The sequence below is a fragment of the Pipistrellus kuhlii genome, unplaced genomic scaffold (genome assembly GCF_014108245.1).
Source record: "Pipistrellus kuhlii isolate mPipKuh1 unplaced genomic scaffold, mPipKuh1.p scaffold_m20_p_3, whole genome shotgun sequence".
Taxonomy (NCBI): Eukaryota; Metazoa; Chordata; class Mammalia; order Chiroptera; family Vespertilionidae; genus Pipistrellus; species Pipistrellus kuhlii.
Window position 1 is genome coordinate 31,201,411 of NW_023425529.1, and position 56,054 is coordinate 31,257,464.

Genomic DNA, 56,054 nt, shown 5'->3' on the forward strand with positions numbered 1-56,054 from the left:
ACTAACTAAAAATTGCTGAATTCTAATTAGGTGAACAAAAAGATTTAGCAAGAAAAGATAACTATTAATAAGACGATGTAGAATTGAAGACAGCATAGTTCTGTATAAGAGATAGCCCTTCTAACTAGCTAAGAGAATAGCAATGGGCTCTATGTTCAACACTTTAAAAAAAATCCTTATAGAAATTGCATGTTTCATTGAAATAAAATTATGTAAGGTATATAAAATTACATGAAATAAAATTGTGTAAACTAGTAAACAAATGCAATTTCCCTCATTTTTACACAGAATCATACAAGCTAATTAAAGAAAAACAAGTTGTCTCACTTGTAACCATTTGATAGCTCTAATTTTTAGATTACTCAGAACTTTTAAAGAAGAAGAATATAGCCAGGTTGGAGAGTACTTAAGAGTAAAAATGAGAAAAGCAGCCCCTGAAACTCGTGTGGTGTGATGCTCACAGTTAGAATGTGCTGTTCTCTTGGAAATAAATAATCTCACAGAACATCAACAGCAGATAGGACTCTCTGCATCAGTAATAAGATGAGATAAAAACAAGGTTACTCTCAGCCACCAAAATACCAAACAAATCTCCTCCCTCTGGTCCTCTGACCCTTTTTCTCAGCTTAAATGAGGGAGTGCTGCTCATTTGTGGTTTTATCCTAACTCAAGTCAGGTCTCCCTGTAATTGAGATATCCAATCATAAAACCGCCTCACTTCCTGACAGCAACTAATCTAGAGCCAAGTCCACTGCTTTAGATCCTCTGCAAAACTACCCAAGCAAAACCCAAATCCTGCCGAACCGGTTTGGCTCAGTGGATAGAGCGTCGGCCTGCGGACTGAAAGATCCCGGGTTCCATTCCGGTCAAGCGCATGCACCTTGGTTGCGGGCACATCCCCAGTCTGGGGTGGGCAAGAGGCAGCTGGTTGATGTTTCTCTCTCATCGACATTTCTAACCCTCTAGCCCTCTCAATTCCTCTCTGTGTAAAATCAATAAAAAATATATTTAAAAAAAACAAAACTCCAAATCCTATAGTAGATTCTTTCTAACACCCTCTAACTGAGACCTCCTGATATATGTTCTCCCTCTCTGCAGTAACAAATCCAAAATTTTCAACCACGGATGTGTTCCATGGGTCTTTGGCTCCAGGGCTTTAATGAGAGTTCAGAGTTGTAAGGTCTGTTGCTGTAGAGATATCTCTAATTAATCTTAAGGAGAACTAATAGCTTAAAATGCTCTATCTTCCCCTCCCCCATACTCTAATTGTCTTAGAAATCTTGATAGGTACCAAACTCACCAATAAGAAAAAGTTAGGTTCAATGGATAGAGCGTCAGCCTGCGGACTGAAAGATCTCAGGTTTGATTCTGGTCAAGGGCATGTAGGAGGTGTGCAGGAGGCAGCTGGTTGATGTTTCTTTCTCATCGATGTTTCTAACTCTCTATCCTTCTTCCTTCTTCTCTGTTAAAAAAATTAAAAATATATATATTTTTTAAAAGAAAAAGTAAGGTAATCTTGGCATTTTGAAACAAATTGTTGGATATATTGATGTTATAAATCCTGGAATATCACAGAAAAAGTCAAGGTCCTTGGAAAAGATACTATCAAATACTCTCCTATTGCCCTTTGTGACAGGTAATTTGTAAGGGTATCCTGAGTGGCAGAACTGAGAGGAGACTGGAGAGAGGTGATGTAATATTGGATTACAAAATCTTTGGAAAAGTTTCCCTTTGTGAGTCAGTCTTAGCACAGGGTATCCAAGCATGTTAGACACCATGTGGTCAATAAGTTTGTAAAGATTATTCAACCTAATTAGCCTTTTCCTTTTTAATTTACCCTGGGTCTAAAAAATGGCCATTTTTATTGTGAAAATGAAACCTGAATAAGCATATTTTCAAAAAAGTTACCTAAATATTCAGTTTAGAAAATGAAATCTCTTAAAACATATTACCTCTTAAAAACAAAACAAAAAAAAACAAAACACCAATTTCAAGTGCTCCCTAATGGAAAAGGGAGATAAAAATCATTGGACTTAAATCAAGAAGAGCTGGTATTAAAGGTCAAGATCCAGTGGGTGTGGTCTCATGCTCAGCACATTGTGCTCTGGAATTCTGATTGAGGATCTGATGGAAAATCACTGACAACAAATGATATTGTTCCCAAGGTAATTACAGGTCATATTTTCCACATATATGCATTATATAAATACTTAGTGCCATTTAACATAGGCCATTTAAAAATATCAATTTACCAAGTAATCTTGATTGCTGATCTGGTCCATTATAAATATTGAAGTAATTCCATTCACAGTTCCAAGATTCTTCTGTTTTCATCTTTAATCACTGCCTTAATTTTATTTTCTGATATGGAATACAAAGTCCAAGTGCAGTTCAGCATGCTTGGATAAATATTAGGATAATTGGGAGATGTGATTATAACAGAACCAACGGGAATCAAATCCAATACTGGACATCCTAAGGCAAAAGAAAAAAGAATATTTAACACAGTAATTAAAAAGCTGAGTTACTTCTTAAATCTAGCTTTAATGTCTACAAGAGGGTCATTAAAACTTTAACTATAGAGTACTTTTATTAATTTCTTTCACTGTTCCTTTGTTTCCAAAGTTCCTTATAGGTCTTAATTACTTTTGTTTTGAAAAACATATACTCCCCAAAAAAGACAGACTGAATGAAGTTCTTTGACTTTTACTCACAAACTGTGAACCACTAAATCACTAACTTCTACATTTCAATGTAATTTTGTTGCTCATATATAATATATAATTTCATTTAATATTCACAATCATGAGAACTAGATTTTATTATCTTCAGTGTAGAGATGAGTGAAGTCACAATTGACCTTTAACAGGTTTGTCCTAATACTTTTAGGACTTCCCTAGATTTGCAAATACCACAGTAATATTTTATTTCCCCATAAATTCAGTAAGAAATAATTTCACTATAAAAAAAAATGCAAGGAAAGAACAAGAAAAGCAGATTGAGAAGTAAATTTGAGTATTTGGTTAAACTAAATCTACAAGCAAATTATATGCACCTAAAATTCAGCTTGACAGCATGGGTAATTCAAATTATATATATTTATTAGGTAGAAAAATCTGGGTCACTTTCAGGTAGTTGAAACCAGGATATTAAATTTCATAAGAGCCACAGCACTACTATACCAGAAAAGAGAATTGAGGAACTGAATCACATTTGGGGCCTACTCCAAATGTCCTAGGTATTATTTAACCTAAAATAAATGCCATCCAAAAATTGATTTATTTAATCAATAATTGTAGCTCTTTAGTTTCACTATGAAATGGTCAAAGGAAAAAAGAAAAAGACAGAGAGGCAGAGAGAACTACATAATCTAAAAGGCATAACATATATGCAAAGAATGTCAATAAATAGACTTAAAATAGCTAGGAGGATTCCTATTAACAAAATCGATGTGCTTCTTATCCATTAATTGGATAAGGTGCTACTTCCTTTTTCTCCACTCCCTAATCTACCCTGGGTGTCCATCACTCCAAAGTTTAATACTAAGACAATTCATACTAAGACAAAGTTTAATACTAAGACAAATCCACATTTCACTATAAGGCAACTAAAATCAGGCCACAAATACCTGAAAGTTATTGACAGAAGTCAGAGTACCCTTTTTAATAAGGAGTGTTTAGCCACAAGGATATTCCTGATTCTATTTCCATCATATTATGTAACCAAAGCCAAACTAATTGGATTCCTTACCTCCTTTATTATCTTACCTTTATCATTAAATTTAACTTTTCCTCTCATGAAATCTAGAATAAGAGAATATTCATGGTCAATACATCCAAGCAAACACTTTATATTTTTTATTCTTCTGATTATAAATGATACAAGCATATTGTAGAAAATTTTAAAAATATAGAGTTAAAAGAAGAAAATAAAAAGTCTCCTATAGTTCTGGCCTATAAGTAACCAATACTCCTAATTTAATGTAAATCTTTCAGGCATTTTTCTATGCTATATGTACATCTACACTAATATGAATATTTACACCAATAAAAGAGAAATATGCAAATTGACCTACTTTCACGATGTCCACCAGCCAATTAGGAGTGAGAATGCAAATTAACCCAACAAAGATGGATTAATTTGCATAGATAGGTGTAGAGCAAAGACTGAAGACTGAAGACTCAAGACAACTGAAGACTAAAGACTGAAGAGGCTTGGCTTCACCACTCCAGCCAGAGCGAAGGCCTGGGTCCCAGGTGCTGGAGGAAAACCAGTGCTGGAAGCCAGGGGAAGGAAGGCCTATTGCACAAATCTTCATGCAACGGGCCTCTAGTATTGTTATAATATTCCAAGTATCTAGGAAAATGGACACAATTTTTAGGTGCTATATGAAAAAAATAAAATAATACAACCAATTTTATATTTAAAGAGATTTAACTTGAGGCCTCCACAAAGTACAAAAATCACAACTTTAAATATTATTTTGGCCGAAACCGGTTTGGCTCAGTGGTGGAGCATCGGTCTGTGGACTGAAGGGTCCCAGGTTCGATTCCGATCAAGGGCATGTACCTTGGTTTCGGGCACATCCCCAGTAGGGGGTGTGCAAGAGGCAGCTGGTCAATGTTTCTCTCTCATCGATGTTTCTAACCCTCTCTCCCTCTCCATTTCTCTCTGTAAAAAATCAATAAAATAATAATAATTAAAAAAAATATTATTTTGTCTTCACCCCTAAATCTGACAAATGAAACAGAGAATTCCAATCTGTTTAATTGATAATATACTCTTCATAACAAAGCATAATAAAATAAACACATAAACAAATTAAAAAAGGCAATATATTTACCAGAAATACGAAAAGAATATCTCAAAAAAAAATCTTCCATGGCCAAACTGACATTGATTGTAAAAATCAATGATAAGAGGAGCATCAGATTTTAATGAAGGTGAATCTCCATCACATAAATTTCCTAGCCAAAAATAAAAAATAAAAAATAAATTCTTACTATTCATCAAGGCTAAGGTAATTGAGCAAAATAAGAGAAAATAAAACTTTATTTTTGAAATTACAAATTTATACCATATTTATTCCTAAAAATATAAGAATGGGAAAAGTAAGCAGAATAAAATCCAATTAGAATAGAGAGTGTTAAGTTCCAGATTCCTAAATCTAAGCAGTTCTAAGAGGTTCTAAACCAGTAGTTCTCAATCTTTCTAATGCCATGACCCTTTAATATAATTCCTCATGTTGTGATGATCCCCTACCATAAAATTATTTTTGCTGCTACTTCATAACTGTAATTTTATTACTGTTAATGAATTGCAATATAATTATCTGTGTTTTCAGATGGTCTTAGGCTCTACAGCAGCAGTTCTCAACCCATTACTAGCAGGGTCGCCTAAAACCATAGGAAAACACAGATATTTACATTATGATTTATAACAGTAGCAAAATTACAGTTATGAAGTAGCAACGAAAATAATTTTATGGTTGGGGGGTCATCACAACATGAGGAACTGCATTAAAAGGTCATGGCATTAGAAAGGTTGAGAACCACTGTTCTAAACCAAATAGGACACATTACCCATTTCATATAATGTCTAGACTGACCTTAGTAGATATTTTTAAGCTACTTAGTATTAGAGAAGGTGACATGGACTGGCTAGTTCCTTAGGGAACAAAAAAAAAATTAATTTTGTCACCAGACTTAAGTAAAATAATCATCTATAGAGAGCGTATTTGAAGCCTTCGCTGTATACTGGTACAACGTTCATTTATTTGCAGCATACCAATTGAATAAGAGGCAAGTAGCAGTAACTAGCATGAAAGTCAAAATCACTAGCTCACCTAAATGAAACTTTTTAGGCAGTCATTTTTACAGGTCTCCTGAGACTCAGAACCCTAGAACTAATTAGCAATGGTGCACCTTCCCATTGCCCCAGGACATAAAGCACCCTTCAGAAAGTGATGGAGTTGAAAATCCTACAGAGATTGTTCTCAATTTTATCAGGTGGACTGCTAGTAGCCTTGAAGTTCTTTCTCACAGAGCTAATTCAACTAGAACAAACAGTTTTTCATCTTCCTTGCTTCTTATAGTTTTAAGATCAGAATGTTCATTCACTAGAGAAAATTTAGATAATTTCAAAAATAATTACTCATAATCTTGTACTCCAGAATTATCCACTTAAACATATTGGTGTGTTTTCCTTTAGGCCTTTACGTAACACTTTAAAATTTTTTAATTGTACTATGTAGTTTTTCATCCTGGTCTCATTCAATATTACATGTAGGGTTTTCCAGTTTCATAAAAACATTATGTGAAAACATTTTATTTAGTGCCTGCATAATATTTTATCTTATGGATTAACTATACTTTTCTTAACCAATTTCCCATTTAAATTATTTTTTGGTCATTATAAGTAACACTAGATGAACAGATATCTTGTACATAAATGTCTTTACACATATATAAAGTATATTTTTAATAAGTATGGCTAAAAATAGAAACAGTGAATAAACAGTTAACTTTTAAAAATTTCTATATCTCCCTCCAGAAAGTACACTCCCATACTATACGTCAATGATAACATAAAAATGCCAGCCACAATTTATTTTATTTAATAAAAATAACCACTTTAAAATATTTTGGCAACTTACTATGTACTTTTTTTTCTCAGTCCTGTTTAACAAGCTTAATATTTTTTCTCATATGTGTTTACATGTCTATAAATTGCTCATGTAAGTTATTTACTCATTTCCTATTATGGTATTATCTACAAAAATAGTGAGTCAGAGTTGTGTTTCAAAATTAATTGGTTAAACTCTTATTTGTTGTACTTATTTTTTCTTTACATTAGAGATCCTTTTAGTTAAAAAAATAGACTTACTTTATACTTGCTGAGTCAAGTAGTGGTCCATTACAAATGTCATAGTCATGGATATCATAAGGTTGATTATTTAAATTTGCTTCCTATGATAAACCATTTCAACTTTGATCAAACACGGTATTTTCTGAAACAAACATTCTAACAAAGGTAGTATGCTATAACATTCATAGTTTCAAGGTTTTGAATCAATAAGGAACTAATTAAGATGTTTTGCTATTATAGAAAAACTGTCCTTTCCGGGTAAAGAGGTGGCCAGAGGATTAATTTCATTGTGACAAGACACAAAATAAGAAGAGATTTAATTTAGATTGTATAGTAACTGATATGCAAACATTCACTAACTCTTCTTATCTATTAAAAGAGGCTAATGGTTAACCCAGTGCTTTTTGTTCTCAAAATCACTTGGGTCAATAGTTTGTCATTCTCTAGGAAGTGAACAAAAGTCAAAAGCTTTGGAGACTGGTTTCAACTTGAAATTTAATCAAGGACAACCTAAAGAAAGTGGACCTATAAATTTATTTTTACAGAATAGAGCTTTTCTAATACAGATTTAAACATTCTCTATATTAATTATCTTAACCCTTTCTCAGAGTTGTTGATAATCCCATTTATTTGTTTTTTAGATTTCGTTTTGGTTAGAGCAGAAAAGGTTTTAGTTTTATAGAAATTTATTGATAATTTTCCATTTTCTTTCATTGGTTTTATATGATAAGATTCTTTTCCATCTATAGTTAAGTAATTACCTATTTTTTCTACTTTCAATGGCTTAAGAAAAATGTTTAACTCTTTAATCATCTATTCTATGATATGATAAAGAATAAACTTTATTTTCCTCTCTGAATTGTAATGTCAAATTTATCATATAAATGCCCATATTTCTGATTTCACTTCGGGTCCACTTATATATGTCTCTTTTTGAACTAGCACTACTCTGGTTTAATTATCATTGTTTTAAAGTGTGTTTTAATATCTGATAATTTGCTTCATCACCTGGTCTTTTTCCCCCCAAAGCATTTTCAGCTCATGTATTTATTTTAAAGAAAAACTTTAGACTTATAAAGTTCTTCCTTACTCTCTGAAAAAAAGGTCCCATTAGAATTGTGTTGGGAAATATATTTGTAAATTAATTTGGGATGAAGTAATGTTTATTCTGTCTTCTAGTATTAGAACATATTACTTTTCTCTATTCAGATCTGTTTGTGTATATGTGCCTGTGGATGGTTTTGTATATGTGTCTGTGTATAAAGTTTTACTTTTGATGATAGGTCTCATATATTATTTTATGGTTTTTCCTAACATTATAGTTTTTGTTGTTAACTATAGTGGAAATGACTTTTCTATTATATTTATTAACTAATTATTACTGGCATGGTTTTAAAGATATAATTGCTATATAATTAATTTGTATCTAGATTTATTTTTAAAATCTATATTGTTCAGATTATTACAGTTGTTCATATTTTCCCCCCATGGCTCCCCTCCACTCAGTTCCCACCCACCCCACCCCATGCTCTTAACTTCCCCCGCCCCACTGTCCTCATCCATAGGTAAATGATTTTTGTCCAATCTTTTCCTGCCCCCACCCCTTTCCCCCTGAGGATTTCAATCCACTCCCTTTCTATGCCCATGACATATTCTGTTCCTCAGATTTTTTTATTCACTTGATATTTAGATTTATTTGTTGATAGATATGTATTTGTTGTCATAATTTTTATCTTTACCTTTTTCTTCTTCTTCCTCTTCTTAAAGAATATCTTTCAGTATTTCACATAATACTGGTTTGGTGGTGATGAACTCCTTTAGCTTTTTTTTTTTTTTTTACTTGTGAAGCTCTTTATCTGACCTTCAATTCTGAATGATAGCTTTGCTGGGTAGAGTAATCTTGGTTGTAGGTTCTTGCTATTCATCACTTTGAATATTTCTTGCCACTCCCATCTGGCCTGCATAGTTTCTGTTGAGAAATCAACTGACAGTCCTATGGGTGCTCCCTTGTAGGTAACTGTTTTTCTCTTGCTTCTTTTAAGATTCTCTCTTTGCCTTTTGCTCTTGGCATTTTAATTATGTTGTGTCTTGGTGTGGTCCTCTTTGGATTCATTTTGTTTGGGGTTCTGTGTACTTCATGGACTTGTAAGTCTATTTCTTTCACCAGGTAGGGGAAGTTTTCTGTCATTTTTTTTCAAATATGTTTTCAGTGTCTTGCTCTCTCTCTTCTTCTGGCACCCCCATAATTCTGATATTGGTTAACTTGAAGTTGTCCCAGGGGTTCCTTATACTATCTTCATATTTTTGGATTCTTTTTGCTTTTCTGGTTGGGTGTTTTTTGCTTTGTTGTACTTCAAATCTTTGACTTGATTCTTGTGATCCTCTAGTCTGCTGTTGGATCTCTGTATATTATTTTTTTTATTTCAGTCATTGTATGCTTAATTTCTAGTTGGTTCTTTTCATATCCTCAAGAGTCTCACTAAATTTATCGGCCTTTTTCTAGAAAATTCTTGAAAAACCTTATAACTGGTTTTGAACCCTATATCCAATAGTTTGCATTCTTCCATTTCTTTCATTTGTGATCTGTTTCTTTGTCTCCACATTTTGGCTGCTCCCCTGAGTTGATAGAGTGGCTTTGTGGCTTTGTCTGCTCCCCTATAATGTCGAGTGGCTCAGCCTCTCCAGTTACCTGAAGTGGACACTCTTGGTGCACCCCTTTGTGGGCTGTGTGCACAGTCTTATTGTAGTTAAGCCTTGATTGATGTTGGTATCACTGGGAGGAATTGACCTCCAGGCCAATTGGTTGTGAGGATCAGCTCTGTCTAAGATGGGAGAACTTTGGTGCTGGTTGTATCTGCCCTCTGAGTATGTCCCTTATGGATCTGAGGAGTTGTAATCTGGATGATCCTACTCTGACCCCTGGGTACCCTGGCTCTTGGCTCTCTAAGGAGGCGCTAATTTATCCTCTGCCCGAGGCCACCCAGCAGGATCTACAGAGAAATCTGCAGATTCCTCTTCTTTGTTTGGGTTTTGGAGGTGCCCAAATGAGGCCCAGCTGTGAAGCAATGCAAACTGCTGTGGTGCCTTGGGCCTTCTTTTGGATGTACTGGGTCTCTATGACTCAGCTGCAGTTTGATAGGTAATTTAGAATTCAAGGGACCAGGCCTTTCATATGCAAAAGCCTCTGAGCACAGCTTGGTTGGGGCAGAGTTTCAGGATGGAGCAAACAGCAATGGCTTTCTGTCAGCCCTGCCTTAAGAGGCCCCTGGGTCTCAGTGTCCTACACCTCTGAGAAAAAGCTGCCCTCGAGTTCTGCCTGCTGCCAGACAGTCCAGTTTCTCCCATTATGAGCCTGGGTCCCCAGAGTCTTGCTGAGAACTGGAGTTAGAGCAGTTGGGAGCTTGTATCTCCCTCTGGCTTGAAAAAAGCTAGCTGTGTACTCAGTTGCCAGCCTTCTCTGTGAGAGTACCTCCATAACTCTGCCTTCTGCTTCTCCTCTGAGTCTCAGTGTGCTTTTCTCTTTCCTTCTAGTTGTGGAATTTCCATTCAGCCAGTATTCCTGTAGTTCTGGATGATGTCAGTTTTGTCTTTTAATTGTAATTTTTAAAGTTGCTGTGTGAGGCAGCAAGTTCAGGTGTTTAACTATGCCGCCATCTTGGTTTCCTCTATATCTAGATTTCTTAATATGACCTACTTATATGATGCATAGGTATTTATCAATATTAAAAAACTATCCTTGCATTTTAGGGATAAATCATAATACTTGGTCATGCTAAGTATTCATTGGATAATCTACTGACCTCAAGCATTAAGTTAGTGCCTAGAGTTTGTAAACCTTACTTGCAAAAATTGAAATGGAGTCATTAAAATGTTTGGGGGCTGATATAGGAAGTACTACATATGTTTTGAGAACTAATTCTAAGTAAAGATGAATTGATCTATAGTTCATTAACATTATATATTACTAGAGGCCTGGTGCACAAATTTGTGCACAGGTGGGGTCCCTTAATCTGGCTGGTGATGGGGGCTGATTGGGGTCAGATCAGGGGAAGGACTTTGGGAGATTGGCTAGCCCTGGGAGGTTGGCTGTGGGAGTGCACTGACCACCAAGGGGTAGCTCCTGCATTGAGTTTCTGCCCCCTGGTGGTCAGTGTGTCATCATAGCGACCGGTCAACCAGTCATTCAGTCGATTGGTTGTAACGGTTGCTTAGGCTTTTAAATATATATAGATAACTGATATAGCTAATGTACTATTTCCCTCTTTTTCTGTATTTCTTCGTTCTTCCAAACTATATACACTAAGACACCCTACTCATGGAAAGGCAATAGGGAAAAAACAGTCTAATATTTTCTTCCAAGCAGCACAATTAAAGAATAGAAAGGGGAATGTATCTTCTTAATTCAAACACAGAAGAAGCTTCTTTGATTTTGTATTAATTAACAGGCCTCATTAAAGTCTCAAAACCACCCTTTGAGACAATATAAGTGATAGGTATTCTGTAAGGAAAGACAGGAGGAAGCACAGCTAGTTTCCAGTGGTACTGGGCCCAGATCCTGCATTCTCCTCACAAGAAGCTACGAAGCTTTTGATGCAAAGTTGGCTCAGAAACCAGGAAGCTCCTTGTTTATTGACATTCCCTTAAATAGAAACACAAAGCTCGTCATTGTGCCTATTTCTGGGATGGTAATGTGTAAGCCCAAAGAAAAAAAACAACCGTGGTTTAACAATTGGCTGATTTATCAACTCTGGCATGACCCTGGGATGTTTTTCCTTTTTAGGAAGTCAAAGGCCAGTGAAATGCTCTATCTCCCCCCGCTCTGGGCAGTTGCCTTATTTCAGTAGGCATGCATATTGTTGACTACGTAAACAGGGAGTTTATAGTGCACCTGTCACTGAACTACTGTGTGGTAGAACTGAGATTTGAACCCAGGACCATCAGATCCCATTACCTCGGGTACTGTTAGTCAGCCAGCCTAAGTCCTGTTTCCATTTAATGTCTTTTCCTATATTTTTTGCCTAATTGATATTAAAGTCTCAATGTTCTTGTGCTACCATTGTCTAAAACTGCTTTATTTATCCTTTGTTTGGGGTATTTCTGGACAAATTTAATCTAAGTATGACCCAAGTAAGCAGCATATAGTTGAGTTTTGTTTGCAACTTACTTTGAGGGAGTATTTGATTAATCTCAATTATAAATCTAAAAAAATATAGTAACAGTAAGGTTTCTCAATATCATATAAGAGATTAATTTACACTGAATATAAAACAATCATATAATAAAGAGAGAATATACAAATTGACTGTCACTCTGCCACAAAGATGGTGGCACCCACAGTGGAGGCAGGATTTCTATAACACAAGATGACTGCACCCACAGAAGAGGCCGAGTTCCCATAACGAGCCTTAATGAACAATCACCAGGGACCTGATGTTGTGCCCTCCCCCCACCCCCCACTCTCGTGGGGCTTGATAGGGGATCTCAGGTCACAAACCCCACCCTGGTGCCAGACTGGGGGACTTCAGGCCATGCCCCCAACCCAGCAGGACTTGATGGGGGACCTCAAGGTACACACCCTGCCATGGCCCTGGTGTTGGGCTGGGGGAACTCAGGATGCTCCCCCCTGCCCTGGCCCAAGCTGGGGGACCTCAGGCCACACCCCCTACCCTGAAGCTGGGCCAGGGGACCTGAGGCTGCACCCGCCACTCAACGGGGCTTGACAAGGGTGGGACCAGCTGGGTCTGAATCTAGCCCAATGTGGGGGTAGGGGGGGTAGGGGGGGAAGAGCAGTGTCTAGGTCTTGTGCAATTTTGAGATGCATGTGGGTGGGCAGGGACCCATGATGTGCCCCAGACTCTGACAGGAGAAAGATTTTCATATACATTTTACTAATTTTCTTTCATCTCTGATACTTCTATTATAGAGAAAAGGCAAATAGCAATATTAAAATATTTCCTCTAATTAATCCCCATCTAATATGCATGAATTTTGTGCACCAGGCCAGTGGTATTTCATAAAAGAAAATAAATTAAAAAAAACAAAACAGTTTCTCTTGGGAGATTAATTACCTACTAATTTTTTGCTTAATCTAAAACCATCATAAACCCACAGGGGACCCTGACAGGCAACCATGCTGGCTTCATCTGGAAGTTAGTAATATCTAGGTGAATTATGTGATTTTAAGGAGCTAATAACCTCCAGTGTCAACTATGGCACAGATGGAGGAATATCAGAAATGATTTCTAAACAGCATATACTGTTATTTACTTTGTTTAGAATTTAATGTATCACTGTTATTGACTTAGCATGCCTTCGTTTTTATATTTATTCCTTTGTGCTTGAGAGAGAGAAAGATTTCTATTATACTTTAATTTACAGCAATGAAAAAATATTTTCTAGTACTAAATGAGTCAAAAGGCTTATGTAAATTTACCAATCACGGAAAATGGTTGGTGAGTCATGTAAGTTACTCAAAGTTCTGACTGACAATCTCTAAGAGTCAGGGTATTACTCTTGCCTAATTTTCCCCCAAACTATCCCAAATCATATAAATTTAGTTAGGATTGATATTATATAAATCTTCACTTTTTCATTTATTCCTTTAAATTTTTACAAGTGTACTTTATTATTAATTTTTTAATGGGAAAAGGGTTGGGAGGAAAAGGATTCACTTATCCTTTAAATTTATCAGTTGTTTAATTCCAGGAAAGTTCTATTTCCATATGGCAATTTTTAGAAACAATTACTGAGTACTCACTAAGTGCCAGAAGATTCTACACACATTAATTCCTAAAACTCTTTGATAGAGATTTGAATTTCCATTTTTCCTGATTAATTACTTCTTTTGTTAAAAAAAAATACAATTTGTCAACAGGGTTAATCTTACAATCAGCTTTTGCATATTGAAGGACTAAGCTCAGGGATTATCTAAAAGTCTATTCTTTAAGGAGACAAGGTGAAAAATAAGACTTTAGATAAACACTAAGTATTGCTACCTGTCAAGTAATTATTTACATACTTCTTTCATAAAAACAAATATTCCTAACTCACCTCATAGTGGTTCTGTCAAAATATCTTGGAATCTGTATGATTCCTGCTGGTTTGGTCAGAATAACATCATTACAAGTGGCCACATGCTCTGGTTTGAATTCTGACAATGTCTGGTTACTTTACTGACTTTTGGACCTAGAAATAAAAAAAAGGGAATGAGTATAAAACACATTTTAAAGAGGCTTTGCTATATGCCCTTTCAGATCAAAGCTGCCAGCTTTCTTCTCTAATTGTTATAGAAAAAAGTTAACAGGAGGTGGTTAGTGTCACTGAGAAGCCTTTACCTGCAACATATGGAAAACCAGCTCCTCTCTCAGGATTATGTTTGGTATAGCCCAGGGTCTATGTGGGATAAATGCAGATAATGCTGGTTCCATGCAGAGTTCCATCTGAAAGCAAACCTATATAATGAAAGAGTAATATGGAAATTGACCGAATGGTGGAACAATCAGTCACTATGATGTGCACTGACCACCAGGGGGCAGATGTGCAATGCAGGAGCTGCCCCCTGTTGGTCAGGGTGCACCCACAGTGGGAGCACTGCTCAGCCAGGAGCCAGTTCATGGCTCATGAGTGCAGTGGCAGTGGTGGGAGTTTCTCCCAACTCCACTGCAGGCAGGCAGTAAAGAGCAAGGGATCCAGACTACGGGAGTGATGTCTGACTGCCAGCTTAGGCCCGATCTCTGAGGGATCCTAGACTGGGCCTCTAGTACTCTTAATATAGTTCTTCAGGGTAAAAGGTTTCAGATGCTATGCATGCTTTTCTTTATTACTCACTTCATTTCCCCCCAAATTATCTGCACTGCTATTTTGGTGCCAAGGAGAGAAACAAGCTTTCAATTATCTATGCTCAAAAAGAATCAAAATTCCTCACTAATTACCTGTTCTAAAAAGCAATCTGTTAACTCTGAGTTGCATTGCATCTAATATTTGTATAGTTTGTTTTCAAAACTCATTTTAACCTTTTATTACTCTAACTAGAGGCCTGATACACAAATCCGTGCACCAGTGGAGTGCCTCGGCCTGGCCTGTTGGAGCAGGCTGAAACTGGCTGTCTGACACACCAGTGCACAAACAAGGCAATGGAGGGATGCAGGAGGTTAGCCAGCCAGGGAAGGATCACAGAAGGTTCCAGGCTGTGTCCTGCTGTCTCACTCAGTCCTGATCAACCAGACTCTAGCAGCAAACTAATCTACAGGTTAAAGTGTCTGCCCCCTGGTGGACAGTGCATGTCATAGCAAGTGGTTGAGCAACCTTAGCACATCAGTAGCATATTATGCTTTGACTAGAGGCCTGGTGCACAAAATTCGTGCACAGGAGGAAGGGGTGTCCCTCAGCCCAGCCTGCACCCTCTCCAATCTGGGACTCCTTAAGGGATGTTCAAGCCCACCGGGATCAGGTCTAAACGGGCAGTTGGACATCTCTCTCATAATCGAGGACTGCTGGCTCCCAACTGCACACCTGCCTGCCTTCCTTATTGCCCCTAACAGCCTCTGCCCACCAGCCTGATCACCTCCTAACCACTCCCATGCCAGTCTGATTGATGTCAAACTGCTCCCCTGCCAGCCTGTTTGTCCCCAACTTCCCTCTTCTGTCGACCTAACTGCCCTGCCCTGCAGGGTTGATTGCCTCCAACTGCCCTCCTTTGAAGTCCTGGTCCCTCTCAACTGCCCTCCCTTGCAGGCCTGGTCCCTCCCAAATATCCTCCCCTGCTGGCCATCTTGTGGTGGCTACCTTGTATCCACATGGCAGCAGGATCTTTAACCACCAGGGGCAGCCATCTCATGTGTTGGAGTGATGGTCAATCTGCATATTACTCTTTTATTATTTAGGATAGAGGCCTGGTACATGGGTGGGGACTGGCTGATTTGCCCTGAAGGGTGTCCTGGATCAGGGTGGGGGTAACCTTGGGGCGTGGGGCAGCCTGGGCGAGCAAGGGGCCTGTGGTGGTTTGCAGGCCAGCCCTGCCCCCAACAACCCAAGGGAGGCCCTGGTATTTGGAATTTATTTACTTCCTACCATTGAAACTTTGTAGCCTGAAGAGGAGCCAAGCCCCCTACTTGCTCTGTGGCTGCCTCCATTTCTGTTTAGATTTATTCACCTTCTATAATTAAAACTTTGTAGCCTGGAGTGGAGGCCTAGGCTGGCCAGGGCTGCAGAAGCTTGGCTTCTTCTATTACCGTGGAAACCCAAGCCTCTCTCCTACTCTCTGTGGCTGCAGCTATCTTGGTTGGGGTTAATTTGCATACTCACACTGATTAGCTGATGAGTGTGGCTGATGGGTGTAGTGGAGTGATGGTTAATTTGCATATTGCTCTTTTATTAGGTAGAATTGGTTGAACAGATGACTGGATGATCAGGAACTTAGCATATTAGGCTTTTATTATATAGTATATCACTATAAAGATACAGTGTAACAACTCTGATACAGTGTAACAACCTGTCCAGAGCTATGATTTCAAACCCAGACCTTCTGATCCACAGGAATTACCACTGCAGAAAAGGCTCTCTGTGGTGTAGATTCACAATCACGGTCAAAAGTGTTATTTTGCAAACAATGTGTTCTAGCTACATCCAGAAATCACAATTCTGGATGATTTACAAGACAATTAAGTTATCCACTGAACAGTTTCTCTTTTGGAGCAAACATAAACTCATTTCCCACAAAAATAGTTTCTTACAAAATAATGTATAAGTTTTGAATATTGCTAAAAAGAAAAACAATGAATTTTAACTTCATAAGTTTACAAAATGACCAAATGTACCTTGGACTCTAAAGATAATATGACTCATGCCAAAATCACCTTGTACAAGGGAACAAAATGTCATCCTCACCAATAGTCCAGGGCTCATAAAAATATTTGGGTAAAGCCTTCTTGCACATAACTTCACCTACACTTAAAAAAATAAATATAGTGAAAAACAAGAACTCAAGATATATATATATTTTAGCAGTTTTCCTATTTTAGGCACTGGAATTATTTATATTTATGCATTATTCATTTTTATTAAAATATACACTGAATGGCCAGGTTATTATGAACACCCCATCAGTACTTCAGTGGGCCACATTTTATCTTCAATACTGTGGTGATTCTTCTTGGCATAGACTCCATGAGATGTTGAAAGGTGATGCGAGGAATCTGACACCATGCCTGATGAACAGCACTGTCCAGTTCTGTGCGATTTGATGGTTGTGGGACCAGCTGCCTGATGGCTCGTTTAATTTTGTCCCACAAACGCTCAATTGGATTGAGATCTGGTGATTGTGGGGGCCACCTAACTAAGGTAAAGTCTCCCTCATGTTCTTGAAACCACTCTTGCACAATACGAGCACCATGGCATGGCACTTTGTCTTGTTGGAAGAAGCCATCTCCATTGGAATATATCATCAATATGATAGGATAAACTTTAAAAAATATATATTTTATTGATTTTTTACAGAGAGGAAGGGAGAGAGATAGAGAATTAGAAACATGGATGAGAGAGAGTCACCGATCAGATGTCTCTTGCACACCCCCTACTGGGGATATGACCGCAACCAAGGTACATGCCCTTGACAGGAATCGAACCCAGGACCTTCAGTCCACAGGCTGATGCTCTATTCAATGAGCCAAACCGGTTTTGGCTAATAGGAAAAAATTGATCAGCAACGATACGTAGGTATGTTGTGATATTCAGACATTGTTCCACACAAATTAAAGGACTCAAATCATGCCAGGAAAACATGCCCCAAACCATAACACTGCTTCCACTAGCTTGAAGGGTTATACTCATGCATGTGGAATGCATGCTTTCATGCTATTTCTGAGAAATTCTCACTCTGCCATCTGCATGATGCAACTGGAAACATGATTCATCAGACCACATGACATTTTTACAATGCTCGACTGTCCAATCCTTGTGTTTCTGTGCAAATTGGAGACATTTTATCTAGGTAACTGCAGTTAGCAAAGGTGTTCGAACAGGCCTTCAACTTTCACATCCCATATGACTCAGGGTAATCCTAATTTGCCTACAAATTTCAGGTGGTCATAATAATCTGGCCACTCCATTTATATGACATGCAGCATGGTGTAAATTTAAGATATACAAGTCATTGGATATATTTATATATTGTAATGTTATTGCAGTTGTAGCAATAGTTAGCACCTGAACCATGCTCAGCACAGCCAGGGGTGAACCTGAGAAGGGGTGGTGAAGGATTAAAGAAGACAGACAAGAGAATACAGGTGGGGCTAGGTGGATCTCTTGATCCTGGATGAGGACACAGAGAGATCCAGCCTGCAAGCCAAAGCTTCATTTTATAGTCAGAGCACACAAAGCAAAACAAGGGAAGTGGTCAACATGTTTACAATGTTCTTGCCAGTTTCACCTTGTTTTGGAAGCACTTGCTGCACCTCCCACAACCCATTAGCTACCTAGAAACAAGGGAGGACTGTAAGTTCAAGCTTAATTATGCCAGGAGGGCTCTGCCCTCCAAGCTGGGACTTGTTTGTGGCCCTGCCACAGGTCAGTCTGAGACTTGACCCCATAGCTGTACCCTACAAGCACCTCTACCAACATCGCATAATTACTTCTCTTTTTGTAACAGGAATAATTAAGACCTAGTCCATCAGTAAGTTTGTTGATTATAATACAATATTGTTGTCTATATTCACTGTACTGTGCATTATTAGATCTCTGGGACTTAATTTGTCTGTTGTTGTAAGTGTGTACCCATGAGGTAGGAATTCATTCCACTTTGCAACATGAAGAGACTGGGTTCCAGAACTCAAGTGACTTCTCCAAAGTCACAGACTAGTGGGCTAGGGAGGCAAGGTTCATGAATCCAATACTCATCATAGCCCATACCACATTGCTCCTTGAAGGACAGTAGGAAGTAAATTATTTTACCTTTAAAATTACATTGTCATAACATTTTTTTCTCCTAGAAAATTAACCTACTTATTAAAAATATCTCACCATAAAGATCCATAATGGAAAACTTTTTCTACCTGAAAATTTATTATTTCCCTATAGTCAGTCTTTTTTAATTGCTTTACTTTCAGAAACTGAAGTCAAAAATGGAAGAAAAAATTACAATCATAATTTGAGTGCTGATTAAGAAGAACTTGTGCATTTCTTAGAATCAAACTTATCTGCTATTAAGAATAATGCGTCATCATTCTGTAACATTTATTTAAATGACAACTACTCAGAAAGACATTTGCTTCTTATACTACATATAACTACATGGTACTTATAATCCCAGTTACTGCTTCTATCTCTTCCCACTTCATGTCCCCCCAACTTGTCCACCTAATATACTATATATTTTATTTTTCTTATTATGTTTCCTCTCCCCACTACAATATAAGCTTAATAAGTAAAGGGATTTTTCTGTCCATTTTGTTCACTACTGGATCCCTACAACCAAAAAGGCTCATAGTAGGCACTCCACAAATACTGACAGAGAGGAAGAGAGGGAGGAGAATATATTCAAGAAGAAAATACAAGAATTAGTTGGCATAACACATCTGGGTAAATTAAGTTAAATACTATTTGAAGAATGATCAAATATTTATTTGTAGCAAGTAAAGGTGAATGTAGCTCTTGAATGAATTGCTGACTTCCACAGGGAAAAAGATAGCATTCTACAATACAGAAAAATACTATCCAACTTGAATAAGGGGTAATGTTTCCATTATAATTTTGTAGTTTTACTAGCTATCATCTGAAGTGACGAACAGTTCTGCAGAGATCAAGATGGTCATTTCAAATCAAAGAAATGCTAGGTTGAAAAATTACAGTGGCTCCCTAGTTAGTCTACATCAAAGTCAAGCATGTTTTTCAATAGGTTATAATAAAGGGGAAAGTTTTCCCAGAAAATGTATTTTTATAAAATAACCTAGTGTATAATAAAGATAGTGATATAAATTGGAAAGAAAGAACTGATTTTTAAAGAAATAGGTATAGCATCACTTTAATATCTATACTAATAAAAGGGTAATATGCTAATTAGACCAAATAGACTGGACATCTTCTAGATGCCCTTCCTGACAAAATCCATGGTGGCAGGGCCAAGGCAGAGGCAGTTAGGGGCAATCAGGCCGGCAAGGGGAGAGCAGTTAGGAATAATCAGGCAGGCATGCAGAGTGATTTGGGGAGATCAGCTATACAGGCAGGTGAGCAGTTAGGAGCCAATGGTCCTGGATTGTAAGAAGGATGCTCGACTGCTGGTTTAGGTCTGATCCCCAGCAGTTGGACATCCCTCGAGAGGTCCTAGATTGGAAAGGGTGTAGGCTGGGCTAAGGAACACTCCCTCTCATGCACAAATTTTGTGCACTGGGCCTCTAGTATAAGATAATACATTTTATCAGGATTAAAGAAGTACAGTTTTTAATTACAATTTTTTTTTTCTGAACTAAGAATCAATTAATTTTTAAATACAAAAACAAAGAGATAAGTCACAGATCAGAGATACATACAGATTTAAACAAATAAATTATAAAATGTTTACATCAACATATAATAGAATTTAAAGGCAAATTACAACTGTATGAATAAGCAATTGCAAACTGTGATAAATATATACCTATGGATATATCACATATATACATAATAGTTAAAAATGGATGATTACAAGAAATAAGAAATATAAATAGCTAAGCAATATATGAAAAATATATGTATTCCCATTAATAATTTTTAAAAAGTAAAAGAGCCAAGCTGGTGTGGCTCATTGAGCATTAACATATGAACCAGAAGCTCGTGGTACGATTCCTGGGCAAGGCACATGCCCGGATTGTGGGCTCCATCCCCAGTGTGGGGTGTGCAGGAGGCAGCTGATCAATGATTCTCTCTCATCATTGATGTTTCTATCTCTCTCCCTCTCCCTTCCTTCCTGAGATCAATAAAAAATATAAATAAAAAACAAAAGGGCCTATTAAATTTATATGTTAGGTTATGGGCATGGTGGAAGAGGCTCCCATGTGTTGCTAATGGCAGCAAAAAATTTAGTCTTTCTGAAAAGCAATTTACCAGTACACATTCATGTGAAAAAATGTTCTGAGTCTTTAGGATTAGCCTACTTTGGAGAGATATAGAAGGGAACAAAATAGCAAAATCTCTGCTCTCATGAAGCTTTCATTTTAGTCATGAAAATGAAGATGATTTCAAATAGAGACCAAAGGTACAGTGAAATAACTATCGCAATAGGATAGAAACTAATTGTGGGAGAAACAATAAATGATGCTACTTTAGACTGACAAGACCTCTTTGAGGTGATTTTTCAACCATTCATTCATTCATTCATTCAATGCCATCTATGTGTCAGATAAAAAAAATTTCAGTCTACATGCAGCTCACATTCAAAGGGGATTACACAGACAAATCACAGACATGGAAAAAAGTAAAAATATGTTAGAGACAAGAAATGCTAAGGAAAGGACCTAGTGTATAGAAGAACCTAGTGTATAATAAAGATAGTGATATAAATTGGAAAGAAAGTACACAGGCAGGAGGTGATTTAATTCATATGAATCTAAGTAGGCCTTAGATTCATATTAATGAATCTAAGTACACTGAGCAATGTTAATCAAGGGAATTGGTGAAGATGATCTGATTGAAGGGGGGAAATGTGCAAAATGAACAGGCTAGTTAATAGTTTTTTTCCCCCTGAAGTCTAAATGATTTAATATTTTGAAAAAAAAATCCCTTAAACAAATATGTGTGCCTTTTTAGTCAATGATTTGATCTCTCACCCCAATGTAATCCTAAGAAAATAATCCCATGTTCAAAGCAATTTTCCTGGTCTCCATATCCTCCTGAATCAAGCACATACGTGTGTGTACCTTACACACTTAAAATAACGTGCACAAACTTATTTTCACTCCAGCTTTCCTCGTAAACCAGATTATTTCTCACACCTCCTCACTTTCCTCTTTCCTTTTGGTAATACAAAAAGCCTGCATTACACCTCTACAAACAGGAGGTGGCAATTTTGTTTTGTTGAACAAAATTAGGTTTGCCTGTACATGAAATAAAATGATAGCTGGCACATTGTTAGCAATCTTTTAAATTCTGCAATTTTAAAAGCCTTTAATGTGTTTTTCTTTGTTTTAAAATATAACACACTAGTCCCCTTAGAGTCCCAACCCCATTTTAACCATTTTATCTCCTCCTTTGTATCATGTACACATTTCTGGCCTGCTGGTGTAGTTTTGGTATGTTTGTAGACGTTTGGCCCTTTTGACTTTTTCTTGAATACACTTACAAACACACACTCAACATTTAGTATAGCTGTTTTGTAAGTCCAATTTTTGAAAATATTAGATGTGTCTAGGAAAAAAAAGACATTTCAGTACCATTGTTACCATGGCAAAGTCTCTCTTGATCATTAGCTGCTTCTAGAGAAAAGACCCCTCAGCCCAAAGTTCAAATTCCAGTAAAGGTTACCTGACATCCTTCTCTCCCTGTGGCTTTCTTCATAAATAGTCTGGACTGAATCTCCATGAGTCTCAGGGAGTGACAAGTACTCATCTATAAATGCTGAGGTACTGCTTGGTGAAACTGAGCACCTACGAACATTCCAGTCTTCCTTTACAATCCAGTGGATGGTCTTGGAGTTGAAAGAAAGCCTCTGGCTCTTCTAGCTCCACTTAAGTGTAGTAACAGTGTGCAGCATAGAGTATACAAACAGCAGGGACCAACCTAAACAAAGCAAAACGAAGCTCTATCACAAATTGGGAAAATTTATGTTTACGAGAAGGAAATTAAAACGTTGTCACAATCAGTTGCAAGTTCTTGGATAAAAGGGATCATCCCATTTGATGTGTCCTATTTTCTTGAAATGAGATCGTAAGAGTAGATTTATTATGTAAAATGACTTTTAACCGAATTCTTAAGTTTTCTTGGAAAATGCACAGTGAATTACATTCTGTAACTCCCAGCATGTTTTTATTCCTTCTCTTCTTTCAGATGCTACTGAAGATCACTTCCTAAAATCTTCATAGATTTTGCTGAGCATTTATCCTACTGGGACCAATTATTACATTTATGGATTCTGTGACTAAAGTCAAGGAAAGAATTTGCTGAAAGCACTTGAACGTCTCTCACTTCTCTGACTTACCTTTAAGTTCAAGGGCACCTTCAGACCTGCAGGGATACCTGCAGAGCTTCAGATGCCAGTAGCTCTCTGACTCACTGACTGCAATGAGCTTCTTCTACAGGTTACATCCCTGACTCTTGTTTCTGTCCCTACGTCTATCTAGTCCCTTAATAAAAATGTTCTTACATATTAAAGTACTCTGTTTTCAAATTAAGGTATTTTAATGTATGAGCATTAGTTAATTAGTATATACATTATTATATACAGTCTATGTGGAGAAATTAATAATCTAACCAAGGAGATATATACAAAAATATGTTTTTATGAACAGTAGCCATGAAGAGTGATAGAAAGAAAATACAATGCTGTAGGAAATCGGGATTATATTCCATTGTCCAGGCCTCTGTTATTTCTTTGCAAATTTTTCTTTTTGTTTTTATGGCTACTGTGTTCTAATTTATAGATTTATTACTTTGACTTAATAGTAACTAACAGTTTTCCCAGTCTCTAATCTTCCCCCACCTTGCCCTTCAATCTGGGAATTGTGTATGAAACAAATTGTGTATGAGCTCTTTCCTTGTTCAAAGCAACTAGAGTAGTGTACCTTGCAATGTCTTTTACCATCTGGCCCAATCTTTCCAATCTTTTAAATCTCCTTTTCCTCTCCACAATAATCCCCTATGTCAAATCTGCCTGGAAAAAGAGCCAAATCCTATAAAGTCATGAATTCCCAACCAGTCACTGCTTTTTACAAGTGGGAAACAATTTAAAAAACCATAGCTAGGATTCATAAATTACCTAGTATAAAAAGCAAATGGTGAAAGTGGGTGAGTGTTAAATATGGCACAATTCTAACATTTATCTCATACAATAGTCATAGAACCAAAATAAAACAATACCCTTTCATATGTAAAACTTTCTAAGTTCTTTGGCATGTATAAGGATTTCTAAACACATGCAAATGAGAAATATCTTCTCTGCATTTTAACAATGTTCATTTTCTAATAGTCTGAACGGGACAACTCAAAGAATACAACTGCCACTTACTATTCTAAGGCCTTTACATGCATTAAATTAGACACTTGTTGAAATTATTCATTTAACTCAACCCATTGAAATCATTAGGTTTGGGGATCTTGGACCTAAGTTTGCTCTTCATTTCAACCCCAATTCTAGATTTCCTTTTAATCTAAGTATGACTCTTCCACCATTGTTTTGACTCTCTGAGGCTTATCCTACCACTTTTTTTCTGTCCATGCGCTTTGTCATTTTTTAAGAGAATTATTTCATACTTTCTCTTTTTTTATTTTAACATCTCGAGCCTTCTTTCACAACCCTGTTTCATCTGCTGAGAAAATAGAAGCAATTAAAAGAGAACTGCCAGAAGCTCCTATTCCCACATATACCTGCACACCTGTATCAGTGACTGAATTTTCTGCCTTCCATCTGGCAATTATGGATAAATTGTGTTTTGCTTCTTCCTAAGACTAACCCCTCCAGCTGGGCACTAGAGCTCATCCTTCTCTTCTACTGAAGCCACCGTTCTAACAATTCCCCACTCCCTCTCTCTTACATCTTCTTCAATTTTCCTCCAAGTCATTCTGGTTGTCTACTGTGGTTGAGTGTATGTGAGAGTGAATGGTGCAGAGATCGATGAAAAGGGAAAGACCATGGCCATTTGCAAACCAAAAATGATGGTATCATAGAACTTTTATCCCCCTACAAGTCAACTATAGACTTTTTATTCTCAAGCTGCTGTTTGCTCTTAACTAAAAATGAAAATTTGCCCTAACCAGTTTGGCTCAGTGGATAGAGTGTTGGCCTACAGACTAAAAGGTCCCAAGTTTGATTCCAGTCAATGCAGGCATATCCCCAGTAAGGGGGGGAGTGAGGGGAGTGCAAGAGGCAGCTGATCAATGTTTCTCTCTCATAGATATCTCTAACTCTCACTCTCCCTCTCTGTAAAAAAATCAATAAAATATAATTAAAAAATCAAAATCAAAACCCTATTAGCAAACAAACACTGACAATTGTGGGAGAATTGAGAGAAACACTAACCTTGATACTGGTCTCAGTCATCTCACAGCTAGAGTACCTAGCAAGATACCTAAGAGTATAAGGACCTTGCTTCATGTAGGAATAAATATCTCAGAGGTCAAAATAATTCTCTGCACTTCTTCAAAATGCAGGCACTTGTTCACAATCACAAGATTTTTTTTTTAAACCTGTAATCACTGTATGTACCTATGAGGTAGAAAAGATCCCCAATCACCATAAAATCTCTTCTCTCTGTCAACTTAAACTCCCCAACAGAATGAAAACACAAAATTTATAGTGTTCCAAAGAAAATAAGGGGATCCAGACATACAATGTTTTTTGTTAAATTCTTACTAGCTGTATTATGTGATAACATGAATATCCATTACCTGGCCCGGTCCGCTGAAGATATGAGTGGCGGCAATTGTTTCCTTGTTAAGCTTTTGCTTTCATTATTTATTCGAAGTGAAACGAAGCTTGTATCTGGAGAGAACCAATTAAAAATAAATAGAAACGAGTGCCTGAGACAACATGTAGTCTGTACCAAAGCAGCTTTTGTTAAAAAAAGATGCATATCTAGGATTTAAACAGTCTCAGGAAAAGTCAGTTTTACCCTAACTGTACAAGGGAGAACATATTCTTACAGAACTTTAATGTGCATGTTAATATATTTCAAAATGAAAGTACTACTTTATAGTCTTTCATCAGGCTGACAAAAATCTGAAGAAAGAGGCATTGTTTTCATAATATCTGAAACATGTTTACCTTTAATTTTGGGTTGGATACAGCCCAAGAAGATACTCACCCTGGCAAATTCACTGGCTTTCTTGGCCGGGCACAGCCAGCTCCCAACTGATGATGCCATGGAGGACAAAGAGACGATTTTCATGTCTACTCACTAGTGGCCCACCAGAGTCTCCCTGAAACCCCAAAGAAATGTGACCTAGAAATTTTCTTTAATTAGAGCTCCTGATTTCAATTTTGGAACAAGAATAACCTATAATTTGTTATAAGATGTTCCTTTAATTTTAAAAATAATTATTCTTTGTCAATTTGTACATCTTACCATACTTAAAAATATATATATATATTATTGATTTTTTACAGAGAGGAAGAGAGAGGGATAGAGAGTTAGAAACATCGATGAGAGAGAAACATCGATCAGCTGCCTCTTGCACACCCCTTACTGGGAATGTACCTGCAACCAAGGTACATGCTCTTGACTGAATCGAACCAGGGACCTTTCAGTCCGCAGGCCAGTGCTCTATCCACTGAGCCAAACCGGCTTTGGCTCTCTTCATGTTTTCATGTGAAAGGACTAATATTCAGGTTAATGCCCAGTTTTCTGCCCATAAAAGTGGGACCCATTGGTTTATGTTTCTTGATTTGGGGGGGAGGGAGTGGGTTATCAAAAGCAATAAAGACTAGAGATTCATTTTTTTTCTTCCCCCTCCACTCTAGACCAGTATGAAATGATAAATCTGGGGAAGTATGCCTTCTCTGAAGACCACAACTTTCTTTTAGGAGGGCTGCTCAGATTGAGAGTAGAGGTTGAAGGTGGGCTAGGAAGTGTTATAAATGCTTTTTGTGTATATCTAAAGTCACATTCCTCAGTTGGCTTTGTAAATATAATAGTAAAGCTGGTGTTTGCAATCCATTTGCCCATATTCTGTTTTTTTTTGTTGTTGTTTTTTTTTTCTTAGCTGGTTCTGAACTTGCTAATAGGATGGTCACCCCTGTGAATATATCTGTACAGCTTTGTGCCTTTACAATATCACTGAAATGAAACTATTGCTTTGTGATTTTTTTCACTGCACATGAAAACTATTTTTTCAAAGGTTTTCATTCTCTTCCTGATTATTTATTTTTATTTATTTTTTATTTTTTCAGGACCTGATATTTATTCGGCTTCACGTTTCAGTCCCGGGCTTCTCGTTTCTTTTCTTTCTTTCTTTTCTTTTCTTTTTTTTTTTTACATATTTTATTGATTTTTTATTTTTTGCCCCCCTCCCTCCCACACATCCCTTCCCTCCCCAGCATTTTATGTCCATTGGTTGTACTTATATGCATGTATACAAGTCCTTCGGTTGATCTATTATCCCCCCCAGATCCTCCTCCCCTCCCTGCTGTAATTTGACAATCTGCTTGTTGCTTTATTGTCTCTATATCTCTCTTTTGGTTCATCAGTTTATAATGATCTTTATTATCCACAAATGAGTGGGGTCATGTGGTGTTTCTCTTTCACTCAGCATGATGTTCTCCAATTCCATCCAGGTTGCTGCAAATTATGAGAATTCCTTCTTTTTTATGGCAGCATAGTATTCCATTATGTAGATGTACCATAGTTTTTGGATCTAATCATCTGCTGACAGGCACCTAGGCTGTTTCCAAATTCTGGCTATTGTAGATTGTGCTGCTATGAACATAGGGGTGCATATATCCTTTCTGATTGGTGTTTCTAGTTTCTTGGGATATATTCCTAGGAGTGGGATTACTGGGTCAAATGGGAGTTCCATTTTCAGTTTTTTGAGGAAACTCCACACTGTTCTCCATAGTGGTTGCACCAGTCTGCATTCCCACCAGCAGTGCACGAGGGTTCCTTTTTCTCCGCAACCTCGCCAACACTTGTCGTTTGTTGACTTGTTGATGTTGGCCATTCTGACAGGTGTGAGATGGTACCGCATTGTTGTTTTGATTTGCATCTCTTGTATAATTAGTGACTTTGAGCATGTTTTCATGTGCCTTTTGGCCTTCCTTCTGTATTCTTTTGAAAATATTCTATTTAGGTCCATTGCCCATTTCTTAATTGGATCATTTGTCTTCCTTTTATTTAGTTGTATCAGCTGTCTGTAGATGTTGGAGATTAAACCTTTATCAGTGGTGTTATTTGCAAATATGTTCTCCCACACAGTGGGCTTTCTTGTTGTTTTGTTGATGGTTTCTTTTGCTGTAAAAAAGCTTTTTATTTTGATGTAGTCCCATTTGTTTATTTTCTCTTCAGCTTCCATTGCCCTAGGGACAGTATCAGTGAAGAAGTTCTTTGGGCATACATCTGAGATTTTGCTGCCTGTGGATGCTTCTAGTATTTTTATGGTTTCCCGTCTGATGTTTAAGTCCTGTATCCATTTTGAGTTTATTTTTGTGTATGGTGTAAGTTGGTGATCTTGTTTCATTCTTTTGCATGTGTCTGCCCAATTTTTCCAACACCATTTATTAAAGAAACTGTCTTGACTCCATTGTATATTCGTGCCTCCTTTGTCAAATATTAATTGAGCATATTGATTTGGGTTGATATCTGGGTTCTTGATTCTATTCCATTGATCTATATGTCTGTTCTTGTGCCAGTACCAGGCTGTTTTGAGAACAGTAGCTTTGTAATACAGTTTGAAGTCTGGTATTGAGATCCCTCCTACTTTACCCTTCTTTCTCAGGATTGCTGTGGCTATTCGGGGTCTTTTATTGTTCCAAATGAACTTTTGGAGAGTTCTTTCTAGGTCAGTGAAATATGCCATTGGTATTTTAATGGGGAGTGCATTGAACCTATAGATTGCTTTAGGAAGTATGGACATTTTGATGATGTTGATTCTACCAATCCATGAACATGGTATGTTCTTCCATCTCCTTCCATCATCCTCTATCTCTTTTTTCAGTGTCGTGTAGTTTTATGCATATAGGTCCTTTACTTCCTTAGTTAAATTTATTCCTAGGTATCTTAATTTTTTTGGTGCGATGGTAAATGGAATTGCTTTTTAGTCTCTGTTTCTGTAGTTTCACTGTTGGTGTATAGAAATGCCCTGGATTTCTTGGCATTAATTTTGTATCCTGCTACATTGCCAAATTCATTTATTAAGTCAATTAGTTTTTTAATGGAGTCTTTTGGTTTTTTTATGTACAATATCATGTCATCTGCAAATAAGGATAACTTTACTTCTTCTTTTCCAATTTGGATGCCTTTTATTTCCTCCTCTTGTCTAATTGCAATGGCTAGTACTTCCAGTACTATGTCAAACAGGAGTGGAGAGAGTGGGCATCCCTGTCTTGTTCCTGTTCTTAGAGGGAATGGTTTTAGTTTTTGCCCATTGAGTATAATGTTGGCTGTGGGTTTATCATATATAGCTTTTATTATGTTGAGGTATGATCCTTATACTCCCACCTTGTTAAGAGTTTTTATCAGGAAAGGGTGTTGGATTTTATCAAATGCTTTTTCTGCATCAATTGATATGACTATATGATTTTTATCTTTCAATTTGTTTATGTGATGTATCACGTTTATTGATTTGCGGATATTGTACCATCCTTGCATTCCTGGAATAAATCCTACTTGGTCATGGTGTATGATCTTTGTGATGCTCTGCTGGAGCCGATTTGCTAGAATTTTGTTGAGGATTTTGGCATCTATGTTCATGAGGGATATTGGCCTGTAATTCTCTTTCATTGAGTTGTCTTTATCTGGTTTTGGTATTAGGGTGATGCTGGCTTCATAGAAGGAGTTTGGAAGTGTTCCTTCCTCTTGAATTTTTTGGAAAAGTCTGAGGAGGATAGGTTTTAGTTCTTCCTTGAATGTTTGGTAAAACTCTCCTGTGAAGCCATCTGGCCCTGGGCTTTTGTTTGCTGGAAGCTTTCTGATGACTGTTTCAATTTCTTCCCAAGTCACTGGTCTATTGAGATTTTTAGATTCTTCCTGACCGAGTTTTGGAAGTTTGTGTTTTTCTAGGAATATGTCCATTTCCTCCAGGTTGTTCAGTTTGTTGGAATAGAGTTGTTTGTAGTATTTTGTAACAATCTGTTGTATTTCGGTGGGGTCTGTTTTATTTCACCTCTTTCATTTCTGATTTTGTTTATTTGGGTCCTCTCTCTTTGTTTCTTAGTTAGCCTGGCTAGAGGTTCATCTATCTTGTTTATTCTTTCAAAGAACCAGCTCTTGGTTTTGTTTATCTTATGTATTGTTTTTTTGGTCTCTATGTCGTTTATCTCTACTTTGATTTTTGTTATTTCCTTCCTTCTGCTTACACTGGTCTTTTCTTGTTGCTTCTTTTCTAACTCTTTGAATTGTAGAGTTAGATCATCTGTTACCCTTTTTTCTAGTTTTTTTGCAATAGGCTTGTAAGGATATGAACTTCCCTCTCAAAACTGCTTTTGCTGTGTCCCATAGATTTTGGATTGTTGTGTTTTCATTGTCATTTGTTTCCAGGATGTTTTTAATTTCTTCCTTGATTTCTCTGGTAACCCAGTCCTTGTTTAATAGCATACTGTTTAGTCTCCATGTGTTTAATTTCTTTGGATTATTTTTATTGTAGTTAATTTCCAGTTTTATGCCATTATGGTCTGAGAAGATACTTGATATGATTTCTATCTTCTTGAATTTGAAGAGACTTTGCCTATGTCCCAAAATGTGGTCTATCTTTGAGAATGTCCCATGTGCACTTGAGAAGAATGTATATTCTGTGGCTTTGGGGTGGAGTGTTCTGAAGATGTTAATTAATTCCATCTGGTCTAGTGAGTCATTTAGGATTGATATTTCTTTGCTGATTTTTTGTTTAGATGATTTGTTGAAGGGTGACAGTGGGGTATTAAAATCTCCTACTATGATTGTATTGCTATTAATCTCTCTCTTAATGTCTTCCAGCAGTTTTTTTTTTAAATGTATTTGGTTGCTCCTGTATTGGGTGCATATATATTTACCAGGGTTATTTCTTCTTGTTGGATTGTTCCCTTTAGTATTATGAAGTGGCCTTCATTATCTCTTATTATGTCCTTCACTCTGAGATCTAATTTGTCAGATATAAGTATTGCTACCCCAGCTTTTTTTTCATTTCCATTTGCCTGGAAAACTTTTTTCATCCCTTCACTCTCAGTCAGTGTGCATCTTTTTTTTCTGAGGTGGGTTTCTTGTAGACAACAGATGTATGGGTCTTGTTTTCTTATCCAATCTGTTACCCTATGTCTTTTGATTGGAGCATTTAATCCATTTACATTTAAGGTTATTATTGATAGGTACACATTTGACACCATTTTTATTCTATACCCGTGTTCCTTCTTCACTTCCTATTTTTTTATTTTTACAGTAGACCCTTTAGCATTTCTTGCATTGCTGGTTTGGCGGAGATAAATTCCTTCAGTCTCTTTTTGTCTGTGAAGCTCCTGATTTCCCCTTCAATTTTGATTGATAGCCTTGCTGGGTACAGTATTCTTGGATTCAGACCCTTCCTTTGCATGACTTTGTATATTTCATCCCATTCCCTTCTGGCCTGATAAGTTTCTGTTGAGAAATCAGTTGCTAGTCTGATGGGGGTTCCTTTGTATGTCACTTTCTGCCTCTCTCTGGCTGCTTTTAAGATTCTTACTTTGTCATTGTTGTTTGCCAATTTGATTATAATGTGACTTGGAGTCTGTCTTCTGGGATTCATTTTGCTTGAAACTCTGGGAGCATCTTGGATTTGTGTAGGTTTTTTCTTCTCTTTTTCAGGAAAGTTTTCTGTCATTATTTCTTGAAATACTTTTCCCATGTCTACCTCAGTTTCCTTTCCTTCTGGAACCCCTATTATTCGAATATTATTTTGTTTTGTATTGTCCCAAAGCTCCCGTAGGCTCTCCTCCTGCTTTTTAATCTTTTTTTCTAGAAGCTGCTCTACTTGGGTATTTTTTTCCATCTTATCTTCTAGCTCACTGATGTGGTCCTCTGCCTCATGTAGTCTACTCTTGATGCTTTCTATTGAGTTCTTCATGGTAGCGATGTCACCTTTCATTTCTTCTTGGTTCTTCTTCAATTTTTCATGGTTCTTCTTCAATTCCTAATGGTTCTTCCTCATTTCTTCTTGGTTATTGTCAAATTTCTCTTCCATTCTTTTTAGCCATCCTATGATCATTATTCTGAATTCTTGCTCTGGTAGGCTGCTTACCTCTGACTCGTTTACTTCCTTTTCTGGTGATGCCTGCTTTTCTTTCATGTGCGAACTATATTTTTGTCTCCCCATGGCCTCTCTTCTCAGGATGTCTGGTTATGTGGTGTTCCTTCTCCTTTCCGTGGGTGACTGATGAACTCCCCCGAATCCACGTGTCTGCACCGATCCGGGCATCTCAGCAGCTCGATGGACCTCCCCGCTGTGGGTTTACAGGCCTCAGAGAAGCTCCTCCTTTCCTGGTAAGATGGCGCCGCCTTCCCTCCGGGAGAGCTCGCCGCGGCCACGGCAGTGCTGGCCTCTTGGTCAGGAAATCCTGTCCAGCGGACCTTTCCTTACTGTCCTTGAGATTTCTGCTGTCCCTCAGCTGCCAATCAACTTTCCCTGAGCGACTCAGACGCTGCTTCTATCTGTTCTGGGACCAGAGTCAGAACAAGTCCGACTGTTCGGTCACCATCTTCAAGCTCCGCCCCCCCCTCTTCTTGATTATTTTAATATGTGATTGAAAATCAAGTGTGAGCACACTGGAAATTAATAACAATTAAAACTTTTAAAAAAATATCTTTATTGATTTCAGAGAGGAAGGGAGATGTAAAGAGAGATAGAAACATCAATGATGAAAGAGAATCATTGATTGGCTGCCTCCTGCACATTCCCCAATGGGGATCAAGCCCGTAACCCAGGCATGTGCCCTTGACAGTAATGGAACCTGGGACCAGTCTACAGGCTGATGCTCTATCCACTGAGCCAAACCAGCGAGGGCAAGAATTAAACTCTTTAGTCATAAATAGCACATGATAATTTAGAATCCTTATTTGTTCGTTCCTGTTTTCCTAAAGCCTTAAATACATCTGCAAACATCCTCCCACCTGCAGGTCAGTTTAGTGGTGCTGCCATCTCCTACCTCTTCATGGCTCCTCACTGTACTCACCGGCTCTTCTGGCTGTAGGCTGTTTCCACCCTCCCCTCTCTCTCTGCCATCGCAGCAAGTTTGGATGCAGAAACTTACTCTTCCTATGATCCTACTAAGCCTTTGGGTGTGGCATGATACTATGAAGCAGACTAAGGGAGCTATGTGTGGTTTGAGAGTGTTTTCCTATGTGAAGACAGTCTCTAGCAGATGGCAGCTTTCTCTGTTCCTCTGCAAAATCATAATTGTCTCACCTGACAGCAATCCTCTCCTCCAGTGGCTGCAAAGCTAGCATAGATTGTCTTCTCTGCAATCCCTCCTGGGTGAGCAGAATAATAAGTGTGTTTGCAGATCTCTCTACCACAGGCATTTGAATCTGCTGCAAACTACTTGCCAGGCCACCATCTAATGAAGGAGCAGATTCTGAAAAAGACAATAATAATAAAGTGAGCAAGAAGTTAAGATAGAAAATATACATATACTTAAGCTCAGACTTGCTTAGCACCAACGTAACTGCAATCACTCAGGTATGCCTGTGCTGATGCAAAACATTGAGTCAAAAACGATGTGTCTCACACAGGCTGTCTTCATTTCCAAATGTGGCATCTTTGTAAAGGGAATACATTGGCAGGAGAGCGAGACCAGAAACACTTTTTCCTAGCTCATTTCCAATACAAATGTCAGTGTTTCAAATATTGCTACATAAGAATTCAGAAAGAGGATTCAACAAGATATGAATTGTTATATGTGATTGACAAGATTACATATTTATACAGATAAATATTATGTAAACATACATTATAAATATGAGATAGCAATGTTTTTATTATTTCCTAATATAAGCCAAAATCATATTCCTTTTTTCCCTCAATTGTCACTGTGACCAAAACTCAACTCCAATTTAAAATGATGCTAATAGCCGAAGCCGGTTTGGCTCAGTGGTAGAGCGTCGGTCTGTGGACTGAAAGGTCCCAGGTTTGATTCCGGCCAAGGGCATGTACATTGGTTGTGGGCACATCCCCGGTAGGGGGTGCGCAAGAGGCAGCTGGTCGATGTTTCTCTCTCATCGACGTTTCTAGCTCTCTAGCTCTCACCCTATCTCTCTGTAAAAAATCAATAAAATATATTTTTAAAAAATGATGCTAATAATGAACATTAAAAATTTTCTTCTTATAACTGACTCTCAGTCAGGACTCTGTTAGCATGTATTCTGTATGACTTGCTCTATCACTTCATGGCATTAAAAATATTGAGTTTATTATTTCATAGTCTTATACCTTTTTGGACAAAATAAGAATTACCTTCCATTTATATAGTCCCTTGATATTTATGGAGCCCTTTACTCCAACCTAACAATACAACAGCATTTGAGATGGGCTGTTCCACTGAGCTCACACATACAGAAGCCACAGCTCTGAAAACGAGAGCTCACAGACAGCCTCGGTTTGACTCCAAATCCTGTACTCTTTCTGATGCACAAATCTAACACATAAATAATTTAAAGTATTTAAAATCCTCTTTTTAAGGACCATACATCCCATCAGTGTTGCTTATCATACCTCAAAATTGAAAACTCATTTTCTCTGAGATTGAAAAAATGGATTCATCTTTTATTTTTTTCTAATATATTTTATTGATTTTGTTTGTTTGTTTGTTTGTTTTTTGTTTTTGTTTTACAGACAGGAAGAGAGAGGGATAGCTAGAAACATCGATGAGAGAGAATCATCGATCAGCTGCCTCTTGCACAACCCTCACTGGGGATGTGGCTGCAACCAAGGTATATACCCTTGACTGAAATCGAACCTGGGGCCTTTCAGTCCGCAGGCTCATGCTCTATCCACTGAGCCAAACCGGTTTTGGCTGGATTCATCTTTTTAAAAAATTATTTTTACTTTGTAAAATATGCTTTCCTTAGAGACAATGCAAAGGAGAGGTAAAGAGACAGAGAGAAACATTAATGTGAGAGAGAAACAGCTATTGGCTACCTCCTGCATGCCTCTTATTGGGGATTGAGTCCTAAACCTGGGCATGCCCTGACCTGGAATCAAACAAGTGAAATTTTGGTGCACGGGATGATACTCAGCTGAGCCACACTGGCCAGGGCTAAGAATGGATTCATCTCTGGTAAGATTGTAACTACCTCTCAGTTATCTGGTGGTCATGGAGGCAGCAATGACTGAAGGTGTTAAGAGAATGAGTATATTTATTCAAGGCTGTTGAAGGCAGTCAGTCAATAAATGTCTCCTGTTTACTCTAACCTGTCAGCCCTGAGGAAAGAGTACTACATTAAACAGCGATCTGCCTCCCAGAGGTTCCCACTCTAAGGGATAAGATGCAGAAAATAATCACATAAAATACTGTCAAGAAGGTTTGTGTACAATGAACTGATAAAAGTGGTCATGCAGAAAGTAGGTGGTGAAGAGCAGTCCTGCTGCAGCAAAAGGGTGTGAGAAGGGAGTGGAATCTGAGAATGAAGTGCTAGGAGGCAGCTGGGAGACTAGAGAAGTGTGTTCCAAGTGGAGGAAAAGAAAGTGCATGGCTCCCGAACACAGGGTGAGTTTGGTGTTAAAAAGAAAGGAAGACCACAGTGCCTGAAGGGACAAAAGGAGGAAATGAAGTTGGAGAGTGAAGTGGAGGCTAAATCACATGGAGCTGAAGTCAGGCTGGGAATTCACAGATTATCAGCGAAGTCATGGCCGATTTTAGCATCTAGCTTTGATACCTACTAGTCATGGGATTGTAGTAAGCTACATAAATCTTTGGGCCATAACCTCCTCTTTTGCAAAACAGGGAAGCTAGAAACCTCCTCAGTGGTTGCAAAGATTTTGGGAAAGTGCAATTTGGCTTCAGGATGTACTATAGCTGTGAACATGAATATTGTACACAAAGAGAAATTCCTTCTTCAAATTCACAGATTCTAAATAAATGACACAGAAACAAAAAGAAAATGCTCTTATGTAGTGAAATGAAGTAAAATGTAAACATCAAACCATTAAAATTGATCAGTATATTACTAGTATTATGGCTTAATAACTACAATCTAGCCCAATATTTAGCAAACTACAGCCAATGGGTCAATTCCATGCCAGCACCTCCATCCCCACCCCTGGTTCTATTTATTATAACCCAAGAACTAATAATGGTTGGTACATTTTTAAATGATTGAAAAAATCCAAATAAAAATATTTTGTGACATAAATGATATACAAAATGTAAATGTCATGAATGAAGTTCTTTTGGAACACAGCCACATCCATTGCTTTACATATTGTCTGTGCTAAAATGTACACATTCTGCTTTCTGCTAAAATGGCAAAATTTAGTAGTGTGACAGGGACCATGTGGACTGCAAAGCCTAAAAAACATACTTGTCCCTTATGGATCTAGCCTACTTATAATTAAATACCTCGCAGGGAACATATAAAATAGCTCATTCTCTAATTTGATCACCTATCACAACTAAATAAAACATAGTTTCTTTCCTCTGGAAAGAAGAAAGGCTAATGTAGATCCTGCCGTATATAATTTCCATGACAAATTTTCAAAATTAACAACCTGTAGTAAAATTTTTGCAAGTGTAAAATGTTTACCATCACTAATATTTTCCTATCCAGTCACAGTACTGATCTCAGAAGAAACTAGAGGCCTAAACGGGCAGTCAGACATACCTCTCACAATCCAGGATTGCTGGCTCCCAACTGCTTGCCTGCATGCCTTCCTGATTACTCTTAACCACTTCTGCCTGCCAGCCTGATAACTCCCTAACCACTCTCCTGCCAGCCTGATTGATGCCTAACTGCTCCCCTGCAGGCCTGATCACCCCTAATTAGGTCACCCCTAGTTGCCCTCCCCTGAAGGCCTGATCAGCCCTAACTGCCCTCCCTTGCAGGCCTGGTCCTCCCAACTGCTCTTCCTGCAGGCTTGGTCCCTCCCAAACTTCTCTCCCCTGCAAGCCTGGATCCCCGCCCCCCAACTGCCCTTCCCTGCAGGTCCAGTCGCCCCTAACTTCCCTCCTCTACTGGTCTGGTCACCCCTAACTACCTTCCCCTGCCAGCCTGATTGCCCCTAACTATCTTCCCCTGAAGGCCTGGTCACCCCAAACTGCCCTAACCTGCAGGCCTGGTCCCCGCCAACTGCTCTCCTCTGCAGGTTTGGGTCCTCCCTGACTGCCTTTCCTTGCAGGACTGGTCTCCCCCAACTTTCCTCCTCTGCTGGCTTGGTCACCCCTAAGTTCCCTCCCCTGCAGGCTTGATTACCCCCAACTACCCTCCCTTGCAGGCCTGTTCCCTTCCAACTGCCCTCCCCTGCTGGCCATCTTGTGGTGGCCATCTTGTATCCACATGGGGGCAGCCATCTTGTGTGTTGGAATGACAGTCAATTTGCATATTACTCTTTTATTAGGTAGGATATATATCTCTGTGTGTGTGTGTGTGTGTGTGTGTGTGTGTGTGTGTGTATAATAGAGGCCCGATGCACAAAGATTTGTGCAAAATGGGCCTTCCTTCCCCTGGCTGCCAGCACTGCCTTCACTCAGGCTGGACCCGCCTTTCTGCCTTCCCACGCTATCCAGAGGCCCAGAGTGGTTGGGGCAGTGCCTGTGTATGCAAATTAACCTTCCATCTTCGTTGGTTTAATTTGCATGCCCACTACTGATTGGCTGGTGAGTGTCGTGAAGGTATGATCAATATGCATCTTGCTCTTTTATTAGTGTTTTTATGTATGTGTGTGTGTGTGTGTGTGTGTGTGTGTGTGTGTGTGTATATATATATATATATATATACATATATATATATATGCATTCCTATATTTTCTACCTTTTTCAGCTAAGAGAGCCTAGAAATTTACTAAAATAAAACCCTATGCCCAGCCAGTTGAGCATTGATCTATGAGCTAGGAGGTCACAGTTTGATTCTTGGTCAGGGCACATTCCTGGGTTGCTGGCTTGATTCCCTGTAGGGGGCATGCAGAAGGCAGATGAACAATGATTCTCTCTCATCATTGATATTTCTATCTCGCTTTCTCCCTCTTCCTACCTCTCTGAAATTAATAAGGATATATTCAATAAAATAAAATAAAACCCTCATAGCAACTATTATGCCCAGCACCCAAATGATTTCTCATACTATTTTTCATTAAAATGAATCATAGTTCATTAAGGAATTGACTGATTTTAGGACTGAACAGGAAATACATAAGTGGATCCTGGAGAATCTTATAGTGTCACAAAATGATGGGAGTATGTCAAAAAGATAAGAATCACGCTGAAAAAGCTCACGATGGTTAAAGCTAGAACAATTTAAGCAACCAAATAAATATGTAGTCATATAAAATAAATATTCCTGAGTCCATACTGATATAAAGAGATGATTTAATAAATACATGGTGAAGAGACAAATCTCCCATAAATAATTTTAAATATTTTATATAACTACTCCCTGCTCAAGAAGGTGGAGCTTGACATCCAACCCCTTGTGTGTGGACTACCCTTTGTGACTTGCTTCTAAAGAGAAAGTATGGAAAGGCAGAAATGTAACAACTGTGAAGACACTAGGCAAACACTACCTTGGCCAGTGATTAAGGTTAACATCATCAGTGGTAAATTATGCTGATAGCATGTCCTCTTGCTATGATGTGATAAGAATGGCACCTTGCCTCTGTGGACTTCCTTCCCTTTAATTCATAATCAGAGCAAAACTATGAGGAAAAGATCAGATAAAATCAAATTGGGGACATTCTAAGATGAGTGCTCCCCAAAAATGTCAAAATCATCAAAAACAAGAAAAGGTTATGAAACTTATAGCCAAGAGGAGCCTAAGGCTGCAAGACACCTGAATGTATGTGGTACCCTGAAAAGCAGTGGGAACAGCAACTATGAAGCCTGGAAACAGAAATGCTCAGTATGTTTGAGGAAGGGGCTGGCCCACTGTGAGTAAGGTGGGGAGTGGTCAAGATGGATGAGAGAGACTGGGAGTGGTTCTTGATCTTGACTAAACATTGGAATTATCTGGGGAGTATCTAAATGTACAGTGCCCAGAACCTACCCACAAGTGATTATCTTAACAAGTCTGGACTGAAAATGAATTAATTACATATACACATCCACACAGATTAATCTATATAACATGGTATGAGGATAAAAGCAAGTCAAAACAATATAAACTATAATTCTTTAAATTAATATCAAAACTAAGAAAGACCAATATACCGGCTATAAGGATCTATAGCTTTTAAAACCAACTAAAAAAGATTAACACAAAATTTAGCATATTGTTTACTTCTTGGGATCTTGAAAGTAAAAAGATCCTTCCTAAACTGGGTGTTATGGACACAAATGTATAGTAATAACTGTTCTTTAATATATAGATATATTGAAGTAGATATAGATATAGATATATAGATATAGATATATAGATATAGATATAGATATAGATATCTATAGTTCACAATTTAAAAGCATTATTCACAATTTAAAAGCATTATTTGAAAGTTAATCAAAATTTTAGCTCACCAGTAGTCCAGTGATCAAGGTGGCAGATTATCTCCTGTGCTCTCCACTGCTGTGAACCATATTTTAAGAGGAATAATACTAAACCAATCCAGGGACTATAAGATGACAAATGAAAATAAATGTAACATTTTTACTAATAAGCAAAGATACATAGTCATGGTCACATCCAACTTGATTTTCTATGTCTAAGCTTATAAATCTTAACAGGATAACTTTATATCTGGTACCATTATTTTCCAAATACATAAGCTGGATAGGGGAAGGTGGAGAACATTAATAAACCACAAAGTAAAGTGTGACAAATAAGGTCTATTATCTGGTCTTTAGCTCATAACTCACCAACAGTAACATTTTATAGGATATGAGAATATAAAAAGCAATGGAAATTCCTTATGGGAGAATGATTTGCTTATGCTTGAATTTCTGACATTGATCCAATAAACAAAGAGTATTAATTAGAAAGTGGCCAAAAACCACTCTTTAAATTTCACTTAGTTATAAAATGCTAGAATTCTGAACCATAAATGGAAGAAACCTAAGATTCATATCTTTGTTCTAAGACTAATTAGAAATTCATGAGATTCACCCAGAAGTTGAATTATGAATTATGAGTTGTCAGTCGAAGTCACAGTCCCTGTGGTTGCAATGTCATCTCTCAAACTGCCAGTGAGGTCAGCTGTGACCTTTTCCTAACATCTTTAGAAACATGTCTAAACATTTTGAAAGTAGTCAAACATAATTTAACACATAATCCTTTACATCTTTATTTTCCTACATTAATTCATATTATTATTCAGAAAAAGAAGTCTCAGTGGACCATAAATCCTCATTGTCTGCCATGTCTCAGGCTCATCTGAGAGCAAAGCAATCTTAACTGGAATCTCACATGTCAGAATGAACTTTTTTTTCTTAAAACTTGGTAGTCTTTATCAACCACCTTAGACCATTTAATAACCCCACTGCCTAAGTGATAAATAAATGTTTAGGACTGTAGGAACTATCCAACTCTTTTATACCTAGTTTCCAAAAACCAAACACGAGAATTATTCTTACTAAATATTTCCTCTTAACCAGAAAAAACTTGCTTTACTCTTTTTCTATTCAGCTCCATTACTCTGAATATAGATGTAAAAATAGACTGCCTAAAATATCATTAAAATCACTTTTTAAGCACTTCAATTTAAAAAGCAATAAGCCACCTAAAAATATTATAAAACTCAATTTTTAAGCACTTCGATTGAAAAAGCACCCCACATCTATCATTTTTCCTGATATTCATTACACCCCCTCTAAAGCAAATGGGAGCGAAATAACTCTCCCTCTCCAAATGGGAAAACTGGCATTGACATTAAGGGACTCATCCCATCTTATATAACAGAAAATGCAGGTTAGGCTTTATGATTTCAAAGGTCAGTACTTTCTCATCTTTTGATTAAATTATTTTCTGCCTCAAAATCTCTAACTCAGTGATGGAAAACAGATTTTAAATCACTTGCCAATCTTGATTTATTGTTAGCGGTTGCTATTAAAAAGGACTCTGAGCCCTGACTGGTTTGGCTCAGTGGATATAGTGTAGGCCTGTGGACTGAAGGGTCCCAGGTTCGATTCCAGTCAAGGGCATGTACCTTGTTTGTGGGCACATCCCTGGTGGGAGGTGTGCAGGAGGCAGTTGATTGATGTTTCTCTCTCATTGATGTTTCTAACTCTCGATCCCTCTCTCTTCCTCTCTGTGAAAGATCAATAAAATATATTTTTTTAAAAAGGACTCTGAGGCTGGTTGCTCGATGATTAGAGAGGACTGAAGGGTCAAAGATTTAATTACAAGGGTTATACCTCATTTGTGGGCTTGATTTTGGGCACTGGTTCGGGGCTCCTGTGAATGCCAACCAATTGATGTGTCTCTCTCATGTTGCTGTTTCTCTCTGTCTCTTCCACTCCCTTCGACTCTCTCTAAAAATCAATAGAAAATATATACCCTCTGGGGAGGATTAACAACAACAACAACAACAACAACAACAACAACAAGGATTCTGAGGTCTAGTCAAGCTAAGTGATATGGGTACCAAAAATAATCATGGATTTATCTATTCAATTATCTACTGAGTGCTCATGATATGCAAGTCACTCTTCTAGCCTCTAAGAAATGCAGTATCTCCCATGGGCATGAAAAAAAGAGGAGACCACCTGAGTTCTATTATCTGCCATTTCTGAGCCTAGGTACCAGCTGCCAGAATAAAATTAGGCTTGGGAAGATTGTATAAACTCCCCACTTCTCATTATCTCTTTCTCCCTTACCATTATCTAATTGACTCCGTTTGGCATTTATAAAACCCTGTGCCATTCAATGCTGCTTAACATGCTGGAGAAGTCACCAAGCCTGCAAACTGGCTCCATACCTTATTACAATTCTAAAACACATGCCTTTTCACATTTGAACATTTTAAAATCAGAAAGAACTTATAATTCTGTTAGGCACAGATTGAGAGTTTTTCCAGAAAGGACTTGTATTAGCTTTGCCCAGTCACCTGAGGGAACTCTCAACTAAATACTGCTTAATTTTTCTGCTTGGGATAGTTTGGACTACACTGATGTAGGGGATTTCAGACTGTAGACTTACACAAGTATTAGCTTGTGATTCAAATTATCAGGCAAGATATTTATTCCTTCCTACATCCAGTGCCAAGGTTGAGGCATGTAACTTTCCATGTGGGTGGGTTTAGTCTAACACTGCAGGCCTTTGGTGTCCCAGCTTTCCATGAGATTTCTCAGACTTAGATGTTTTATTTGCTTTATTAGTGGTACATGAAAAATAACAATGGATTTTACAACCAGTTTGTTTTAAACTTGTTGAAATGTAACAAATTCATGCTAATACTGAATTGTGATATTACTGAAAGTCTTTTTCTCTCTAGTTGACTTCTTTTTTAAAAGAAGTATTTTTTAAAATTGATTTGAGAGGAAAGGAATGGGATAGAGAGAAACATCAATGATGAGAAAATCATTGATTGTCTGCCTCCTGCATGCCCCTTACTGGGGATCAAGCTCACAACTGGGGCATGCACCCAGACCAGGAATCGAACCGTGACCTACTGGCTCATAGGTTGACATTTAACCACTGAGCCATGCTGATTGGGCTGTAGTTGACTTCTTTGTTTAGTCCCTAAACTCTGTAATATCTTCTTAGCTATTAATCTCAACTGAATCCCCTAAACCTGAATCAATTGAAACCTTATAATTATGAAAACAGCATTTGGTCTAAATTACTTCAACTTTCCTATAAATTACCTAAAGATTTTTTGTTGCTTTCCCAGAAAAGGAGTTGATTTTTCTTTCCAAATCTAAATTTCTTTTATATATAGTGTTCTTATTAAACTTTCTTCACAAATAGATGTATTTTTCTTGAGTTATCACTCTTATCCTCTCTTCTGCCATAAGGACAGTTAAACCTACATGTCCAGAAAACAAACAAAAACAAAACTCCATTTCTCTTGGTCCTACTACCCTACTACCAAAAGCCACCGTTCCATCTTCCTCTTCACTGCTTAGCTTTATTCCTCATCTCAAACAATAGCACCTCCATCCTTTCAAGTCAATCATAAGTTTCTCTCACTTAAAACCAAAATTTTCTACTTATTAGCAAATCCTGTGGTTCTTCTCACCACTTCTACTGTTACAATCCTGGTCAAAGCCAACAACATCCTTACCTGGATTATTGCAGTAGTTGGTCTCTCAGCTCTTGGTCTTGCCTGTCTGTCTACAGTCTATTTTCAGTACAATAGCCAAAGTGATCTTTTTAAAACATATCAGATCATGCTCCTCCTCTGCTCAAAGTCCTCCAATGGCTTCCTATCTTACTTACAGTAAAATCCCTAACCCTTCTTATGTCTATGAGTTTGACCACCACTAATCACAACTATTTCTCCCTCTCTCATTTAGCTTAAGCTCTCTGATCTTTCTGTACTCTGAATATACCACAAGTTTTCCTGATTCATACAAGCCATTCTTTTGATCAGGAATGTCCCTTCCCAAGATGATCATATAATTTCCTCCCTCATTTTATTCAAGTCTTTGTTCAAGTATCATCTTTGAAGCAGTCTTCCCTGATCATCCTCTCTAATACCTATCACTCTCTATACCATCTTTCTTGCTTTATATAGTACTTATCTCTGTCTACTATGATATATAACATTTCTTGAATTATCCCCACCCTCCATCTCCCAACTTGCCCCACAAAAGAAAACATTTTTGTCTGTTTCATTTACTGCTATATTACTAGCACCTAAATTAGCTTGACATATCTTAAGGCCTCAAAAAATATTTTTTGAATATTTGATGAAGAAAAAGATACCAAATCTTCAATAATCTCTTAATCCATTATGAATATAGCTTCTGATGGACAATTTCTACTGAATCAGCTCCCAAATAAGAACTGTTATATCCAACAGCATTTAATCTGAACTTAGACTTTTGCAAGTTCTGACACTACTACCAATCCTTTTCTCTTAAAAGTCCTTCTTATATATATCTCTTTAATTCTTCATTGCCTAGGTACATTGAATCTCAGGTTTTCTGTGTTTCAGGGTAAATGGGCTGTCATCTGCATGTCTCTTCCCTAATATATATTGTACATGCTTTTTCACTAGCTATTCGTGCTCTGCTAAAATAACCACTTATAAACGAAACTCATTATCTCCTCAGACAGTCCATTAAGTCTCAGAAATATCTCAAATTAGAAACTATTTAACATTGAATTGAAATCTGCCTCCTCCTAATATCTACCCTCTGCTAACCCTAACATATACTCTATAGTTAATCAGAAAAAGTCCAATTCTGCTTCTCGAGTAGCCTTCCACATAAGTCAAAACAGTTCCTTCCTCCTCTCAAGTCTTCTTTGGAACAGAAATATTCCTAGTTCCTCCCATCATATCTACCAAGACACTGTTTTGAATTTCTTTCCATCTTGGGCATTTTCCTTCAGGTAATTTCCAGCTCACCCATGTCCCTTTCCAAAGATGGCACCTACAGACCTCCTCCCTACGTCCCCTGCCCAGAACTCTAAACCAGGACTCTCATTTCTGTTCTGAATGCTATTTTTCTAAAACAGGGGTAGGGAATATCCAGCCCAAGAGCCATTTATAAGACCCAAGAAATTATTTGGTCTGACACTGCCAACACATTAGGAGTAAGTTAATAGTTTTACTAAATATAGCACACTGATTTTTAAGTTGATTATTTTGGATGGCTGGTGAATGATGCTATAAGTCCCAAATGACCCTTAGTAGAAAAAAAGGTTTCCCACCTCTGTTCTAAAAGAAGAATAAGCAACAATGGTAAAGGATTTATTGGTATTAAATTATTACTACTTTTGTTCATAGAACTTAGACTCTTAAGCCTTTTAAATATGGGCTGCAATAAGCCACTTCATTTTCATCCTGTACTCATAAAAATATTTACATTCATTTTACATTCATTTTATAAATTACAATCTCACCAGCAATTTAACTTTCCATTGCCTTCAGCATAGAGTCTAAATTTATTCACATGAAATTCAAGGTCCTCTATAAGTAAGGCCTTAGCATCTTTTTATCTCATTGTCCATTGCTAACCCAGTTCCTGGTTACATTAACATTGACCTCTTCACCTGATAGTCTTCACTTTCCTGCTTACACACAATTTCCTCTGTCTAGAATGGTTTGTAGAAATCTCTTAGATATTAGGGCTATAAAAGACTTCATGAACTATAAAATCATAACTATCCTTAATGCTTAGCTTCAATATCACCCCCTTCACTAAAGCATTCCTACCCCAACCCCTCCCAACCACAGTATGCACACCTTACAAAATGCTGCAATGAGAATTTGTCTCTCCATTTTCCATAGTATCAACACACCTGGGATTATAAAGCTTATTCCATCTTTTTTAATAGTATATTTAATTTTGTCCAATTCTCTCCTCCTAGCAGATTATAAGCTCTTACCATCTATCTTTGAATACTTTTCAATGTTAAATATGATTTTTAAAAATGGATGTAGAACACTCAAGGCGATGAGGTACTAGCAAACTAATTGCTTGACCTTAAAGATATTGTTAGCCATATAGAAGATGGGGTATGTAGAAAAAATTTCAAAGACATCGAAGCTTATAGAACATGAGCTAGTTTCCATCTTCAAGGCAAAACTTAACAAAATATTATCATTATTTCAGAAATAAGTGAAACGGATTACCCACTAAATTCCCATAACAATATCACTACCAAATGCTGTTAATGTTAGTCATTAGAATATATCAATCCAGGTGAGCTCCCTTCTTACTACCACTTGTATCAGGCATACTGATTAGTAAATATTTGCCAATCAGAAAATTTCAGATGAAATATATAACTTTTATGTTAGTCAGATAAAGAAATTGAGATCCTAGATAAAAATGACAAAACATAGATCCTTAAATGGCCCAGTTTAAGGGGAAAACCCGGGAAACCTTCCTACCTGGGACACATATCAATTATGATCATAGTTGCCCTGTTTCAAATGGGGGTAGTGGATCCTCACTGTTCCTCCAACTAACACTATTCCCTGAGGTCTGCAATCTTCCAAAACATAGGGAAAAAGTTGATTTTTTACTTCAGCTATGGACAATATTTCAAGACATATGGTAGAGTCATCTTTAAATTATACAATTTATAATGTTTAATTTATATTTATAGGAATTTATGTTTTTAGGTTCTGTGACCAAGACATTGTATTTGCAGATTTCATCAGTAAAATTTCTAAGGGTTACATTTTTTTCTTTCTTTTTTTTTAAATTATAGTCTTATTAATTATCTGACATATCTACTTCTACAATACTTTTCCTCTTATATTATTTCTATTAAGTTATATTTTTTGAACTTTTAAAAATATTTTATTGATTTCAGAGAGGAAGGGAGAGAGAGAGAGAGAGAGAGAGAGAGAGAGAGAGAGAGAGAGAGAGAGAGAGAGAGAGAAAGAGGGAAAGAAGGAGAGAGAGAGAGAAATATCAATGATGATAGAGGACCATTGATCAGCTGCTTCCTGCATGTCCCACACTGGGGATTGAGCTCTTAATCCTAGCATGTGCCCTGACCATGAATCGAACCATGACCCTTTGGTTCATAAATCAATGCTCAACCACTGAGCACCACCTGTGAGGCATTAAGGTATAATTTAACATATAACATTATATTAGTTTGGGGGTATACAATAATTCAGTATTTGTATATATTGCAAAACAATCATAATAACTTTAATAAATATCCATCATCACACATATTTACACATTTTGCCTTATAATAAGTATTTTTAAATTCTACTCTCTGCAACTTTTAAATGTGCAATACAGTATTATTAACTATAGTTACAATATCTACATTATATCCCCATGACATATTTATAATTGGAAGTTTGTACCTTTTGACCCTCTTCACTCATTTTGCTCACCCTCCTTCCCCTACCTCTGGTGACCACCAATCTGTTTTCTGTATCTGTAAGCTTAGTTTTTTTATTTTAATTCCACATATAAGTGGGATCATATAGTACTTATACCTCTTTCTGACTTATTTCATTTATTATAATGTCTTTAAGATCTGTGTTGTCACAAATGTCAAGATTTCATTCTTTTTATGGTTGAATAGTATTTATAATGTTCTTTTCTTTGAATTCTTCAGATTTTTTAACATTTATGCAGTTTTTTCAAATCATGTATCACACTGAAGTTCTCAAATTTATAGTATTTTGAATTAAGATGGAGTTTTCTCATTTCTAAGTAGGTTGTCCTGGGTTACAATAAAATACCTTTGTTTAAAGATACTAAAGTAAAAGTATACACATTTTAGCAATGACATGGCAAATCTCTATCATTTACTCAGAGCAGTGGTCGGCAAACTCATTAGTCAACAGAGCCAAATATCAACAATACGACGATTGAAATTTCTTTTGAGAGCCAAATTTTTTAAATTTAAACTTCTTCTAATGCCACTTCTTCAAAATAGACTCGCCCAGGCCATGGTATTTTGTGGAAGAGCCACACTCAAGGGGACAAAAGGCCATATGTGGCCCAGGAGCCACATTTTAATTGTTAGAATAAGAAGAAATAGGCAACCAGGAGATTAGAAAAAAGATGGTCAGCAGGAAGTGTTACTTAAATAAAGTACACGTCACATTCTGAATTTCATTTGACTCTGGAATTAATGGTTATCGCCTGATTTCATTGCTATTTTACAGTGTTATCATTAACCTTTGTTCAGAGTTTGTTAAGCTTTTTTTTTTAAAAATATATTTTATTGATATTTTGCAGAGAGGAAGGAAGAGAGATAGAGAGCTAGAAACATCAATGAGAGAGAAACATCAACCAGCTGCCTCTTGCACACCCCCTACAGGGGATGTGCCTGCAACCAATGTACATAACCTTGACCGGAATCGAACCTGGGACCTTTCAGTCCGCAGACCGACGCTCTACCACTGAGCCAAACCGGTTTCGGCAGTTAAGCTTTTTAATCTTCACATCCAGGTGATAAAAACTGAACAGAAGTGCCACCAGGAGAGACTTTCCCTCTGCAGTGATGGCAATGAACAGAACACTTACTCTGAAGACCAAAGGAAAGTGAGTTGAGAGCCTCTCTGGTTTGAGGTAGAGCTGGTGCTCAGCAGGCCCCAAGGCAGCAAGCAGTGCTTTCCAAATCGTCATCCAGGTGGCTGATCTTGGGCTAGAAGAAGGGAGGGATGGTAAGAACACTATGTTCTGTGCTCTGGGTCTTGGCCTTTAAAAACTATTGGTTCAGGTGGAGTGGGAACTGGGTGGAGGGTGACAATGAATGGGAAAAGGGGGACATCTGTAATACTCTCAACAGTAAAGTTTTATTTTTTAAATGAAAAAATAGTAGTCACATAGAATTCTAAATTTTTTCAGTAGCCACATTAAAAAAAATTAAACTGGTGAAATTAATTTTAATAATAGGTTTTATTGAACACAACATATCACTTCAATGTGTAATCAATAAAGCAAATTATTAATAAGAAAACAATTGGTTCTTGAGCTGATTTGGCTCAGTAGATAGAGCGACATCCTGCAGACTTGAGGGTTCTAGGTTTGATTCTGGTCAAGGGCACGCACCTTAGTTGAAAGTTGAATTCCTGGCCCTGGTTGGTGTGTGTGCAGGAGGCAACCAAACTGAAATGTCTCTCTCTGTGTCTCTCCCTCTCTCTCTCCTCTCTCTGAAAATCAGTGGAAAATAACCTTGGGTGAGGATTAACAGCAACAACAAATTGTTTCTTATACTAAACGACTTGTCCTGTAAATTGTGTTTTCTCATGCCTCTTTATTCTGCAGTGGCTGCCCCTGTGCCATTTTCTTGTGAAGATGCTGCCCCTTTGCATAGCAAACCATCTGGCCCCTCAGTACTCAGCCCTAGGCTCCTCCTCGGTAATCTGACACTCTCTGGGCTGACCTACAATCCATCTTTTATTGCAACTGTCCATTTACTTCTTTGTCTCCCCAAATAGATAGAAACTTCCTTGAGGACAGGTTAGCATCTCCACACTCATATTTGTTTTCTTAATCTAGATTTTAGTGCCACAGAACAAAGGTAATCGCAAAGCCTCCATATTTTCCAACTGTCTTCAGGTAAAATGAATAAGGCTGAATGGGAGAGGAGGGATTTATTTCCGTACTTTTAAGTAATCTAGAGGGGGAAATAAAACAAACATCAAATGGATAAAGAATCTTCTGAATCCTTTCTTGTATTTTTAAATCTCAGAAATACAAAAAGATATACATTTTATTAAAACCTATGTGAACATAAATTTGAAGAACCAGCTGATATTTAAGTTAAATTGACATAACTTTATGTCAGTACTCATAAATTCAGAGACAAGAGTTTATATACAATGAATTACAAATTGAAAACCAGCCATATTTTTGCTTTGGTTTAAAGCTTAGTCCAGATGATATCAAAGTACTCTTGAAATAATTAAGTACAAAAAAATTTTTGAGTTGCAATAAATAAAGGAAAATTCACAGAAATTACACCCATTTGTAATCATGTTCTGAGTGATAAAACCCATCAACTCAGACACCTTGGGGAAAATGCCAACTGATGTCCTGTGGTTATTTTTTAAAGGAGCCCCGTCTCTAGCACAAGAAGTTGTCTTCCCAAGAAGTTATCTCAGCAAGAATCCAGATTCCATTGTCTACAAACAAGTGGACCTCAATAGGTCCTTCCCAAGGGAGGAAGGTTCATACCCTTGAGCAGAGTACTACACATTCTGTCATCCATGATAGAAAGTCCAATTCTTGCAGGGCATTTGAATATTCCAATGCCATGGAGAAGGAAATGATAAGTTAGTCAACAACTTTCCTCACTAAAACAAATAGTAATAAGACTTCAAGTTTAAAACTATTTCAAATAGATGTTTAACCAAATTGTAGAAACTCTCTCTTTTTTTTTAAGGAATTATATTCTTTCCTAAAATCATATATGTTATAAAGGACCTTTATAAAAAAAATCCATCCTATTTTTAAGGTAACATAGGTGGTTTTTACCGCCTATGTTACCTTAAAAATATATGCTCGAATGTTTCCCCAACAGGAAAACATCAGTCAATAAAGCAATATTTGATAAAGTTCTTTATTTTTTCTTTAAAAGTCATAATATTAAATATAATAAAACTGAACAATTTTTACTATTTCCTGATTATCCCTTTGCTGTAGTCTTCTCATCTGTTATAGTTACCTTAGGTTTTATCTGACACACTAACCACATTGGCAGCAAGGTTTACGTAGAGTCTCAAGTATAGACTTTTATACAGTGAAGAGAGACACAGATCTTCACTGGGTCAGAACTCAGGGGAAAGGAAATTCAGGAAATAATGAATTACTCATGGCCAGAGAAATTCTTCCTTCTACTGGGCATGCAAAGGGGCCTGGAAAAAATATTTTATTTTTTGATGCCTCTTATTCTTTAAAATCTTGCCCCATCCACTGGTCATTCAAAGAATCCCTTTTTCAAACGTATCATTTCCATGGGGAAGACAGATAGGCTGGACAGCAATTCCTGAAAAACAACAACAAAAAGTCGTAAGGTTCACAGAGAATTGATGCTGAATATATTTGGAAAATGATACTGGCTGATTTAATTTCTTCTACAATTTACTCCTAAATGCTATATTTACATATATATTCAATGTTTTCCTCTCTTGTAAAAAAATATTTTATATAAAAATTTAGAAAAATGCAGGAAAAGTAAAACAAGAAAAAACATAACCCATTATTCTACATACCACAATCCACCAGCCCAAAGCTGCTAACATTTTAAGGTGTACACTTGTTCATAGAGAATAGTTTTTTTTCTCTCTCAATAGTAAATTGAGTACTACTGTCTGGCAAGCATTCTTCTAGGCCTCAGTGAATAAGCTGAAAAAAAAAAGTCCCTGCCTTGGCAGAATGTGTGTGTGTGTGTGTGTGTGTGTGTGTGTGTGTGTGTGTGTGTGTGTGGTGTGTGTATGAGTTTGGAGTAGGGGACAGCAGGATAAAGAAGATAAATCTGGGGATTAAAAAGGATGGCATGGGAGGTCTAATTTTAAATAGGGCAGTCATGACAAGTCTCATTGAGCCTGTGACATTTGAACAGTCTTAAGAAGCTGGGGGAAAGCCCCATGCAGTTAGCTTGGTGGAAAGCATTTGAAGAAGAAACAGAATGGAACATCCCCTGTAGTGGAATAATGTCATATTGTTTGAGGAACAGTGGGGAGGCCAAGATGCCTGGAGTAGATTAAACAAAAGAATGTTCAGTTAAAAACAAAAAAGAGGTTAGATGTTGGGCTAGGAGGAGGGAGATGTCAGATAATAAGGGTATTGATTTCCATCTGAGTATAATGGAGAACCACTGAAGTGTTTTGAATAGAGAGGCATAACCTGACTTACATTTCAAAAAGTATTATTCTGGCTGCTGGGTTAATAATAAACATTAGTGGTGCAAAAGAGGAAGCTGATCATTTAAGAGTTGATTGAAAATAACCCAAGCAAGAGAGACTGTAGACTGAAACAGGATATATGAGTGGAAAAGGTAAGGCAGAAGAAATAGGATTTTCCTGATGGATTAGATGTAGAGAACAAGAGAAAGAAGAATGAGTAGAAAGTTTTTAGCTTAAACACCTGGCAGGGTAGATCTGTCATTAATTGGGATGAAAGGCAGATTTAGAATGTAGGGGATAATTAGGATTTTTATTTAAACATATTAAGTTTGAGATGCCTATTAATCATTCAGGCAGATAACCACTAGGTAGTTTATGATCCCTATTAATCCAAGCAGCATGTCTATAATAAAAGGAACATGTACTAGATAGATACCATTGCAGTACTCTTCGAGTAGATGGTGTTTAAGCCTAGATCTGGTATAGATAATTGGGCCTTGATCCTGGGTGAGATCACCATGGGAAAAGTGTGTAAAGGGGTAGGAGAAAAACCAAGGAACTCTTGGAATTCAAGTGAAGAAAATGTTTCTAGGAGAGTGTGCACAACTCTGTCAAAGCTCCTATCAAGTAAGCTAAAGACTGAAATTTACCTTTGAATTTAGCAATATGAAGGTCATTGGTGACTGTGACAAGACAAATTTGATAGAGTGGTGTGATTGAAAATCTCATTGACTTGGATGTCTAATAGACATCTCAAACCTAATACATGCAATTAAGGGAACTGAGGAAAGGAAATTGAAATACCTAACATAATTGAATCTTTATAGAGTGTTTCTACAATGAGGAGCAGAAAAAAATCAATAGTTTTTTAATATACAGATCTAGTTTGAGTTATTCTCTCTTAGTATTTTTATGATCTTGTATTATGGTCTTCTGACTTTTATTCCTGCTGTTGAAAAATTAGCTGTCAGTCTAATTGTCATTCCTTTTTGGTAATATAGGTTTTCTTCTTGATGTTTTTGAGATCCACTCTATGTTTTAAGCATGTTATAGTTTCAATATAACATATCCTATAATAAAAGGCTAATATGCAAATCGACCGAACAGTGGAATGACGAACACCATGGGCCAGATGCTCAATGCAGGAGCTGCCCCTTGGTGGTCAGTGCACTCCTGCAGGGACATGCCCGCTCAGCCAGAAGCCAAGATCAGGGCTGCCTGGAGCAGCTGTGGTGGCAGAAGCCTCTCTTGCCTCCACTGCAGCACTAAGAATGTCCGATTGAATGAGTGCTCCCTGATGGCAAGAAGGTGCAGGCTGGGCTGAGGGACCCTCTGAGTGCACAAATTTTATGCACTGGGCCTCTAGTCTATATATAATTTTTAATATCATAGTTTGGAATTATTAAATTCTTAAATCTGAAGATTTTTGCCTTATCAGTAATGTTTATTCCTTAGCCACCTTTTTCTTAAATTATTGCTTTTTGTCCCATTACCTATATATTTTTTTCTAAAGCTCAAATTGGATGTTTACTAAATACTTTTACAATATCTACTCTGTCTCTTTCTTTGTCACTTTTGAATAATTATTTCAGATTTTCTAGTTCCCTGTACCTGATCTAATCTGCTAACTAATTCAGCTACTGTTTCCAATTCCACTTATGTTTTTATATTATACCTTAGTGTTTTATTGGCTCTTTTAAAAATCTTCCTCCTAAATTAATAGTTTCCTGTTCTTTAGTCATTTTTTATAGGATTTTATATACATAAACTTAAGTAAAAATTACTTTATATTATGTACCTTATTTTAACATCCATAATCATAGAAATATTAGTTATTATTTCTGACTCTCTCTTTGGTGGCAACTTTCTCTGCATGCTTTTGATTTAATTGTGTTCACATTCATTAAAACTTTATAGGAGGATAGTAAAGCTGAGATTTAAGGTTATCCTCTTCAGAAAAGATTGACATTTGCTTCTTCCAGAAGCCCTGATTACTCCCCTTTAAGAACTTAGGGTCTTGGCTTGGAGTTTTGGACCACAGGTAATGTAAATTTCATCATGACCCCAAATGAGGGCTTGCTCAAGATTACAGATTGTTTGAGAACCCTCCATCCAGAGCCAAGGTTCAAGCAAGTAAGCTTCCTTATTCTCTCACTTTGTGTGTTGTATTTCCCTCTTTTTTTTTTTCTACTTCCAAAGCATTACCTTTCAGGAAGTTCCAGGTACACAAAGGCTCCAATCAGCTTTCCCATCCCTGACCCCTATTCTATTGCAGGCTTCCTACATGGTCAATTAAAGCTCTAGGTTCTAAAAAATCAAGTAGATGCTTCAAGTATAGTCGCTTATTTCAGTGTCTGGAAAACTACTCTAGATCTGTGCTCTTCCGTTGTTTTTAGTCACTGAACACTTTCCTTTTTTTGCATTAAAAATCCCCACATTTTTAATACTTTATTCAGATTGTTTAACCTGGGCTGAGAGTGTGTCAGATATCTATTTCACAATAATGACAGAAAGGAAATGATTTTGATAAAAGGTTCAAATACCCCAACCTTAGTGTTTTATTGGCTCTTTTAAAAACCTTCCTCCTAAGATGTAGAGAACAAAATCTTCCTCTATAGCTAGAGCTGAATATAGGTAGATGGTCAACAGTATAGCCCAGTTAAGACACTGAAGTACTTAAAATGCTACTTAAGTTAAGCATAAAATGAGTGGCTAGGACTTATGCCCTTTACAGTGCTTTCTGTACATTAAACAAAATATTAAAAAAGTAGCAATTCTAATATTACTAGATATATAGTAAATAGAAATTAAAGTTAACTAGTACAAAACAGTTTTCTGCATTACATTTTTTTTTTATATTCTAACTCTCTTTACTTATCAAACTTGACTTTGTGTTTTAGATCCTGCAGTGCAATATCATAATTCATATATCCAAGTTTGTTGTAGTCAGGATAGATAATAATTTGATACAGGAATATTCTGTTCTTGCTTATCCTTCTGAAAGAAGTTATACTCTCCAGCAATCATAACCACTCTTAATTTGCTGCCTAAAAACAAAGAAAAATATTTCAATAAGCAGTTGTTTCCCCTGGGAAAAACTCTTGATTTCATGCAATTAAATGAAAAGTGATTAATGTACCTGTAAGTAATACAAAGTCTTAAAAGAAAATATACCTTTATTAGTGATTACTAATTGTTATAAGATCTTATAAATTATAGGGATCTATAAAAAATCATGTTTTTAATCATAATGTTTACATTCTGTGAAGGTCTTTCCCCTACCTCAACTGTCTTTCTGTGTAAAATATTTAATTGTGGCATCTTTTCTTCTTTTGTACATAAACCAGTCTACACATGCACTTCCATTTTTTTTTTTTTAACAAAGTATAAAAGTTGTTTCTAGAACTACAATTTCCCCCTCTTATTAGTACTCACTTTTAATCTAGCCAAGTATCTGTTATTGCCCTCCTAATGACTAAAACTCAGATTATTAAAATTTTGGAGCATCCACTTAATATTTGATATTAATACTTTATTAGAATAGGTAATTATTTTTTCCCACCACTAACTCCACAAATTATAGATGATGTCTGGGGTCTCTGGGATTTCTGGTTATAAGGCAGGAAGCATGGGAAATCTTGGGACAGACAGAGTTTCTCAGGATCAGGAAGGCCAATAGGTGGGTAGATTAAGAAAGGAATTGAAATTTAACCTTAAAAAGTATTTAGATCATCAAATCTCTCAGTTCTATCTATCATCATTAATCAAAGTTAAACAAATGATGAAAATTCCTAACTTACTCTTCAAGGCTAGCAAGGCAGTGTGCTGCTATAACTATTAGGTCATCTTGAATCAAGCTTCCTCCACAGAAATGGTGCTCATCTACTTTCAAGGAGACCTGCCCAAGACAAAAGTTGTGGATACATCTAACATACATCTCCCCATGGATGTGGACTCCAGAAATATTTGAAATCAACTCATTTAATATGGCCTAGAAGTCTAGTGGGATCAAGACAAAAATTACTTGTTAATCTGGAATGATGATATTTGAAAAAAAAGAAAAAAAAGAAATAGGTTGCCATTTTCTCATTAAGAAATCAATGCTATTGTTATACTGATCTGCCATGGATGTCCACCAGCTGTTGGATTTCTCTAACTAGTAACTCCAGAGAACAACTCAGATTCCAAGGCAGTTTCCATACTTTTTAGATCAGCTGCTTGAATCCCACACTTTAGTCCTGTGTGGGAGAGCATATGTGTTTTATGGGCTCACTGTATCAATATTTCATGTTCAGATTTTCCTAGCGTTGTACAGATGTTCTGACATCATTCAGCTGCATACTATCCCTGTTCTTTTCTCAAAATATTCCTGAGACCACCCCCCACTCAGGTTATGCTGACAAGAACTTGCCTTAGGTCTCCCCTGCCCCTTTGCGGCCTGACCTGCCTTAACAAGAAAAACACCTGGGGCAGGATGCACCAGCTCTTCCTGTGGCAACTGATTCTGGGGGAGGGTGAGCAGTACATAATTTAGGTTCTATAATGATACTGGAGAACAACATATGTCTCCCCAGAAGACAGATATTTGGCTACTAGAGCCCCAGTGTCCAAAATTTGTGCATGGGTAGGGTCCCTAGCTTTGGCCGGTGATCAGTGCTAATTTGGGGCTTCCAGCTGCCAGCTGGGGCATTCCTTCCTTCTGTGCTGCCCCCTGGTGGTCAGTGCACATCATAGCGAGTGGTGGAACTCCCAAGGGTACAATTTGCATA

General features: G+C 37.2%; 1 protein-coding gene across 1 annotated transcript; it reads right to left on the bottom strand.

Moving 5' to 3' along the window:
• Positions 1-2,305: 2,305 nt before the first annotated feature.
• Positions 2,306-55,539, bottom strand: OVCH1 (ovochymase 1). Its single transcript, XM_045587435.1, is given in 27 exon segments — positions 2,306-2,475; positions 3,768-3,803; positions 12,977-13,074; positions 13,918-14,008; positions 14,011-14,052; positions 16,683-16,809; positions 22,301-22,472; positions 22,474-22,558; positions 23,030-23,055; positions 25,435-25,528; positions 25,811-25,864; positions 25,867-25,893; positions 25,896-25,965; positions 33,109-33,215; positions 33,218-33,277; positions 39,496-39,579; positions 39,582-39,611; positions 45,861-45,986; positions 49,326-49,521; positions 49,523-49,559; positions 49,561-49,660; positions 49,663-49,692; positions 50,331-50,422; positions 54,160-54,249; positions 54,251-54,328; positions 55,086-55,188; positions 55,410-55,539. Coding segments are annotated over 27 exon segments (2,355 nt in total).
• Positions 55,540-56,054: the final 515 nt, after the last annotated feature.